Source organism: Cinclus cinclus, chromosome Z (genome assembly GCF_963662255.1).
Source record: "Cinclus cinclus chromosome Z, bCinCin1.1, whole genome shotgun sequence".
Lineage (NCBI taxonomy): Eukaryota > Metazoa > Chordata > Aves > Passeriformes > Cinclidae > Cinclus > Cinclus cinclus.
Window position 1 is genome coordinate 57,392,112 of NC_085084.1, and position 71,813 is coordinate 57,463,924.

Consider the following 71,813-nt stretch of genomic DNA (forward strand, 5'->3'; position numbering starts at 1 on the left):
ACTCTGGATGCATTCTCAAGCAGAAGACAGTAGTGGCTACTGTGTTCCTACTGAATCCTCAAATTACTGCCACAGACCCTAAAAAGGGAAGAAAAATGGGCATGCCCAAAGAACATCATTACCATATTAGCATCATATCAGTTATGAAGAAGACTGAGATGAAGGGAAGGAAAAGAAAGTTAATACATATAACTGATCCAAAATACCTTTAAGTGTGCACAGAATATCTCTATACTGATTTTCCATAGAATAGAAACTTAAGAAATCCTTCTCTCTCACCTAGTTACATACACATTACATTTAACTAGCAATAGAGCAAATGAAGAAGTAGATAATAAATTAGTAAGCTTTACAGAGCTATGATGTCAGAAATACTAACCATGAAGCAAATAATCTCAAGTGCAAAATCACACTCAAAATTTTTAATAGCCATTACAGCCCTCCCAATTAAGTTTCTCTGTCCAGCAATCAAAAGGAATACAGTCAACAATTCTCAGCATAAAACTATTTACAAATTACCAAAAGTATCTGTTATTTTCTCACCTGTCACTGACTGCAGAAGTGAAAAATTTGAAGACAACGCCACAATCAGGTTCTAATTAGACTTCGGTCAAAAAAAAAAAAAAGAAAAAAACACCTTAGAAAGTTTCATCTGAAATTCTTTCCATAAAAAAAAAATTACCAAGCGAAAACTAATTACATCCACTAATTAACCCACACTAACGGAACATTTCCCCACGCAGAAGCAAATTCAACAGAGACATATAGAGAAAAAACACAGATGTGTATTTTTTGTGACCGCTCGCCCTCCTTCTCCGACGAGTATTTTTAACGGCACAAACAAGTACTCGCGAGGAACTTCTCCCGCAGCACGCAGCACCTCCGCCGAAGAGGCGCGGCAGCCACACTTCCAGCTTCCCCGCCGCCCAGGTCGGCCCAGCCCGGCCCCCCGGAGCCCTGTTTACGGAGGGGGAGGAAGCCAGCGCGGTGCCCCGCTCGCAGCGCCCGGCGGGCGCGGCCGCCCGACCCCGAGCCCCCGCCCGCCGGGGAGAGCCCCCGCCCCCGGGACCGGGCGCGGGACACGGCGGAGCGGCCGCCACCCCGGCCACCCCCGGGCCCCGCCGCCGGCCGGGCAACGCCGACCCCACTCACCGCGGCGGCCGTGCCGAGCCGTGCCGAGCCGTGCCGTGCCGAGCCGTGCGGCGCGGCGCGCAGGCAGCGTCCCGCCCGCTCCCTCCCCATGCACGGCGGTGCCGGCCGGGGACGCGGCGGCAGCTCCGCGCCGACCCGCGCTCCTGCCGCTGCCTCCGGCTGGGCGGCGCTCCCGCCGCTCACGTCATCGCGCGGCTGTGGGTGGGGCGGGCCCCGCCGCGCTCCCCCGGCAAGGCGCGGCCGCTCCGAGCGGGGCGCGGTGCCCCTCGGCCCGCGGGGACCCCGGGCGGGCGCAGCACAGCGGCTCTCCCGTGGGGGCGGCAGCCTCCCCGTCACAGAATCGCGGCGTACTCTGAGTCGGAAAGGGCGACGGGCACACGCGGATCATCGAGTCCAGCTCTTGGCCCTACACGGTACCATCCCCAGGAGTCACGTACGTGCACGAGAGCGTGATCGAAACTCATCTGGAGCTCTGTCAGGCTCCGTCGGCGCTGGAGAGGGCCGCCAGGGTTTTGTCAGTGCGAGAAGCGGAACCGCTGCCGGGCGGGCGAGCGCTGCTCTTTGCCCCCGCTGCCTGCCCGGCAAGGGCTTCTTGTCTCTCGCCAGTCTCCGTCTGTAGGAGCCCGCTGAGGCGAAGGCTGGACCGCGGTGAGCCGGAGGGCATCGGACCGACGAGTGCCAGGAATAGGTCTGGCCTTGTTCAGCCACGGCAAACAAGCAGCGCGTCTTTGCTCGTACAGTAGCGAGTGTGTTAGCTGGGCCAAAGAAAAAAAATGAACGGTTGTTTTTTAAGTAAAGAGTGTGCTAGTTCTGTCCCAGTTCTGACTTCTGAAATGCACACTTTCTTGTCACTTCCTTGCGTGATGAATTTGTTCCTTGTTTTCTTGTCTGTGCCAAGTAAACACTCTTCACCTCAAAAGTTCAGGAGCTGGGTTGTCTGTTAGACAAAGGAAAAACACAAGTCGGGACAGGGGAGAACTAAAAAGCCATGTAAAAGTTTGATGGATGATGGGTCTCAGACTGCTAATAGGCTCACTCTCATGACGTTACTTCTTGCAAAGCAGGCTGTTATGTGTCACCTAGCAATATGGTACTGTCAAAATGTAATTCTTTAAGGACAATCTTACTTTGTCATGTCACTGTCATTTCTATGATGTGACACATGGTTTTTTTGCTCTGTACAGAAGGAAAGAGTATGCCTGTGTGCTATAACATCATCTCACAGGTCTCATGTCCTATAGGATCATCTCACAGGCTGTTTCAGAACTAGATACCATATCAGTGGGTACATTTTTTGTTTTTATTGAATGTGAAGTGTAAAGAACACCAGGTGATTTTGAAATAAAGTCAATTACAGCATCTTTTCTTCTATAATATCTGGTCCTTCATCTCAAAGAAATTTTCTGCCGTATTACATCCTCTAATAATTTGCTTTTCATGTTTAATGTCTCTACTCAGTTTGCAGTGTGGAAAACTCCCGCGAACATGCTGCAGTGACACTGGAAACTTCTTCCAAGCAGAGAAACAAAAGAAACTCCAAAATAAAAATATTCTGATGCCTCCCAAACATAATTACCTAATACGCCACCAATATCCATACCACTCAAAGGATAAGGAGTGTAGTGTACTACACTGGTTGTGCTCACTACATAACGTAAGACTCTGCTCATCAAGATTTCTGTGCACAGACCCCTGCAATTGCAGAGAATTCTATCAAAATAGACAACAGATGCTTATATTGTTAAGTTTGAGTGGTTTGTCAGGGTGAGGTGTAGTTGGACCTGCAAAATTTCTCAGCCTCTGGAGTGATAAAGCCCACCATTACTTGCTTCAATTTTGAAAGTCCAATCTGTGTTTGGACTCCAAATATTACAGCTTATCTAATGATACCTGATATTCTTATTTGTTTTCTATAATAATTAAACATGTTTTATTATAACACAGCAAGAAACAGTATTGTCCTATGAAATAATCCTTTTTCACTAGTCTGTTCAGCATTGTTATTGCTTTCATCAGAGTTCTTGCTACTACATCAATTTTCTACAAATCCATTAAAAGGCGTCTGCACTCAAAAGCTGCAAACATCTTAGGTTTGCATCTACCTACCTTTTAAACACCATTTTTCTTTGCTGAGAGATCATTCAGTGTCCATACATTTGCATGTTAATTTGCTTGGACACAAGTGTCAGCCTGTGTCAGGGAGTTGAAGTACCATTTATCTCTGTACTGTTCACATATTTCATTTTACATATTCACACTGTGTGAATACCCTCATGTGTAGGGTATAGAAACACAGGCATAACCATAGAATCCAAAAACATGGATACTAAACAAAAAAATTTATAATAAACATACTCCCAAATAATGAAAAAAATACCACTAATTATACACAAAACATCATTTTAACAACTGTATAGCAGCTTCAAATTTAGCTTGCTTTTCAAAGCAAGTTACAAACTTGCCATCTGTATAAAAGGCTGTTCTACTTACTTGATTACTTCTGTGTTCCAAATTCTGAGATTAGTGACTTTGTTTCATTTTCACATTCAAAACGCTGAAAATTACAGAAATAGTTCTCCAGTAGTTCCTTCAAAAATTCTCACAGTCATCCTTGGATTATTTCATTTTCAGCTGAAATTAAAATCAAAGCATATCCTCTGTTCAGAAGTCAGGAATTATTTGCAAAACCTTTGCAAATTACAACACTAAGGAAGCTACTTATTTCAATCAAATTTATGAAGTGAGACTGCATGTATTTCACTTTTCTTTCTACTTTTGTGTAGGATGTAAAATGCATACTGTCTAGTAAAGTACATATGTCAGAATGGTTTTTCTCCTTTTCTTTGTGTGGTAGGCCCTGCCTTGGAGAAAAACATATTTTGGTTAAAAAGCCATGCTTTTCCTTTAAATATATGGCACAAAGAATGGTCTTAAAGGAAATGTTGGGGGATTTTTTATAATTATTCTCCGAAACCTATTTCCTGAAATCATATGAGTGATTACCTCCTTCATGGAGGAGAATGGAAGAAAAGCACCTCTAAACACAGGTTTGTGTATGACTCAGCTTGCAACAGGACACACTTCTAATTCATCCCCTTTGGGAAAATATAACTTAGGAAAAAAAGCCATCTCTTGCTTCAACAAGTAAGCCCTAACAGCAAGAACAAGATTGTCCCCTTCCAGACAGCCATTCGATACCTGTTCCTCTGAGAGACAAAAGAAAGTACTTAAAAATACCTTTTGTAATGGGTTTCTGTGAAGACAGTTTTTGGAGAGTATAAGAATTAAAAAAGATACTTCTCCAGACATTAAATTGTCCCCTCTTTGCTGCTCCTGGTGGAATATGCACCTCTTTGTCAGTTCCTTTTCCAACAGCCCACTGTATTCTTGATCAGGTACAAAATGCTGCATCACACAACAATCCTGTAGGAAAAAAAAAAAATTTAAAACCCAAACATGGAAAAAGCTCTACAAGAACAGGCATTAGTTCAATTGCTGAGAAAGTAAAAAGCACTCAGAGATTACAGTGGCTAATGCAGAATAGTGACTTCTGTAAACCAGAGGGATGAAACCAGGTAATGCTTCTTGTGTGTCCAAAACTGCCATTTCCTTTCCCAGAAGTTTCCAGGAGCTAGTTAAACTTTCATTTTCCAACAGCTCTTATGCCTGTTTGTAGCCCACAATGATCAATCAGGATTAGTGCTCTGCCTGACATATTATTTGTTTGTGTGAGGGATGGGTGTCTCAGATGTCCAGTGGTGTTAAAAAAAGGATTGCATAGCAATATTGCTGTATTTCTTACCAATATTGGTAGCATATGCACAAGTCAACCACATGTAGCGCATGGGATGTTCATCTGCACCATCTGCACCTTTCAAATTGAATTGTTTCAGCATTGTGAATTTCAATAGTTTCTGATATGTTTTCTGCAAATAAAGATTAAATTATTTGCTTATTTACTGTTTAATGAAGCTAATTGCCTCATGTGAGTAGTAGGGCCTGTGCTGATCTCCATACTGCATGTGGCTTTATTAAATGTTGCAATCCCTTGAACACTGTCATCCATGTGGCTCAGCACAGGTGTTGTGGATCTAATATGGAAATGGAGTAAATTAATTTCTTGCCAAGTTAGTTGAGTCACAATGGAGCAGCAGCATGGGATTTCCTTTTAAGGAACATGTGCTTTTCTCTTATTAGAGGATAAAACCTAGCATGCAGCCAACAGTTTTGTAGCTGGAAAAAGCAGGCAGACAAGTAAGCACAAGCAATTGGTTTAACTGTAGAACTTCAAAATAATTTTTTGAAATGCAGTTCACTGATGGCAAGTGGCTCGGTATGATTAGTGTTACAGGGAACCACAAATTTACTGTCGCTCTGTGACTTTTTTGCTTAGTAAACATTTAGGTATACTATTCCCCACACAATGAGGAAAACGGTCAGTAAGTCTGAATTTCTACTCAAAATCTGCTAACAGGATGAAATAAAACAAAATTAATAAAACTTCAGCCTGAAGCTGAAGGAAAGCCTTCAAGCATAGACACTGAAGACAGCTTGCAGTGTTTGTTAGTGGCTCTGCTGCCAAAGGTCTTAGTGATGGCAATACAAATGCTTCATGAGTCCATCAGTATGCCAGGTTTCCATCAAGTAACAGCTTCTTTCCTAATCAACTTTTGCTTGCATAGGTTCTGTTTTGCTTTGGTTTCCCTTTCATCATTAAAGCAGGTTATTTTCTGTGCTTAACTGGTATCTAAATACAATAATATGCAAATTAGTCTTTGGTTTGCATGGCCAGGTTTTGGTAGTGGGGGGGCTACTGGCTTCCATCAGATTGTGCTGGAATCTTCCCCCATGTCTGGTAGAGCCAGTGTCAGACATCTTCAAGGCAAACATGCTGCTTGCTGAGGCTGGTAACGACTTTTGATTTAAGAAGGAAAAGAAGTTATTGGTCAGATGTAATTGCAGAGAGAGCAGACTGACAATATGTCAGCAGAAGAGCTCTGTCAACAGCAAGGTCAGTGAAGAAGGGAGGCATGAGGTGCTCCAGACACTGCAGCTGGGATTCCCCTGAAGACCATGGTGACGCAGCTGTGCTCCTGCAGCCCATGAAGGACCACATGGATTCAGATATCCACCTGCAGCCCGTGAAGGAGACCCGCACCAGAGCAGTTGGATGCCCAAAAGAGGGTGAGACCCTGTGGGAGGCCTGTGCTGGAGCAGGTCCTGTCAGGGACCTGCAGATGCTGTGAGTTTGAAGCCCACACTGGAGATGGTTTCCTGGGTAGGACTTGTGACTCTGTGAGATTCCACTCTGGAGCAGGCTGTGCCTGATGGATTGCACCTGTGGAAGAGTGACACATAGCAGCAGTTCATGGAGAGCTATTGTCTGTGAGATGAGCTCATACTGGAGAAATTTATACAGAACTGTCTCCAGTGGGAGACATGCTGAAGCACAGGAAAGACTTCTCTCCCAGAGAATTGGGAGAAAAAATGTGTGATGAACTGACCCCCATTCCCCTTCTGTCTGCGGGAGTAAGTAGAGCTAGGAAAGAGGAGAGGTGGGGGGAAGTGTTTTTAGGATCTGTTTTACTTCTCATTACCCTGATCTGATTTTCTGGGTAATAAATTCAACTAATGACCAAATTCAGTCTATTTTGCCTGAGATGGTAATTGGTTTGTGACCCCTCCCAGACTTTATCTCAAACTGTGAGCCTTTCACTGTATTTTCTCTCCTAGTTGTAAAGGAGAGTGTTAAGAGTAGCTTTGGTGGATACCTGGTATCTGGCCCGGATCACTGAATTCAAAAGGTTTTCAGTTCTACTGTTATACAAAGAATATTCATATTCATAATAAAGTGCCTTCCCAGGTCTACCTATCACTAGGAAAATAACTTACGACAAAGAAATTGTCTTCAAAAATAACTTATGACAAAGAAATTGTCTAGTGAAGTCTATTAGATTGAAAACCTCTCAAAACAGATTTTGGAGGGCCCAGGGTCTGTTTTTTCTTTTGAAAAATCAAAGCAAAATCACCTCAGCCTCTCTTACCTTAGTCAAATATGGGAAACAGCCTTCTTCCCTCATATACAGAAATTAGTATTTCTCTATTTATTTTTGGAGTTTCCAGATATTTAAAGAGACTCAGAAATGGACCAAAAATACTCTAACACATAATTATAGGTTTTCAGCCCAGCTCATGTGAATACCTTCTCCAGGACTGCATTGTGTACAGTGTTCACAACTGCGTAATGACTTGGCATCAAATTGTGGAAAGTAGGATTGTTCTTTGAATAGTGTTTTCACATACGTTCATATATTAGAATTTTTACTTATGTCTCAAGATATGAATGGAGATTTAGATGAGAACATCGTTATGGATTTTTAAAATTAATATTTCTAGAAGTTAATTATATACTGATTAATAATACCTCATTTTAAATGTAGTGGACTGCAGCTCTGTCTATATTTTTTTACCATGCATTATTATGGAAAGTTAACCTTCCTGAGCTTGTCTGGCAGCAGTTAGCTCTCTGTGAAAACCAGCAAGCCCCAAAAGTAAAAGTTTATGTAAATTAATTTCCATCAGTAGTGTTTCATCCTGTTGGGTTTGGGGGTTTTTCTTGTGTTATTTAATCTGTTGTGTAATTTAATCTGTTTTAGCGTAGCAGGATGTGAATGTGATACAGCTAAAAGGACAAAAGGACAACACAATGGGGTAACAAAAATCCTGTCAAGGTCAACTGTTGAAGTGTTTTGAATTTCTTCACTTGAGAACTCAACCTCTATGATATTTTTATTTTTTTTTTTAGTCTTCAAACACATTTAAGACACAATTACTAAGCTACTTAGATGCAATACAGAAATCAATGTCATGAAACTGAACCAAATGTATCTTGCACATTCTCCTAACTGCCCACTGTACTGACATGAATCACACGAATCAGAGGTCATGAATTTAGCATGGAGAAGAGAAGGCTTCAGGAAGAAGTCTTCAGGGAGACTTTATAGCAGCCTTCCAGTTTTAGCAACCTTCCTGTAAAGGAGTCTTACTGGAAGACTGGAGAGAGACTTTTTACATGGGCATGTAGTGACAGGACAAAATGGCTTTAAACTGAAGAAAGTAGATTTAGATTAGAGATTAAGAAGAAATTCTTTACTGTAAGAATACTGGGGTGCTGGAAGAGGTTTCCCAAAGAAACTGCAGACGGTCCATCCCTAGAATGGTTCAAGGTCAAGTTGGATGGGACTCTGAGCAACCTGGTATAGTGAAAGATGTCCCTACCTATGACAGGGGCATTAGAACTAGATGACTTTTAATGTCTCTTCAAACACAAACTGTTCTATGATTCTTTAAAAGCAAGAAACTTTAATATACACACACAAATACACAAACAAGAAACTTTCATTAGCTGATGCTAGACATTTCGGTAATCAGTATCTTCTTCAGAAGAAAAAACTGATTACAGTAAACTCAGAGTAAAAAATTTGTTTATTGTTAATTTTTCCACATGGTATTCTCAACGTAATATTTCACAATGAAGCAAAGACACTGAATTTCCCTTTTGTTGCTACTCAGTTTTATTTCTGATTGATAGTACACTGTAGCAGCAAGTTGTGTTTTGATTCAAAGTCCTGGAAAAGGATGAGCAGAGTTTAAAATCAAAAACCTATTCCAGTATGAAATACAATTATAAAAATATGCAGTCTGCTGTTTCTTCAAAGGTGCTAAGTAATTGTTGCTCAAATTAAAATAGATATGAGACCCTTTGCTTTATCCAATGTTTCTGAAAAGGTTACTTCAGGGAAAATGCTAGATATCAGTGCTGGTATCAAATGTGCACACCAGCAAAACATTAATTTTTTTTCTGTTAAAATAAATTACTAGATAAATTTAGCATAGTTGTCTTTGAATCTTTTCACCAATTTCAGTTAAAACTAACAGGAGTATAGGGTTTTCACAAAGAAGTAAATTCCTAGTCTGGATTCAAATGATTCCCTGCTATGGACCTGTTCAAACCAGCTAAGAGGCAATTCTAAAAGAGAGAGAGGCCTGTCCCACACACCACCACTTTGGTAACACAGCTTTCATTAATTAATTGTGGGATCAGACTCTATATAATTTAACTACTGATTTTCACTATTGCTTTGTACTTATATTGGTGCAAACAACATCAAACCCATGTCAAGTTGCTCTTTTCTTCTCCTCCCTTATTTTTGAATTCCCATCAGATCAAAGAGCTTTCTTTGTAATTAAAACAATAAATCAAATTCAGCTCTTTTAATTTCCTATATTAAAAAAAAGCACCCCACAACTATTAAATCTGAAAACATTGATATCTTTTTCCACTCTTTATAGCGTAATGGAAATAAACTACATATTGGAGCTCTCTGGGAGAGCATTTCAGGATCTAGAAATAGCTTCCACAAACTCCTTTTCTTGGAGGAGGAAGATTTTAGATAAGCAATTCCAGTAAGTATTCCCTGACACTGAGGCACAGATACAAAATAAAGCACAAAAGCTCTCCCTAGGGCAAAGCATACACATCACTTGCCATTAACTTCCTCAAAGGTTAGGTTATAAAAGATATCGTCAAGATAGCTGTACCTCAGGCAGAAACAGGATTTAACTTGATCCTCTCGGGAAGCAGCTTCAGAACGTGTCATTCCCAAAATACCTTACCTGTGAAGGACCAAAGCAATTAGATGTGTTTATCTAATTGCTTCAAAGAGTAGAACTAGCTCTCACCCACAGAAATGAAGGAAAGCCAGCTGTCTGTCATGTTTTTTTGGCTCAATGCCAAGCAATGTTGAATCTAGCATTCCCAGAGCCAGAGAAGCTGCAAGAGCACCCTGAAGCCCTGGCACTGCCTTCAACACAGACCTGTGGAGGAAACCCAGTGCTCTGATATGAGTCACAGGTGTCCAAACCTCCTGGTTTTGAATGTCTTCTGTTCTGCTTCCTCTGCTGCTACAAAATTCAGTCAGCATAGACGGAAAGTCTAGAGCCACCAAAAAAACCCAGACAGATATTTTTGGTTACCAGAAATTGTGACAACAGAAGCCAGTTTGTGTTTAAGAGGTGCTGCAGCAGGCAACAGAAATAAATATTCTACTGATCTATGGAGAAATTACCATTCAGTAAATGGCAGAGGAAGCAAATTAAAAAGATTGCAAAGGGAACGGCTTTTACTTGGAACTGCCACTGTTCAGCTTACTCTCAAAAGTGAAACTAACAAACTAACCCACACAGAGCTGTTTGAGTTTAATATTTGGCTAGCAGCTGCAGTAACACCAGAAGTGGATTGTCATGAGAATGGTGGGTGAGATAGAACTACTGAACTACTATGCTTAGCATCTGTGTTTCTTGATTTGTTATATGAGCTAGTGCTGCAAAAATATGCTGGAAAGGGCTGGGATTTTTTTTATTCCCTATAAAATGCTAGTGGGTTAAAGAACAATATTTAAAAATAGCTTTAAACATTTTAAATATAAACAGATAATTGAAACAGTAGCACAGTTACATTAGTTTCTTCAATTGTGTGCTTCTATATCTTTGTGACTTTTATTCCCCACACTGCTTCATTGAAAAGCAAGAAAATAAAAAGCAGTATCTAGTCCTCAAAGCTACATCTCTTAAACTAACCTTGTCTTTGTGCTGGAAATAGTCTTGCAGTAGCAATGGTGGATACCTTACATCATGAAATGCTTAAGGGTTTTCACCAGTGGAAAGTTAATGACAGAAACCCCCATGGTACTGATAAGCAAACACATTAGGTTGGCTTCCTTGACAGAATAAAGTCTTCCAATTTCATAAGACTGTAGCTTTATATCAAGATTTTATCTTGTATAATTCAGAGACTTAGGACTTTATAAGAATGTGCTCATTGTCCATTTAGTAGCATAATATTCCACCAGTTTTAAAACTTCATACATGTTACTGCCAGCCAGCAAGAAACATTAAGTGTTTGGCTTAGTTTCCTTTCTCACTCCACTTTAAAACTCAGAGGATTCAGCCAGAAGACCATTACTTTTCAAGATGGCAAGCCTTTCAGGAGACCTCTGAGATGGAAAAGATGAGGACAATGCTTTGTTTCCACAGCATGAGCTACTAGGGCAGGTTTAGTTAGAAGAAATCCAATCTGTCTCTTCATTCTTCCATTTCAGAAACCCTGGATGTAGTGAGGCAGAGCAGTGACCAGTGGAAAAAAGAGAGGAAGTTGTCTGGGTGAGTGGCCAGGGGGACAGCCTGCAGAGGATTCAGTGTACATACAGGGAACAGAGAAGTGAAATGATGTAGCAACTCAGAGCCCCACTGCAGCATAGTGGGGACAGTTCCTCCAGCTTGTACAATAGAGCAAAGACCATGGATCTAGGAGGAGGAGTGAGAAGAGATCAGTGGGGAAAGGGATATACCATAATATATATATATATATACTTGCTTTTGCAAGTAAAACTGGCAGAATTTAGAGGTAGACAAAATAAACCAAACAAATTCTGTGAACAAAACAAAAGAAAGAACCTAAACTTCACCAAAACAAACAAACAAAGAAAAAACCCACCACCCTCAAACCAAAACCAACATTAAAAAAAAAAAAGAGCAAAAGTAAGTCAGGGAGATTCAGGCTTGTAGAGCCCAAAGAAGCTTATAGCCATCATAAAGTCAGGCAAATGTTTGCACAGACCTGAGGTACTGTGAATCTTGATATTTTCTAGTTCAGCTCCCTGTGGGATACAAATGAGTCACTTCATTTTTCTCTACCGCTGGCACAAAAGCAATTCTCCAAAACACAGACTTTGGAACAGAGGATAAAAATGCATGAAGCCAAGAATTACATTATGCGTAATGCAAACAGTGTACCTTTTTATATTTATATGCCTATGACTTGGCAATAACAATTCAAATAGTACATTAATTAGTAACATTGTTATTGTCTGGAGAAGACAAGGCAGAGGAAATCAGTGAGCGACTTCACTGAAATCTGGAAAGGTGTGAAAAGAGAAGTTTCAAAAGTTCTTTCATAACAGATCTTTCTTTGAAAGTGATTCAGTGAAGAAAATGCCATAAGCATAAATATGATTAAATTTTCACTCCATGTGCCAGTCAGGCAAGTGACAATTTTGGTAATTTCTTGTATTTTCCTTACAATGTCTCAATAGCTGTTCAACAATTTCTAACCAAAATTGCTCTTTTCTGTGCAAACTTGTGAGACTGAGAAGGGAAAAGAAGGGTAATAGGTTTCTGCAGTATTCTTCTCCTTGGCTGTTAGTTATACTCCCTTTTTTTGCTTCTTCCTGTAAATTTCAAGTTTTAAAAAAATCTGTTAACAATGCTTATTTAACTCTGCAAACTGAAACAGATGTTCATTCTTTATTTGTACTTTTAGTTAAACTAAAACTAAGAAAACCTTTTCAGGCAGCTGCCACATCCAGCCTTTGGTGGTGCAGCTTTACACTAGACACCCTCACTCTTGTTGAGGAAGAAAACTGTGTAAGGATGTATAAGGATGTATGCCTTGTATAGTACACTGGCCTTCTAAGATGCACTACATAGCATGGAAAATGTCAGATCTTTCAAAACAGCTTTTCACTTTGAATTCATACATCATTGCTTAGAAAAGTCTAGAGCAAGATCCTGACACTGTTGCAAGGCAAAACTTGCTGCTGACATTGACAGTGAAGAATAAAAAAAACAGTATTTTTACTAACAACCTGGTAAACACATTTCCAAAAGAAACAGTAATATCATTTCCTAGTCTCTCCAATTCTCCTCCTGATTTACTGTGGTGTGTTCTTTGAAAATTTATTATGTAGATTACTTATGCCCCAAAAATCAAATTAAAATAGTGGATAATAAACTTGTGGCATGAATTATTAAGAATATTTTTGTACTCAATGCTCAGAAACATTCTGCAGTAGAAATTCTTTCCCAGTCAAATTCTGAATGTTTAGATGTATTTCTAAAAACAAATGCTTTTATGAGTCTCTCAGGAAGCCATACTTCTCCAGGTAGCTTCTGAATGCTGCCACACAAACAAACAAGTATGGCTGTGATTTTCTTCTCTTTTTTCCCCTACTTTCATGATGTTAAAAAAAAGAGTAAATAATCAAAACTCATGCATATTTTCATCTAGATGTGTCTTGCAGATGTTTAGTGCATTATACAGAATCAAAACTGTATTTCCAGACACACAAAGAAAATTGTCCTGATGCGCTGAAGGTTGACCATTCAGAACCATAGTCTTAACTTACAGAATATAACAGAATACCCACACTCATCAAAAGTTAAGAAAGCATATCTACATTCATGTAAAAAGTTGCTAAAGCAGTTTTTTTCTTATCCTTGGAGACAGTTCAGGATTGAAAAAAGATATAAGTAACTTTCAAGGAGCAAGGTGGAGTCAGGTTAAAAACGCACTGAGAAAGGGTAAGGCTTTTATTCTTAAATGTGTGACTTCTGAGGCATCCTGCAAACCTGGGTGCCCTCCTGAGCCTGTTGCATTTTGTAAAATGGGATGTGTCCTTGATATTTAGTGATGCTCGCTGGAATCAAGCCCTTAATCCTACTAGCTCGTCTGCAGTTAAGCACCAGATGCCTGACATGGACCAGTCTCCACAAGGCCCTACAGATTTTCACCGTGGGTTCACTGCTGAAGGAGTACTGGTGCTTGCTGTGTGACCGGCGCAGTGGAGGCTGCCAGGGAAGCATGGCCGAACTGGCACTGGGAAGAGGGAGTGACTGTGTGGCAGACGTGGAGCAGGAGGACAAATGTGCAAAGACAGAGCCTGCCTCCCGTGCTCAGCTGTGCAGAGCAGTTGCTGCTTCATTTCCATTGGCATCCTGCCACTGTTCACTCTCATGTAAAAAGTTTATTTTGGCCTTTGTTTTCTTGACCAGTACCACTTTAAACCAAGTTTCTTCTGTGGGTCTCATTGCTACATACATACAGAGTATTTCTGCTCTCTAATACACGTGGGAATATAGCTCTGGATGCTCTTCTTAGTGCACATACATAATCTTAACTGTTCCAGGAAAGACATCAGCACTAACATCTGACAGCTATTGCTACAGATTTACTACAAATCATGCTAATAGTTCTGTCTTGTAACAATGTCACAACTCAATTTGTATCTAGTGCAAGTGCTATTTGGACACTGGGATGCTGGGACACAGTGCATGACTTACTCCTGTTACTCATCCACTGCCGTCACCACACAGCTCAGCCCACACACTCTCTTCCCTGCAGGACTTTCTGTCTTTTTACCCCTCTCACTGACAACAGGTTATAGGTGTTTTTCAGAGCTTGTCAGTGTTGCTGAGAGTTCAGGCACAAGGAAGACACTATACACCCCATCAAGAATGCTGTTTAAAGACACAGCTTATCAAGACCTAAGCAGTAGCTGCATAAGATCTTCCTTCCACATTTTTATTTTGTTTGGAGTTGCAGAGAACTATGCTTCTCTGGATTGTAACAAAATCCATATCACCCATGGGGTAAAGGAAGAAGAGAGAAAATATCTATGTTCTGGCAGTAACAAAACACCATTTTGAAAACATTACCCAAGACAGCAATGTACTTATTGTTTTGGTCTAGCTAACTTACCTACTGTGTGCTTCCCCTGACAGTTATTGCACTGGCTTCTAGCCATATGCCTTTGGTAAAATGCACTAGCTTGGAATGAAACGATTTTGCTTCCAATATAATCTCTTCCACTCCAGAAGCTGTCCTATAGCAAGTTAGCAGGAATTTTCTGACATAACCACAGAAAGTGCAGTCAAACTACAATCATAGCATCCTAGAAAAATGTTTGAAAACAGATATTAGAAAACTGGCAGGAGATGCAAAGTAAAGGTATATTTTACAAACATTTTTCATGTCACCACTGTGACTGGCACTCTCATAGGACTGCACCTGTAGTGCTGCATCCAGCTCTGGAGACCTCAGCATAAGACCTGGACCTCTTGGAGCAAGTCCAGAGGAGGCCCACAGTAAGGATCTGAGGGTTGGAGCACCTCTCATCATAAGGACAGGCTGAGAGATTTGGGTTTATACAGCCTGGAGAAGACTCCATGGAGACCTTACAGCACCTTTAAGTCAGTACATAACAGAACATAAAGGAAGGCTGGAAAGGAACTTTTAAAAGGGCATGTAGTGACAGAACAAGTGGTGATGGTTTTAAGATGAAAGAGGGTAGGTTTAGATTAGCCACTAGTTAGAAATTCCTCGCTGTAAGGGTGGTGAGCTGCTCTAACAGGTTGGCCAGCGTAGTTATGGATACCCAACCCCTGGAAGTGTTCAAGGCTAGACTGAGCAGCCTGGTTGGGGGATGGTGGAACTATGATCTATAAGGTTTCTTCCAAGCAAAACCATTCTGATTCTAGGATTAAAGCTGTTCACCCAAAGGGATTAACTATATTACTGATGGATTGTTCAAAGAGTATAGGATTATTCATGTACAGCTAATCACTTCAAATTTAAGTTACCTGAGTGTTACTCTGCTATAGATGGACTGAGATGAAAGAATTCTCTCCTAGTAACTACCATCTTTACCATAAAGTCTGTGGCTACCAACAACTATGATTTTTTTTTCACCAAAAATTAATTTCCTCTGTCCAACTCTAAAATTAACTATCTTAATGGCTTATGTGATCAGACCACCAACACAAGTGTCAATTGCTGTTTTGCTGATAAACAAAACAGCTTTTATCCACAGGATTTCCTTATAATAAGTGCTTTTTCCAGAATATGAAGGCCAAATAATTTTAGGAAAGCTCTTACCTAAATCGTCCTCTGGAACTGTTAATATTTTCCCAAAGAGTGACAGTCCTGGAAAAACATATTAGTTTCATGTATGTTTCTTTTTCTCAGTAAAGCAACAAGCAAATTCAGAGTTGCAGCATGGGTTGTGCTGTAGAGCCATGAAATTTGCAGCAGGGCTAAGGCTTACCAGTCTAATTTTAACACTGAGGTTTAGAACAGGTAATTGTGTGACATAATTACTGCTGAAGTATCTGCTGCTTGGGCAACTCATTGCCATCTCTATGCAACTGGAACATTTGGAAAAACTCACAACTTTATAGTTAAGCTTAAAAATAATACAACTTTTTATTTTTGAAATTGTGACAACACAAATTCCTATTTAAGCCATTTTGGAAATTTGAGCTGTGGCAAAAAATTGGATTTTTAATTAACGTAAGCTTTCTATTTTTATTCTAGTGGCTTTTAATTGTAGTTTGTACATTTCACCTTTTGGATCAGTGGCACCTTGTATTTTGGGTAGTTTTAATTCATAAAGTTTCTATTTTTTTCATTACGTAGGGGAGCAAGGTAAATTCTTTAAGGCCTACATACCTTTTTCTAACCTGAAATGTAAAAAATATAGTCAAGTTTTTTTATTTCACATGCTATTGTTTTATTTAGGATTTCCTTAGTCTTGACTTCCATTGCAAGTCAAATTTTGGAGAGATAGTAAATTATAAGAATGGCTTCACCCTTTCCCTTTCTCCCTCTCTGGCAACTCCCAAAGTTGTTTTTTTGTTTGTTTGGTTTGGTTTTTTGTTTGTTTTTTTTTTTTTTTTAAATATATATATATCAGCTCAAGATAGCCATTTATGTTATGAAGGGTTCAGGACATACTTTCAGCCTTTTTTTACCCCCCCAGTTGTCTGTTTTGCTTGAAGGGAAATAAAACCTTATTAGGGAAAAAAAAAAAAAAAAACATTTTCTAAAATCATGTCTGACAGATTGCAACAAAGTACAGTAAAAAAATTACGCAGACTGCAAAAGCTAACAAAACACTAAGCAAATACTGAACCTTTGTCAAAGTCCTTTGTGGATCCAATATATGTTTTCCATACTACAGAGGTAATGCCCACTTTATAGTAGCACTGGAAGAAGCTTGTAATACCATTTTAACACACGTACTGGTATCTCTGTTCTCACTATATACCAGTCTTTGACACAGTTTTATTTTCCTCTAGACACATAAGGTATAGTCTGAAGTCAAACATAAATTTCTTCCCTTGTGTCAGCAGTTCAGCATTAACTCCAGCAGGTTTGCCTGGAATCTACCAGAAACCTTTAATGAGTAAATATTTACAACCTTTAGAAACTTCTTTGCATCTGTCAATCAAAGCATACAGCCCAGAGAGCATTACTGGCCCTTCAACAAGGGAGCAGATGCACAAAATATGATGGTGGAACTGAATATACTTTTCCTTCTCAAAGCCAACAGCTATTTTTGCTACTTCTCACAACTAATTGTAAGCCACATGTATAGCAGGCCAAACAAACCTAAAAAGAATGTATGTGATAAAGTCAAAAGTTGCCGTGGAGGTTTCTCCTTCCATGCCCATCTTTGCAAAGAAGCCTAAATAAGATAGTATAGTCTGTGATCTCTTCTGCAGTATTCTAACATCAGGAAAAATAAAAGACAAATATTTGATTCTTCCTGTGAAACTGAGATGAGATGAGCACAGCTGGTTAAAGCATGGTGCTAATAATGGCAAGGATAATAGGTTTCATCTCTGAATAGGCCATTCACTTAAGAGTTGGACTCAGTGATCCTTCTGGATCCTTTCTAACTCATACTATTTTGTGATTCTGTGAATTTAGTAGATGGGAAACAGGAGTGGAGCACTTGACAAATTCTACACACACACAATGCATAGACAAAGAATTGCTGTCAAACCTTTAATTTTCATGCCAATATTATCTCTGCAATTACCTCAAGAATCTAATATATCCATTGTGATCATTTGTTTTGCAATGCAAATCTTGTTTTGGTCAATCTTGTTTTCCCTCTCTATCTAAACCTTTCAGAAAAAGCTACAAGTGAAATCAGTAAATACATAGAACCAGAGAACTCACCTCATTAAGGCTTGAGAGCACAGTGACATGACGCACTTGTGTCCCATTCAGTGGAATACAGTGCAAAGAGTCCCATGTCAGCTTGGGAGAGAGACTTCAGAGAGCCACTCCAAGCAGCACAGAATTCGCTTTTATAAATAGCACAGATCTAAATAGTCTAAAGTTGCCTTTATTGTTTACATGCAGTGAGCTTGGGTACCCCTGCACTGGAACCATTTCAGGTCTCTTTATGGCAGAATAAGGACAGAGACAGGTTGGTTTTATTAGATCTTTGCAGCATTTTCTGTCTTTCACCAAGTCTGTAGATGTTTTTTATCTCATAGTTTTACTGAGGTTGCAAAATCCAATACCAACACATGTCATTAAGACTTTCTCTCCTCCCATGTGCTCTTCCTCAGTGGTCTTTGTTTCAATTTTAAACATGATCTGGAAGAAGCTTCTGAGGTGTCGCAGAAACTCAATTCTGAATGAGAGAAAATAATACAGTTTAAGGAAAAAAACAAAGTCCAATAGCATTATGTACTAACAGAGATTCCAGCAATGAGCATGCTGAATGAAATATGAAGATATTACTTAGTACAAAGAGAGAAACAATGCTACAAGCTCCAACTGTTCTCCCTTGTGTTGTAGAAACAGCTAATGACCCCTCCTGAATCCTCTGCACTCTCTGTATAAGCAGAGAAAGGAATGGCTGGTAATACAGCAACACAAAATGGTGAGGGAAGAAAGGAGAGAAATGCAGACAGGCAAGGTCATTCACTCCTGATTCTGACTTTTTATTAGGGCTATATGAACTCCATATCAACCTGTGATTTTCCTTTCTCCTCCCCAATGTTTAAAGCTGAAATAATATATAAACAGGGATAGCCAAAAGATTGGGTGCATACTTTAAGAGAAATCCCAAAGCATGTGTTCGATTTCTTACTGATTACTGACCTCTCCACTTCTCAGTTAAATGTTTCATTGGAATTGCATTCAGACTCAGAATTCTTTCTGTTTTCTTATTCTCAGGAAAAATAATAATTCCATTCATCATTTCAGACAGAAAGGCAAGAAGAAACTAAACAATCACACTGATCCTAAACAAACACTGACTGGAGGGTGAGTAACAAAAAAAACTATAAAAAAATAAAAACACAAAAACATCCAAGAGAACATTTTTACTGGCTTCTCCAAAAGAAGGAACATGCAATTGCACCAAAAGACTACAAAAGAAAATTTGTAGTTGCTCTTGACAGAAGTTTGGACTCTTCCAGTCATGGCCACAAGCAAGTCTGCAGTCTTGAACTAAGCTTTAATCTCCACCAGCAACTGGTATTTGCTTTCCTTAGTTTAAGGAAAGGGAATGTGGACATTCAGTTTGCACATTGGCTGGTCTGCTCTACGTGCTGAAAGCATAATTGCAAGCTAATCACACATACATCAATACAATAAATCAAGAGTAAGTACCCACAAAATGGAAATAAGGAGACCAAAAGCCTAAGCCTATCCCCATTGTGACATCATGAGGCCTCTGAAAGCCTCCAGGCAGCTCCTATTCAGAAACTGTAACAGAGTACAAGGAAAATTGCAGGACCAAAATTGCTTTATACACTTCACTGGGCATGCTGCTAGTCCCTGCACTCAGATATGTGCATGGGAGAGGAGAAAAATGGCAGGAGCCAGAAAAAGACAGGCTGCTTTACCTATACTGGTGTGCGCTTGGGACCATCTTATGTCTGGAGCAATCTGCTCAATACCTCTGAAGGGTGAATGTGGGAGTGTTGCTCCCAGTGCTATGTATACTTTCTCCTGCACCTTCCTGGACTGATAACTTGCCTCAGCAAAGACACAAGCTCTCTCATCTCTCAAATGGACTAACAGTTGAAAGGAAGAACTGAAAAGCACCTTTTCTTCCATGCCTCCCCAAATGCAAGGTTTCTGGTTGCAGCTATAGTACACAAATGGGCATATGCTGGCACAAATGCTTCAGTAAAAGTGACAGACAACAAGCTCTGTATCAACCTTCTCCTTAGCTGGGTCCTCTCACAGGCTCTGGCAGTGTGACAAGAAAGCAGCCAAGCCCAAAACTGCAGGAGTGGCATGCTGAACTGCAAGGAGGGCACAGAGTAAACTGTAAAAATGCCAGAGGCCATGTGGAGCCAGAGACTCAAGGAAAAATCCTAAAAGGTGATCAGGAAACGCTGAAAAGTTGGTGAGATCAGTCCATACCTATCTTTGCACATAGGTGGGCTACCCTGCATCTCTGCCTCTTCTTCCTTTTGAATAAAGGCAGAATGAGAAAAATATCAGTCCCCATGCACGTTGGAAAAGCTCTCTGGAGCACGAGGAAAGGGGAGTCTACTGGGGATATCACAGGAGAATGTAGAAGCAGTAAGAGGCCTGCTTTGTCTTGTAGCAGTAGAGGCACAAGTGGTACAAGCCCTGAAAATAGAAGAGAAAGAGGCAGGAAGGTAGGGGTACATGACAGAAAGCAGGTTTGTATTAACTCTGAGGTTGGTTTGGCTCATGGGTGGGCACCTCAAATAATAGTGCAGGCTGCACCAACCACACAGGCACAGGCTGGAGGACTGAGGGAGGGGGTGAAATGTAAAAAGAAGGTTTATTTTGCTGAAAATTTACACTGTGTTCAGGCCAGAACAAGGCAGCAGCTAAACAGAGCTGCTCCTTAGATGTAGGGACAGCTACATGAGCCACAGTGGAGACCTTACAGCCAACAACAACAACAAGAGTAAAAGGCCTGTTTATCTAAGTACTGTCTTTTCCCCAAAGCCTGTTAAGAATTACCAAAAAGTACACAAGAACTCCACATATTGGGCAAAGCAACCAACTAGAAGACCAGTGCACCAGCAGTGCATTCTTGGTTCAGCTGCCCTGGGGTCTGCACAGAGCTTTGCCTGGCAGAACTGGCAGCCCTGGCACTGTTCTCCTGAGTCCTGCAGAGACCTTCCCAGGAGGAAACAGGCTGAAGAGCTGGAAATGGGCATCCTTGGTCAGGGGAGCAACAAAGTGTGAGCTTGACTGGGCAGAGGGACCCTAACCCCACCTTTTTAAACCCTTGCAAAGCCATGGATTGGGGCACTCAGTCTTTCCTGTTGCTGTCCTTCACATACCCCCGGCTCACACTGATCCACCTGCATGCAGACAGGTGTGTCCTACTAGACTGACCCCTGTGAGACAGTAGCATGGCCAGCACCCTGCATTTGATTTTAAGCTCACCTTGACAGAAAGGTGCTTGCTTCTGTGAAATTTGGATGTTAAGAAACCGGTCATGCAGACCAGTAACCCCACTGCTGCTTAGGACAGCTCTGCTAATGGTGTTGCCTGCCCTTCCAACTCCTCACTGTTAGCTGAGGCAAGAGATGTCTCCTGGGAAATTAAGAAATTTCCTCATTCTAATGGATGTATTCCAAAGCATTTTGTCCCCATGTAATGCTCTCAGCACCCAGCTGAACTGTCTTATTCATGCTGTATTATGCTGGACAGGGAAGCCAACCTAGCATAACATAGCTTTTAAGTAACTTCAGATTCATGCAGAGATGTCACAGCTCTGAGAGAAAAGAAGGGACAAGGACATAGAACATGACAATTCTGTAATTTACTTCATAAGCTTTACTTCATAAGGTTGTGTATCCAACAAGTTGCTTGGGAGCCAAATTTACCAGTCCTTTAGAAACAACCTTAATTGAGGGCATGGGGGTTCTGCATAAAAGGGAGCATTCTATCTGAACAGATCCTCACAGGACTGATGAGTCACAGATTCTCATAGATTTTACAACATGCTGCTTTAGTATGTATACTCCTGACCTTTATCCCTACTGCATATACCTAGCTTGGAAGAAGTGACAACCCACCAGCTTACTGATTAAAAAATAAACTAGTGCATTTGCTTGATTTACACAAAGAAAAAAAAATCGTAAAAAAATTAAAAATACTCACAATGATAAATTATTGGATTGTCTCATATGCTTAACTGTACCCTTCAAACACTAATCTACTCTTCTGAAATCTTACATAAGAATACTTACTCTACAGGGGATTACTTGCCCTTTGTGCAATGGGACTTCCCTGTCTTCCCCTCAAAATCTGATTAATGTTGTTTCCAAGGTATCAGGAGCTGAGAAGAGCAGTTAGGTAATTTTTTAGCTCTCATGTGATGGCACCACCATTCTTCAGTTATCACAGTACTGTACCTTTCACGTATACAGCACCGGTACCATGATAACCGAAAAAGGACAGTTCATACTCTTATTATTTGACACCACTGTCAGACAAACAAACGTCCCTTCATTTGAATAAAGAATAACTGCTCAGTCTCTAGAAATGACTGTGATCTAGTAAATCCTTTGCAAGTCTGAAAAATTAAATTTTTTATAATGGATGCTATTTCCCTAACCAGTTTCTTCTAGGATGCAATTTGGCCACTGCTGTGAAAGAGAAATTACATCAAAAACTAAAGGAAGGCCAAGGAAAATTTCTATGCTTTATTGGATGCAGAGGGGAACATTGTCATCAAGGATGATGAAAAGGCTGAGGTCCTTAATGTCTTCTTTGCCTCAGTCTTTAACAGTAAGACTCTTATCCTCAGGGCAACCAGCCCCCTGAGCTGGGATACAGGGAGAAGAACAGATCTTCTGCAATACACAATGAAGTAGTGAGCCATTTAGACACTCAGGAATAGATGGAATTGGATGGGATTCATTCAGGGGTACTGAGGGAGCTGGCAGAAGTGTTCACCAAGCTGCTCTACATCATGTAGCATCATGGCTAATTGAGCAGGTCCCAGAGGATGGGCCAGTGTGATGCTCATACCAGCAGGGTCAAAAGGAAGACCCAGGGAACTATAGTAATAGTCCATAGCTTGGAATGGGTTCCCTCTTTTACCCTCTTCACTGGGTAAAAAAACCTATCTGTATGTCTAGGCTCAGGGAGTTACCTCCAGCTGGTGGCCAGTGACCAGTGGTGCTCCCCAGGGCTCAGTACTGGGGCCAGTTCTGTTTCATACCTTCATCAGTGACCTGGATGGGGGGGATTGAGTGTAGCCTCAGTCAGTTTGCAGATGACACCAAGTTGGAGTGTTGATATGCTGGAGGGCAGGAAGGATCTGCAGAGGGATCTGGACAGGCTGGATCATGGCCAGGGCCAGTGGTGTGAGGTTCAACAAGCCCCAGTGCTGGGTCCTGCCCTTGGCTCACAACAGCCCCAGGCAGTGCCACAGGCTGGGGCAGAGTGGCTGCAAAGCTGCCCACAGGAAAAGGACCTGGGGGTGCTGGGGACAGCAGCTGAACATGAGCCAGCAGTGCCCAAGTGGCCAGGAAGGACAATGGAATCCTGGGCTGTTCCAACAATAGTGTGGGCAGCAGGACCAGAGCAGAGGTTGTCTCCCTGTACTCAGCACTGCTGAGGCCACACCTCAAATCCTGTGTTCAGTTCTGGACCCCTCAGTACAAGGACTTTGAGGTGCTGGAGGGAGACCAGAGAAGGTCAATGGAGCTGGTGAACGGTGTAGAGCACAAGTCCTATGAAGAGCAGCTGAGGGAGCTTGAGGTGTTTAGCCTGAAGGAAAGGAGGCTCAGATGAGACCTCATTGCTCTCTACAACAGCCTGAAAGAAGGGTGTAGTCAGGTGATGATTTGTTCTCTTTTCCCAGGCACCAAGTGACAGGATTAGAGGAAATGGCCTCAAGCTGCACTAGTGAAGGTTCAAATTGGACATCAGGAAGAGTTTTTTTACTGCAAGGGTTGTTAAGAAGCTAAATGGGCCACCCATGGTGGTGGTGGAGTCACAATCTTTAGAAGTGTTGATGAAACATCCAGACCTAGCACTATGGTATAGTTGAGAAACAATGTTCAGTCAAAAGTTGGACTTGATGATCTTAGATGTCTTTTCCAACCTTGATGATTCTGTCACTCCTGTGTTTATAACTAGCAATATAAGAAACACATCTTTTTCTATCCTCTGAACAACCACCAGCTACAAAGCTTTTGTAAAAACTGAGACCGAAGGACCAGATAGGATCCTGCTGCCCAATAAAACCTTGAAATAGCACACAGCTCCAGGAATTGAAGTCTTAAGCTGCTTCATAGGAAAAATCACAGCTTTAGAGTTTGACTAGCCATTTGAAATACACATTTAATGGCACAGCTACAGAGAGATCACCAGGGAAAACGTAGTAGTGCACACTAGGCAACAAAAAGCCAACTGATGTACACATACATTCCAGGTCAAGAACCATCAATAAACTGTCTCTGCAATTCTCAGAAACAGGAATAACAGAACAGTAAGAGACTCATCTAACATGTAGAAACAAACTCTAGGCTATTTACACCACTTGTCTCATTTGAAGTCAGGTACAAGTTGTTCTATTTGTTACCACAGGCAAAGTCTTCCATATATAAAAACAGCTGTGCAATAAAACCAGTGAATTAAAACAAGACTGTGTAATTGAACTGAACAAAACAACTTACGTGTATGGAGACAGAGGTCCCAACAGGACTTTGGAAACATCCCGCTGTCCAAGGGTCATAAGGAGCAGAGCAAGGCTCTGATTTGTTGAATCTACACAGCCTCCCTGAAAACCAAAATGTTTTAATAATTAATCTCTGTACAAACCAGAAATCAGGATGGGAGGAGACAAACAAAGGCAAAAGATACACTTAAAAGGCTGAACTACCACTCCCAATTTTTAAGGGACAAGAAGATAAAAATCTAGATTTTTTAACAATGACAAACTAATTTCACTTGGCAGGCTCGGAAAAGAACAGAGCTAAAACAAAAGCCATGAGAAGGTCACATTAAGCAGAACATGGAAGAATTTATTTGCAGTAAATTGAAGAGAGGTATTAGCTCTAGTTCACATGAAGATACACTAATTCCAGCACTTCATTATAACAATAGTTACATTTGGATAAATTGTTCAGTGTTACTAGGCACAAAATGGCAAGCTAAAAGTTATTTAGCACTTATCCACCAAATTCCTTGCTGCCAACTTTTGTGGGTTTACACTTGTAAACATTTCCCTTCCGTAATTAAAATGGAGGGGTGTTTTTTATTGCTAAGTGAAAGAGCCATACATAAAATTAAGTAGAACATATTGTACATATTTGACTTAATATGTATTAAGTCATATGCAAGGTAAATTGTACTGTATGTGGAAGGTGTTTATTATGATGCATACATTAATTAGAACTGGAACGCTAAAATTAGAAATAAGAATTGTTTACAAAGCTGGAATATAAACTTAAAAGGATACTTTCAGTCAAGGCTGCTGTAGAGAGAATTTATCAACTAGTGCCATGCAAAAACACAAAAAATGGAAGAAAAACTGACTGTCCTTATATTCATACTGATCCACAGCCACATAAAATTTATGAACAGTTTTCTGCTGCATCAGGCCCAATGCTAAGCCCTCTGAATAGGCTCTCTGGAGAGACTAAAGCTAAAAACTCATCTTTTCAAAGCCAAATTCTCTAATGAGGTAAACTGACAGCTACTTTTGTTGACAAGAAAGGTAACCTATTGTAATTTCAAGACATAACACTATCCAAAAGGCAGTGGAGAGAAGAAATTTTGGACTACGTAGATTAAGAGAATCAGCCAATCTGACAAGCTCAGTGACATTTACTCAGTGAGAAGCAGAAGAGCCTTTCCAAGAAGCGATACAGAAGATTTCATTCTCAAGATGGTCTTGCTTCTGTGTGACAAGCCTCAGCTCCATTCTTCTGAAAAACGTTTCTGCATTTCATGCAACGAACTACAGCACAGCAAAATAAGTAGCTCTATTACATTCACTACCATGACCCAACTCCTAAAACATGCTCTTACAGCAGTTCTTGCCCTTTTAACTGTGTGAAGTTGCCATACCAAAATGAAGTTCACATACTCAACCTAATGCCTCCTAAGGGACCGATAAATATTGTGCTTTATCTTGAGTGAACAGGGCACTTGCAGAATTTGCTGGTGCAATCTAGAGCCACAGATTTCAACAGTTGTATTTGCCAATGAGAAACACATACAAGAAGCAGGTAAGAGTTTGGCAAGAAGTATTCCTGATGATGGGCTTTCTGTAGTTATATTTCAGTTAGTAATTCAAAATGCTCCTTATTACCTTGATGAAAACATCATATTTTTCTGAGCTTGTTTTGTTTCACTACAGCTGAAAACATTATAAAGCATCTACTTTTTTAACGAAATTTATACAAAAGCTTCAATCAGCAGGGGGACAACCATGTCCTAAGAAATACATCAAAACACACTGCATCCACCATGTCCTAACTGGTTGCATAAGCTCTCTTGCTGCAGTGAGTCAGTCATCCCCAGTACTGCTGTGCAGTAGCAATCTGTTATGCCCATTTGTGGTGGTGCATTCCCCTTGTCCCCTTGGGCCACCCGATGATCTCCTCAGGAATTGTTATTAGACACTGACCTTGATTAATGGCTCTTGGGGTGTTAAACTGCTTTTTAGCTTACCAGAAAGCCTGTTCCTAGGAACTTCTGCCAAACAAAGTGCTGCTTTCTAATGGACAGCCTGGGAACAATATTTTTGTCTAAATCATAGCCCAGGTAGAACAATACTATTGTTACTGCACCTTTGGATGAAAATTCCAGTAACAACTGACCCAGATTGTGGCCAGAACAGAGAATGAATGACAGAAGGCTAAAGCCAAGCATCTCACAACCCTACAGGCAGCAGTACTAAGTGTGGGTCTTTGAGTTCTCTTCTTTGAGGCCACAGCAGGCTGCACCAGCATCTGCCTCTAAGTGGTACACCTCTTGAAGCTTAACAACCCTCAAATCGGCAGTAGTTGGAGAACAATCACCAAAAGCTGTTGACAGGGCCTGGGCTGATATATTTGACCCTCAAAAGCGTAACCCTTCACATGTTGACAAAGCCATCTGACATATTTTACTAAACTTGAAGGGAATTTTTAACCCTTTTATATACATCCTTATATATGTCTTTGTGTGTGCATGTATGAATTGATTTAAATACACTATAGCAAGCATAGTATGAACGTTACCATCTCTGAATTTTTTAACTAAGTTACTACTGAGCCTACAGAAATCTTATTGAATCCTTTTGTAAATGTTAGTCACAGAATCACAGAACAGTTAAGACTGGAAGACATAAGAGCAGGTCAGTGGGTCAAACCTCCCTGCTCAAGCATGGTCACCCCAGAGTACTTGGCATAGAATTGCATCCACACAGCTCTTGACTATCTCCAGTGAGTGAGACTCCAGTGTGCAATCACCTGCACTGTAAAGGATATGTAAAAATATCTTCCTCATATGCAGGTGGAACTCCCCATGCATCAGTTTCTGTCTGTTGCCTCTTGTCCTATTGCTGGCACCACCAAGAACAGCTTGGATCCATCTTCCTGGCACCCTCCCTTCAGATACCAGTCACCTTTCAGTCATCTCAACACCAAACAGGTGTAGATCTGTTGGCTGCCTCTCATAAAAGAGAAGCTCCAGTTCTTTAACCATCTTTGTCATGTCCTCTAGACCTGCTCCAGGAGAACCACACCTCTCTTGTCCTGAGAACTGAACACAGTGTTTCAGATGTGGCCTCACCAGGGCTGAGTAGAGGGGCAGGATCACCTCCCTTGACCTGCTGTCAGTGCTCTTTCTAATGAATCCCAGGATACCATTTGCCTTCTTGGCCACCAGGACACACTGCTGATTCATGCACAGCTTGTTGTCCACCAGGATACACAGAGCTGTTCTCCAGTGGGTCAGTTTTCAGCCTCTGGGCTATATTCCAGCCCAGAATATCAACCAACTCTCTTCGACCCCGAGGGTCTCCTGGACCCTGTGGGGCTTGTTCCCATGACATTCTCTGTGGCGGCTAACAGCTGGCCTGAAGGCCTCACAGTTATAAATAATCCTAATCTTATAACTGAAATGTAATTAATTATCTCACTAATTATATAACTCTACCAGTCTGGACTGTTGGGGAGCAGATGGAGGCTGCTGGAGGCACAGGCAGCTATCTGCAGTTAGCCAGGGGGCAACTAGTCCAGCAGATCAGGACCAACCTTCAAAACTATGTAATGAGAAGAGCACTAAATAAAAGTCTGCTCTTGTCGCATGAACCTTGGTGTATTCTGTCATGTGCCTGTATCCAACATAAGCGACGATTCTCCATGAAGATCTCCCTGTAGAAGCTAAAGATACCTTTCCTGAAGTCTGTTGTTGTAAACTTACTTGCTGGCCTGCTTTCTCCTCATCCAGTACTGAATTCCACACTCTCATGGTCACACCTCCAGCAAGGCCTTCCCTGTTTGTTAATATCAGTTGAGCAGCACACCTTTCCCTGTGGGATCCTCCACTACCTGTGTCATCTGTGCTTTCCAGGAACCTCCTGGGTTATTTGTGTTTCACTGTGCTGGTTCTGCAGCACATGTCAGGGTAGTTAAGGTCCCAAAGAGAACCAGGGCCTGTGACTTTGTGTTGCCTGTAGATAGCCTCATTTGCTTCCTGATCAGGCAGCAAACACCCACAACAGTGCCACTCTTACTAGTCTGCCCTTTTATCCTGACCCATAAGCTCATCAACCACACCAACACAGAGCTCAATACATTCCAGGTGTTGCCTCACACAGAAAACAACTCCACCACCCTGCCTTCCTGGTCTGTCTCTCCTGAACAGGGTGTAGCCCTTTATGCCAACATTCCAGTCACATGAACTATCCTACCATGTCTCTGTCACCACAGTTAGATCAAACCCCTGTGACTGCATGCAGCTCTCCAGCTCATCTTGTTTGTTCCCCATACTGCATGCACTGGTGCACATGCACTTTATAGAAGTTATTAGATTGTGTCAGCATTCCAGTAGTCAAAAACTAAATGCTGCTACATTCTTCAGAAAAATTGTCGATCAAGTCTGAGGCTACAGTTTGCAAAGGGTCAACTTTTGTGACCCAAATGGACGACCTCCCTTATCCCTTTTGCAGACTTATCCTTTTTCCTCCTTACTCTTTTTGCATTCCCATTCTCTGCTTAAATCATTGTAGATTCATTCTAATTCAGTTTTTCTTTGTGTGTTTCATCCATGGAATAAGCAATAATGAACCTTGCCATCCAACTTCGTTGCTTGTCACGAAATTTATATAAAAACTTGCTTTTGATGATATATTTGCCAGTGATTTAAGTGATCTAAACCACTCATTTGCAACACCCTCCTACCAAAGCAGTTCCCAGACAGTGACATTAAGTGATTGCTTGTAATCTAATGACTGAACAATAACTTCTGCAAAGTGAAGGACCTAATACTCCCAAGGAGGCCAAGTTTTTTTCCATCAATCCACCTGCCATTTACTCAGGAGTCAAAAATCAAAAAACAACCGTCCCAAAAGAAAAGGGATGGGCAAAGTCAGAGCCAAGGTATGTTTGTTTCAAAATAGCTGACGCTTGATGTCGAATGCAGCTTCTAGAATGTACTAATTCACTCTATGGCAATTTCTCCATTATTGTTTACACTGACTACAGAGCCAAATTCAGCTAGTTGTGACAATTAGACACAGATCACTTAAAATCCTATCAATTTTTAAATGTTATGCAAATACTTCAGCTGACACGTACATACAAATGTCACAACCCTGCATAATGGACAACAGTGTTTCAGAAAGGTTTATTCTTCTGAGCTTGAGCTCAGCTTTGATTGTTAGCTATATTTTGGCATACACACAGTTTCCACCCTTACCTGTGTGGTACATATTTGCAGGACTCAGTCATTTGTTATGTGAAGGGTAACAAATTATTGCAGAGGGTCTGTATTTTGGTTTTTGGGGTTTAGGTTTTTTTTCCCAGAAGAATGGAGCAAAGCCTTACCACACTGAAATAAGACCATTTTGAAAATTAAGCCACCAATGAAATCCTTCACTCATTTTAGCTCTGGTTCAATAAAACAAACAGCTTTAGCCCTCCTGCCCCTTCAAGGTCCCCTAGCAACTCAGGCTTTATTCATTACAGAATTCAGCCTTAAATAGATACATGTACTCTCCTATTTTTCATGATTACAAAGAATATAAAAATTAAATCCTTTTCCAGTTCTTCCAGGCCTTTCCATTCTGCCAATTACTGTCTACATAAAGCTCCCATAAACAACATCTTTCAAAGACAAGAGTTAAAATCCTTACTGGCCTTCTACAATTAAGCTCCAGAAAGAACTGCATTTGGATCTATAATGACAATGCTAACCAGTCACTCCATTGCCCCCTCTTGCAGAACCACTGCAATTAAGGCACTGTGCCACTTATTATTAGTCAACCAGCTCTGACATCTTTCCATCAACAAATGTGCATTAAAAAAGTTCTGCTGATTCCAAGAATCATGAAACCTAATTAATATCTTCTTGAAGGCTTAGGAAAATGACAAAGACTCAAATCCTTATATTTCCTAGGTGGCAAAGTTTACACAATTTTTACAAAGTGTCCCTGAACCCCTTTCAACAGCAACTCCAACTCCAGCAGATTTGTGGGTGATCCCAACATCTAAAGCCCTTTTACAGATCTAAAGAAGATCTAAAGAAGACTTAAAACCAGGAAAATAAATTTCCCCTTGAGCCCTGTACTCAACAAGTAGGTGGTATAAAAATATGGGTGACTTAAAGTTTGCCTGTTCAGAGCAATCTATTCTTGCTTTTTCAGATTTTTAGTTTCACTAAACATCTTACCTAGGCAAAGAAACATTAAAAAAATAGTATATGAAACCTAAGCAAACATTGTGCACTTTGCAACATGTTTTTATACCCTCTCTGGGTTCAACACTAAGTCAAACTGACCAATCAAAAAAACAAAAAAGACTAAACAAACAAAAAACTCCCCTGAACAAAAAAAACCCCAAATGTTCAAAAACCAAACACCATAAAAAAGCCCATCTCATAACAAAAAACAAACTAACCCCCAAAAATACAAAAGAAAGAAAATGAGAAAGAAACCTTACCTTTCAAAATTCAAGCTAGCACTGTAGGACCATTGTGCCATACACAAATTCAAGTATGGATTCTGAAAACTACATAACAAATCCCATCATATTGTCCACGATGGAGGGAGGGAGAGAGGAATTCACCAAATATTGACTAAGCACTGCAGTGTAAAAGTGGCACAATAACCAAAAATGCTAGCAAACTAGAACTTTTCTACAGTGAACTGCTATTGTGAAGGACAGTCTATACATTGATCAGCATTTTTTCAGTAGGTCTTGGACAGAAGTCACCCACACACAAAGGAGTCATCCAGGAGCACCAGCACTTCCAAAACAAGCCACAGCTAACAACCTCACTCACTCAGAAGCTGATCTTCAAAGACACAGAAACCTGACAGCCTATCTATCACTTTGTGATTCACAGACTTGTCTGACCCTGCTTCCTCCTCAAACTTATTTTCCTGTTGTCTTAAAATCCTCACTATCCTTTGCAGAATTTGACTAATCATATTCAAATGCCTGCCATACACTAAAGCAGAAAGTTACTTGCTTTAAGCTTTTCCAGGCCTCTTCATTTTATAAGTTCTCTGACATCTCACACTGTGCAAAACATATCTGGAAAAATTCTCTCACTAGTTTTAATCTGTCAAGTGCTGAACGTTTTCTGAAGGAAAAAAAATGTTTATTATTGCTGATAAAAGTATGTGGAAACTGGATTTTTTACGTCTCTGGACATCTGACTACCTGAAGATATCTTCCAAGACATTTGCACAAACAAATGCACCAAAAGATTTTTACTAGTGACTGAAATAATAACTACACGACACTACATAATTGCAGAAACATACTGATGCTTCAGTCACTAGTTGTGACTACATTCTCCACACACACTGGACTTTCAAATACAAGGAGTACAGATTGTACCCAGCAACCCAGGAACAAAATATTGGTGGTGGCATTTTTATGAGACAAGAAACCTGGGCTAGAAAAGTCCTTTAGCAACACAGTTTATATACTGCATGCTTTATATACTTTATAAATAAAGACAAAATATTAATGGAAGACTGGAAAAAGTGGCCAACTGGTAATTCAAACAGACCAAAGATTTGTAACAGGGAAAGGGAAAAATAAAAAAAAAATTAAAATCTAGCACAGATACAGATGTGATTTATGAGGTTGAAGGGCTTTTTTATATTTAACTACATTCCTTAATACAAGATCTCGATAATGGCAGTTTTAATACTTTCTGAAGTCACATAGGTTATTACAGTTCAGAGTAACTACTTGTTTTTTTTTTAATAATGAGCAAAATTTGTAGATGACTGCCTCCTAAAGGCCAAATGTGTTTTATCAATACTAAAACATAGTTATTCAAACATTTGTGGAGATACAAAACAAAGCAGCTGGAAGGTTCTTTATTAAATCTGAAACTCATCAGGGTGCTATCTGTCAAATCATTTGCAACACTGAAAACTACTCCTCTGCTGGAGTTTGAAACAGGCTTCTCTGAGCTCCTCAGAAAGAGATCAACAAGCTGCAGTGAGAGATAAAAAACATAGTCCTAGATATCAGTGTAGAAACAGTCTTTAAAAAGTCTCCCTGAGAGCTTCAAAACATAGTTTTAGACATAATAAAAACATAATAAGAATATTGCTTACATTTTTCAGATAGAACAGATAGGCTATATGCACAAGTTATGCATAAACTTTTGTGCTGAGAAACTAGAATTCTAATCGGTACAGAAAAAACGTTTCAGATTGGTGTTTTTAGCTTACTAGGTAATTTGTGTATAAGAATCTATGCACTGGGGAGAGATTTTCTTTTGCTCTCTCACTTTTCTTCTCTCCCCTCACTACCATCATGCTCACCCAGAAGAAGACAGGAGCTGCAGCAGCATCACTGGAGTCTCGACAGGAGCAGCTTCTACTTCTAATCAGGACTTTACTTGTATTTAAAACTCTATGCCAAAAACTTTTAGCATGGACTTTAACACTTGTGATTCTTTGCCTTTCAAGACTAATGTGCTTTTACAATAAACAACTTTATAGAAACTAATAACTGCTCAGGTCTTTAAAGAAAACAAAACAACCCAACACTCATCCACTAAAATTCTTGCCACAAATGAAAATCATTTCAAGAAAGATATCTATGCTGAAGAAAACTGGAATGCATTTAAGATTCGTAAGTAAACACCATCCTAGCTTCCTTCCAACAATCCATTAAGACAATTCTTCATACATACTTACATACTAACAATTCTCAGCACATTTGACTTTGTCATCATCATCATCATCACAAAGTGATCAACCTGGAGCCTTGCCAGGCTGTTTTCCCCTTCAGCTTCTTCCAATGCTCTTCCACTCATAATGTCCCCTTTCAACCACTAGTTTAAAGGCACTGACTATATTACCCATCCATACTATTTTGAGAAGTAACAGCCCATATGAAGCTAACTGAATTCTGTTGCAGACAGGAAGCAACAGAAAAAGGATTTGCCACTCCTATGATTCATAATAACACCTATCAGACATTGGAAATAACGTGCTTCAGTAAGTCATTACACTGTTAAAGGAACCATGCAAAACCACTCTCTACCAGGATGAAAAAGATACTGGCAGCATCAGATCATCTCTCCGTTTGCATCTGAGTGTGCCACCAAAACTATTTTATCACCTCCCTACCTTACATCTATACACACATATACAAAACATATTGGCCACTTACTCTGTAGATCTCCTCAAGAAGCAGCTTAGCACAATTCTGGCCCAGTTCCTCAGGAAGCACAGCTGGTCCCTGGCCCTGAGGGTTTGAGGCTAGCTCAGCACTGAGAATAGTGCCATTGATGGTTTCTGCAGTAAGGCACATGCCAAAACCTGGTGATCTGAAAGAAAGTGAAAAAGTGAATTCAATATAAGAACAAAACTGGAGTAATGAGCCAAGAGCTTCAAGTCATAACAGCTCCTCCTATAGGATGACACATGTCCTGCTTGATACAACAGATTGACAGTGGAAAAGGAAAAAAAGGAGAGAAAGGAAAAAAAAGGAGAGAAAGGAAAAAAAAAGGAGGGAAAGGAAAAAAAAAGGAGGGAAAGGAAAAAAAAAGGAGGGAAAGGAAAAAAAAAGGAGGGAAAGGAAAAAAAAAGGAGGGAAAGGAAAAAAAAAGGAGGGAAAGGAAAAAAAAAGGAGGGAAAGGAAAAAAAAGGAGGGAAAGGAAAAAAAAGGAGGGAAAGGAAAAAAAAGGAGGGAAAGGAAAAAAAAGGAGGGAAAGGAAAAAAAAGGAGGGAAAGGAAAAAAAAGGAGGGAAAGGAAAAAAAAGGAGGGAAAGGAAAAAAAAGGAGGGAAAGGAAAAAAAAGGAGGGAAAGGAAAAAAAAGGAGGGAAAGGAAAAAAAAGGAGGGAAAGGAAAAAAAAGGAGGGAAAGGAAAAAAAAGGAGGGAAAGGAAAAAAAAGGAGGGAAAGGAAAAAAAAGGAGGGAAAGGAAAAAGAAAGGGAAAGGAAAAAGAAAGGGAAAGGAAAAAGAAAGGGAAAGGAAAAAGAAAGGGAAAGGAAAAAGAAAGGGAAAGGAAAAAGAAAGGGAAAAGGAAAAAAACCCCAGTATTTAAAAATCAAACCTAGTACCACCTACCACAAAACCCTCTATGCTGGCCTTTCCTGGGCGAAACTCTTCAAATAGGAAAAATGTAAAAGAAAATAAGAAGCCATACAAACCTCAGAAATGATTTGGGTTTTTTTTTTCAATAGAGGAGAGCACCTTTCACGTTTATTTAATTTGTGTTTGATAAACATTTCAAAGATATATGGTGTTTCTTCTCTGCAACATTCAAAACAATAATTACCCTTCTTTACGACTTCAGCCCTTTCCCCCAGAAGCTGCAATATTTAGCAAGATTAGACTAATTAGTTAGTATCAATGATACTGCTATCACTCTGGATTCATACTTAAGATGAACGTCACAACACAGTAGCATCAGAAATCCAGCAGCCAGGTTGAAAAGGATTCAGTTCCTCTTCCCATGCTATTGTTTATCTCTCTACACATGTAGTAAAAAGAATGTTGTTGCCCAATTAATTTGAATTCTTAAATTTCATAAATGGATGAGAAACAAAATTCAGATCTCAAGACCACACAGTTCTCAGGAAAATGTTTGTAATTCTGATCCTGTAAACAGTCAGGACCCATTCAAGTTACAAACCTGGCAGATTAACTATGATAAAGGATTGGAAAAGACAAAAAGTACCAAAAAATTATTCAACAATTTCTAGGTTCATAAACTTCTGAATCTAACCAATTTTAAGGATATATTTCAAGAAACAGAAACAGTGAAAGAGAACATGCATGCCTGCATTTGAGCATACAGACAGAAGACAAACAAATGAGTTATCCAGAATATTTCAGCTTCAAGGAAGAGTGACAAGAGGACAACAGAAATTACAGATACCAGCAAAACTGAATCATATCCACCATTTCTGTGTTCTGCCGGCAAACAAAATCTGCAGAAGTACAATAAATTAATTTTCCAGTCCTTGCTAGTGAGGGGACACTCCCTCAGCCATTCAGCAGAAGACAACCCATACTGCTTTAACGCTTCCCTAAAACACCTCGGTCACAGGCTTAACATTACCACTTCCATTAGAAGATGTATAGTAATCTTTGAATCTTGGTTTCCTGAGCATACCATGATACTTTTGATCTCAATCCCTCTTCAAAGCAACAAATTCAAAAATGAGGAGACCTCAAATTGCCTTTGGTGGCAGTAATGATGTATAGCATTCCTTGTTTAAGAAAACACACTTTTATCCCTGTTACATAAGTAAAACAAATGAATCTGGTGAATCCCCCTGTCTTTGTTAGAAATATTTATTTCAAATCAACAAAATATAAGACTAATCTAAAACCCAGTAAGATGAACAAATGCAGAATTACATATCTGCTTCCTGTAAATTATGGATACTCACTTTCCAGAGCAGACCCCCTTCATATGATCTGTGTAGATATAGATGTCTGGGAGGAATTTATTCAGGATGCCCCTTGCAGATTCCACCATTCTGTTTGCCATCTGTGGTGACACTCGGACAGAGTATCTACACTTCTAGCTAAGAAATCCATTGTGGTCATAAGAAAAATTGAAAGAAGAGACTGACAAAAGCAAAGAGGGCCCAGTGCATTATTTCAGAAGACGTGTGTTTTATACATCTATTCACGGGCTTTTGTCCATGTTCCTGTGCCTATGGTACCATATGCACATAAGTGTTCTCTACGGTCTTCTCATTGATACACCTTGAAGTGAAGCACACAGAATGTGTGCTGGAGAACAGACTACAACTAGGTAAACACCTAAATTGAAAATGCCCTTCATCAAATTTAAATTGGTGTTCTGTCATCTTGCACTTTCTTATGATGGAGAAGGTACCATGTGCTCTGTTCTTCATGTTTTATTAAAATACAATCTTGAGTGAAGGTTTTACGAATTAGCAGCAAAATCATCCTGCCTTTCTGTTTCTGTCAGGAAGAAATTAGGAAGGTGAATAAGAAATTAAAGATAAATGTTCCAACAAAAAAAAAATTAGAAGCCTCTAAGAAAATATCATTGCTATCACCAACTATTTTGCAGTGCTCTGAGGCTAACAAAGCCAGTGGTTCTCTAGTCACTCAGCATCTGAAGATTCCAGGAAGGAAGAATTAAACACCTCCCCACCCACCTCAACCTCAACCCACCTCCTCACAGTACACAAGAGATGAACTGCCTTTCTGCTCCTGTACTCAGGTGCTACTTCAGAGAAACTCCCAACATATTTTCAAATGTACAAAGCACCTTATGCTTTAAATTTCAGCCCAACTATTATGCAGACTTACGCTCTCCAAATTTAACCACCCATCTCCAAATACATTCACATAGCAATGCAGAGAAATACACTCTCAAAACTCCCAGCTGGCGGTGAGGAATTTCCTTTTCCATGAATTTCTACAGCATTTCTTGTGGAGTAGGCAAACCAAAAACTTTAGGACCTTAGGGCAAAGTAATTAAAAAATTAACCGAAAATTGTTCTGCATAGCTGATGCACTCAGTGTTATGGATTATATAAAAGGCTGTTGTAATATGATCTCCACAGCTGTGAGGAAGAAGATTTACTCAAATGAATCTTGGAGGAACAAAAATACACATAAAAAAGACATAAGGATTTATCCTTCCAGATGTTTTGTTTTCCATTGCCTTGAAGGACCACTAAATAGCTAAACTAAAATGAGACTGCCTCTCACCAGGCTTAAAGGCAAACCTATATCCCTGAGAAAAGGCTCAGGAAAGCCTACAGCAAGGTAGAAGTTCAGAATTCAATCAGATACATGAATCAAAACAAAGTGGTCCAGAATGGTGCTGCATGTTAATTTCCATTTGGAATGATGGCAACAAAGTCATGATCATTGCTTCCTCCTCCACACAGAAATATATAAAAGTACTTACTACAGAGCAGAATGGAAGCATAAGAAAATTACTTTCTCCACCAATACACCACAGAAACTATCACCAAAAGCACAATGAGCTGTCTCCTTCCTGCTCTACAGCACATACATGCAGTAAAACTGCTCTTGCTTGGCACTACTGCACTTATCTAAATGCTGCGATTGGACAACAAAGTCAAAACATCCATTTCTCACAGTTGTGATGGTATGCCATAAGGTAAAAGAAGAAACAACTGCCATAAGGTGAAGGAAGAAACAGGCTGCAAAACTACATCTCTGGCAGAAAACACAACCCTGTTCCTGCTTTCTTTTTGAACTATCAATGCCAAATCATGTTTGGGACTCTCAAATACAAATTAAACTACATGTTGGCCACTGCTTAAGATAGTTTCATGTAAGGGATTTCTACCTTCTTCCTACAATGGCAGCAAATTCATGACAGATACCATACAAGGGGCACAAGAGAAAAATAAAATAAAAAAGAAATAAACAATCCAAAACATCAACTAGATTTGCAGTTGTGTGAAGAAGTAAGGAGTTCACAAGAGTATTTTGTACCTTTATCTCCGTGTGGAATAAAACCTCCTCCACTTCCACCTGCACTGTAAACTGAACTAAGATTTAAGCTGCCATCTAACTTCAGCTAAATTAGTAACTGTGAAGATGTCACCTATTCAATGCACAACTACACTACATTGGTTACTACTGAATTTACACACAAAGATTTCTTTTAGTGCTTCTACATTATGTGATGGAAGGTATTTTAACTTCTTCTTGCTATTGAAAAGATTTTAAATAGTGCTGCTCAGTTTTGAACTTATTTACTTGCTTACAGATGCTTTTTGAACTGCAATGCTTTGAACAGAGGAGTTTTGAGACACAAACAACTGAAATCTAGTTGTATGACCTCTCTGTGTAGTTTGCCTGTGTTACCCAGATAGATGCTCAGAAATGCAGGTGCACTTCTGTGAATTCCAAGTTAGAGGACTTTTTTTTTAAAGAAGCCAACTGACATTAAAGTAGAAAAATCAGACAGACGAACAAAAAGGATACGCAGTTCCTCTGATGCGCTTGATTTTTCCAGGGTCTGTGAACTGAACAGGCTGCAAGACCTTTCTCACTGGGCAAGCAAACAGTATCTCTCCACCCCCTTTGGGAGGCATTCCTCTTCGGTTGATCTAGAACAAATAATGGAGGAGAAAAGCGGGTTAGTAAATAGCACAAAGAACATACCTACACACCCCAAAATTGCACTTTTATTTCACATAGAATAAAATATTTTAAGTAGTGGCATTATGGAACACAGTCAAGAAAACTACATCCTAAAGGCAGAAATGGATTCTGCATCAAAACTAAAAGCAGGCATTGATTTCTTTGTTCCATTTAAGTAAAGTAAGGCTTGGCTTCCCAATAGGAAACAGTGCAAAACCAAACAAAAATGTCTTTACCTAAACAACCTTGGCTTAAGGCTTGTCTCTAGAAGTAGATCTGCACTTTGAGCTGAGGAGACTAAAACTAATTGAAATGAGCTCAGTTAGTGAGAGCATGGTGCTGATAATGCCAAAGTTGTGGCATTTGATCCCCATATGGACCATTCACTCAACAGCTGGACCTGATGATCCTTGCAGGACCCTTCCAACTCACACTATTCTGCGTGTGAGCGACTAGAATGCTCCCACTAATAGGTCACTCTAGCCTGACCCAGTCCCACCATTCCAAGCCAAGGATAGAGCTGGGAAATGGGCCAGTGAGTGGGACTAGTAAGGAAGCCCACGGCCAGACAGGCAAGGCTGTGGTGAGCTGAAGGCCAGCCCTGCTGCAGGGTCACAGCAGTAGAGGCTGACAGTGCCAGGACAATGACATGGGCACTTGGGCAGGGTGGGGGTGAGGCTTTGCAGGGCATGGCACCAGCAGGTCCCAGCAGCATAGCCAGACCCCTCACACATTTCTCCAACCTAAAAGAAAGCCAAACATTGTTTTATACCCAGATCTACTGTGCCTCTGAAGACTGTAGTCTTCAAGAAAAGCTTCTTTCCTCTATTTTCCAAACTGGAAGCAAACCTCAAGTACCCAAACACAGATCCAGCTCTTGTACAGGTAAAAAAGGTTAAAGATTCCATTTTTACTCCCTAGCCCCAAACATGGGGCAGAATGAACAGGTAGAAATAAAAATATAATAAATAATATATAATACAAAAATAATAAATAGAATAGAATAGAATAGAATAGAATAGAATAGAATAGAATAGAATAGAATAGAATAGAATAGAATAGAATAACAGAAAAGCAATTAAAAGCAAAAAGGTTCTCAGTCTTCTTCAGAGACTAAGGAAAGTCACTGCTTTCTCCTTACCCTCTGTATCACCATGTAGCTCGTAGCCACAACTAATTATCTGTTAAAGACAGAAACCCACAGCAAGCACATGGCCCTGTGAAGCACTGCAGGAACATAATTCCAACACATGCTTGAAAAGAAGGAACAAACTGTCTTACCTTGATTTCCAGACTTTCACCATCAATTCCAAACTTCTTCAGAAGGGGTAGAGCTGTTGCCTTAAGGACATCAACCTATGGAACACAGAATTTTAAAAGACTCTCTACTGGAAGTTAGGTTAGTCAGTAATTTTAAAAAAATCACTAAATTATGAGATGATTAGAAGAGAGAAGTCTTCTTCACAGAAGGTATTTTATGGGAAGAGATGGGAATGCAGCACAGAGAGCTTCATCTAGTTAGACTAACACAGTACATCATTACTAAAAAATTTCCTAGAACAAATCACTGTCAGATAGAATTTCCTATTTTGGCTTTCTTCCTCAGCCTGATTTTGAATGCCATTATGTAAAACAGCTCATTTGTTTCTCTGAACAGTGAAACATTTTTCTGAAAATTTCTCTGCTATTGAGAAAATAATATTCTTCTGTCATTACTTAAAAATTCCTGTTGCTAAACAAATTAATACAAGAACCACTGCATTTTTTTCAATCATCACTGAAAGAGCAGGCCTTTGATTTGGCAGAAAGATCATTCTTCTATCAATAACTTCTTTTTACCTGTTTCTAAGAAACAGAAGCTCATAGATAGCTTCTATTGAAGCACTCAAAAGATTCGGAAGTGGGCAACATATCAGTGTATTCCCTTTTAAGACAGGTGCTCACCAGGTCCAGGTCTGAACAGAATTATCATTGCCATTGCTCTTCCTAATTCCTGAGACTAGAGGGACTGCCCTCTTCTTCCCTCCTCTGAAACTTCAGTAGTATTGCCAAAAGTGATAAAAATTATTTAGCAGTGCAACAGCACAGGAAGTTACCCAAGACAAACAGCTGTAGATAGACAGGATCAGAACAGTATGACCAAAGTGAAAATAAACACAGATGAAGGAAACAGTCATGAGGTAGACAACTTTGAGGAGGCAGATAAAAACAACACTCTTTCCCATGCCTTTAGCCAAAATTCACCATTCTTGAATTTCATTTTCTCTGCTTTGAAGAGAGTGCAAGCCACTGACAAAATAGCAGCATATACATCACCTACAAATCTGTGAACATTCTGTTAGTGGCACCCGAGGAGTTAAGAGTGTATGCTGCAGTTCTCATTTTCAAATCCTGCTGCACAACATATTTCCTTTCTTACAGAGAGGCATTTGATGTTGTTTTTCATAACAACATTTGAATGTCTTCATTAAAAAAAACAAACCTGTAAGCCAATGCTTAATTTCTTTTAACTTACAAAGTATATGGTTTTTACAGCCAGGCTACCTTGCTTTGGCCCTTCAGTAGCATTCATTAACTATACAAATTCGACTTTTGGAGCAAAGCCATTACGAACATACGTGTGCACAAGCTTGTGAATACCACTGGCAGAAGTTTCAACAAGCTGATCTGGTTCAAATTAAAATTACACAACATTTCGTCCTCCTTCTCATGAAACAAAACCTAACAGTAAAAAATAAAAGTTTTACTGCATAGGTTAAGAACTAAAAAACTTCAAGACTTGTCATAGTTTTCAGTCCTCAGAAAAATTCCAGGCATAATACTTAGAGGTACCAGACAGACAAATAATAAGACTGACTGTTCCAATTTTGCTGCTTTAATAGAGGAGACAATGAGCAGTATGTGGAGAATGGGAAAAGGCTCTTCTGCCTTGCAGACAAGTGGGGAGTTAGGCAGTATGGGAAACGGTCCACTGAAAATCACGAAACTGCAGCTGAACTGAGTTGTAAACCTATTTTTCTACCCTTTTGCCAATCCTCAGCCATAAACCCCATTCCTTAGCTCTCCTTGGAGTGCAGTTATTCCATTTCCAGGACAGACAACATAACACCAAGTTTTACTGAAACAGATACATCATACAACAGATGGTAAACCTCACCACAAATAACAACATTCTAAGTCCCATAGATATTGCTTATTCTCAAAGTTGTGTAAATGTATATCACTTTCCTTTAAAGAAATCTACAATAGGTAAGAAAAAAGTGGAAAAGTAACTTTAAGAATCCCTTATCCAGCGCACAGGTGCAAAAAGAAAAACACCAAACAAAACACCCAGGGAGAGACCTTGCAGGACATGGCTACCTAAGAAAGGGAAAAGCACCAGCTGGTCTGTAAATCCACTGGCACTGCACAGATCATTGAGCCCCACCATACATACAGTGTCACGTTCTGTGAAAAAGAGCCTAGACTGGGAGAAGGGGGAAGGGAAAAAAACAGTTTAACAAGGAAGAAAGAAACATGGGAAGAAAACTCAGTGGGAAAGGCTTCTTGTTTTCTACAGACAACTGTTGAATTATTAAGATTGAAGACTACTGCTCCTAAGCTAAAATTTCATCTGCTATGTCTCATGTCAGCATGACAATCATTTGAACTCAAAACCCCATGGCATAGCTGTAAAAAACCTTTGACAGAGGTAAACAAAAACATCAAGAATGTTTACTCTAAAACAGGTTACTGCAGCTGTATCTGTCAGAATAACAGTACATAGAGAAGGATAGGAAAATAGGAGCTATCATTTGTGCGCCACCTCCATTCCCTTCAAAAAGGCCTTTTACAAAGGACACCCCCTGCATACACAACCATCATAAAGAGAAGCTTTTAATGCCTCAACCCAGTCCCACATGGTTGATCCCACAAGCTACCCAGGGTCAGATTTCACCAGTGATGGTACAGAAAAACATAATGCAAGCATAGGCTGCCAATGAACAGTCCAGGATGGTATTCCAAAGGCCTCTGACAAGTGGCCTCTGACAAATCTCTTTCTGACAAGTGAGAGCAAAGTAGCATGCATGCCTTCCACCCATTTAGGATGCTTCACTCACACAGTAAAATAAAAAACTAAAATAAATTTTAAACCAAGTTTCTATTTACTTAAGCTTACAAATCAATTAAGGTAGCAGTTAAATTTGTGCTTTTAGTCTCAGAAACCAGCAGAGACATATGTTATACAAAACCATTTGTAAAAGTCCTTAAAGTACCTTATTGATGTGCACAAGGATTAATGTTTACTCAGCCAAGTTAAACAGACACAAAACAGGTTAAAACCAATTTTAGGAACTGGTATTTAGTAACAATCACTTAAAAAGTTAACAAATACAAGCTGAGTCACAATAACTGAAGTTGTTTCTGTGTTGTCACTGACAACTAATACATAGCTGCTATTACAGCACAATGAACTTAAGATGTAACTCTTTATAGCATTTTTACATTTACATTTAGAGCCCAGAGCTTAGAGTCAGCTGATGCATGCCAACCAACTTGTCTGAGTTTCAGCAAGTGCAAGCACCCTTAAAGCACAAAATGGCCTTAATTTTTGCACCCATTTGAACTAAAATGGTTTAACCTCAGGCTCATGTGACTGATGCCTGAAGCAGATAATTTCCAGAATCAGACTCCATTGCTTAGATGAGTGTGCAAATTTACATGAAAGCAATATGAACATTGGACTGCTCTTCAGATTATGCAAGAATTTCTCCATTGTGATTAAATAATCAAAAAAATAAGACTTCTTTGATTCTTGCTACTTACCAGTTACAATAACTACTTTGAATCACAATGACTGAAAGGGTAGCAAAATAATGCTTCCTTTGATACAAATCCTTCTTTGATACTTAAACTTTACTACTTACCGAAGGATCTACTTGATCATTTGTTACTCCCCTCAAGACAATCTTCAATGGATGCTTCATGAAAGGTGCCAAGCAGAGCAGACTTTCCAAATAGTAGCCAATACCACGACTGGGGCTGCAGTCATGTTCCAGAGAGCCTCCATACAGGAGACCAGGTTGATAATACAAGGTAGTACCTGGGGAGCAGGCCGGGGGAGCAAACCAAATGAGAGCGCTGTAAAACACTGGCTATTAAAACAGCATAAAAATAATTTGCAACACCATATGCAGGCAAATTGAAGGCAGATGACCATATGGAAGATTATAGCACTTCCAGCACACTATTTACAAGTCTACAGCTAATAATTGGGTCAATACATGAGTGTCTGTCTGTCCTGCACATCATTTTCCTCCTTTCCCTTCCCCCTAAAACCAAGGATCGCTTAGCACTCTCCAAAATGCTGATACAAGCCATTATTATCCTCTACAGAAGCTAAACCTTCATTAGTCCATCAGGTCATTGGAGCCTTGGCATATCTGATGGTAATTAATTTGCTTTACTTACCAACTGAAAATCATTAGAACACTTTAAAAAAAAAGAAAGAAAAAAGAAAAAACTCAGACCAGGTAAGGTTTCACATGAGATGCTTCTCACAATAATCAAAGCCTTTTCTGAGCATGAATAAGCAAGCAATCTGCCTAAGAAGTTTGCCTCTGTAGAGAGCAAATCTTTTTCTTCTACAAAAATAGATTCTGGTACAGAGGAACCTTTGCCCACCGTGAAATTCTGCATACCTAACAAAATATTAATTTTAGTTCTTGGGCAATAGAACTTCCTTAGCTCTCTGTGTTATGGTGGAGCACTGACCTTCTTGCATGCGATAAATTATTACAAAACTTGACAAATTTGTTATTTCTGATCTTCTCAGTCAATCTTATCTGAACACCTACCTCTGTCAAGACAAGACTTTGATTCTACTGCAGAAAATTATAAATCCTGGAGACCAGAACAGATGAAGCAGACAAAAACAGATCTCACCTGTTTGGTTTATTTCAATCCGTGAGCCATTAGTCACTTTGTCAATCAAACGAATAAAACTTGCTTCAAAATCTAAGGAGTAGAGCACAGGCAGAATTATGAAGTTTCTTAAAAGTTTAACACCATACTTGTAGTTTTACCCTTTCCTGCCTTCCATGACAGTAAGGCTACTCTCAACTTCAAGTTGTGGTATAATGCCACCACATGTGAAGAGGCAACTCCCTGTAAAAACAGAGATGTTAATGTGAGCTTCCAAGCTTATAGCACCTCAAATCAGTAGAGATGCCCTCAGATGTGGCAGCTAGACTAGTCACACTCCTCTCTCTGGCACAGAGCACATAATACAAGTGAACATTTCTGACCACAGTGGTTTGAGGGATTGCTCTTGTCTGGGATAAAACTTCTGACAATTTACATTTTGTTCAGTACAAAGTGAAACATACAATTCATAGCAAACAGGACCCCATATATTGAAGCATGACAAACTAGTAACAGTTTCACATTATTTTCTGTAAAAGTGCTAGTTTAAAATAAGGAGACATTTAGACATGAAGTGCTCCACAGATGTTCCACACACAGAATTAGCTGTCTGCAGACTCTAAAATTTTCCATTTCTAAAACAGTTTTGGACATACTTAAGGCTAGGAACCACAACTATTCCCACTGCTTCTTTCCTTGCTTACTGTGTTCACTGTACTATAGCAGTTCATGTGAAACTAATTCCTCACTTTCTCTAGATTGTGTGGACTCTCACTCAGTGACAATGAAAAGGACATGAAAATTTAACCCAAAACAAAAACAAAAATACCAACCAACCAACTAAAACCAGAAAGGAAATAACACAAAGAAAACCAACTGGAAAAACCATCCCAGAAAGGATATCCTAGTATTCCAGTATCCCAACATAGAACAGATTCAGTATCAAGGAAGATAGGTGAATATATGCAGAGTTCAAAACCCAGTTAGTTTTAAGAGTCAGCACCATCTGCATAATTCTTTGTAGGTTGTAGAACTCCCTTAGCAATAGTCCTGTGTTACTTCCTTCGCAATAATCAGATTTTTTTTTTCTGTATGTGACTCTGGGATGTAATAGAGATTTAAACCACAGAGTTACCTGTGCATAGCATGATTGATGCCTCAGTCACGCAATATTGGCTCTGCTCTCTGTTATGACAATTTCTAAACTATGACAGCTTATATGTTTATAAAGTTTATATGAGTTTATAAACACACAGGGCATTTTCCAGTGCAAGAGTGCATCCTTGTCAGCACACATTTTACTCTTGGACAACACCAATAGCAGAGTTTACAAAAGTTCCAGTCATGAAAAGCAAAAAGAACAGCATGTTGAATTATTAACATAAATCACAACTTACCGCTATAATTTTGCTGTTACAGTCACAGTTTATGCTTGAACCCATACTTTAAAAAGGCAGTTCAAGCACTCCTTAAAAATACATGGCAGTATCAACAGACTTCACCACCACCAAATGCTCCACCGTGATAATACTTTGGATCATGGTAAATATTAAGTGAAGCACACAAGAATGCTTTGACAGCTTTTGTGTAGAATTTTTAGCTACATACTGAAGGCTCCTCAGGAGGCAGGGAAGCATCTACCTCCGTTCTGAATTTCATAACTGGGCCCTTGCCCAAAAAATAACTGAACACAGCAATGTTTCTTCTTCAAATTCTGTACTCCTGTTTTCTTACTTCAGTTTATGATGGCATTCGTCCTAGGATGCCAAAGGCTTTCCACAAGACTGGCGATGGTACTCCCTAAGAAAGGTTTCCCTTAAACAAGTCTGCAGAAATTAGAATAAATTATTTCACCTCTTTCACCTTTCATGTTTCAGCAAACCTTGACGAATAGAACGTGACCTATTAAAACTTCGCGAACGTGAGCTCACACTAAAACGGAGCACAGGATGCTTGAGAAACGACGGTCCGAGAGACAGGTAAATAATTCTGCCCTCCCGACCGAGAAGTCACGGGGACGGGGACCAGCTGCGGGGCTGCAGAGCGGTTCGCGCACAGCAGCAAGCCGGTGGGAGCCGCGGCCGGGCGCTCCCGCACCGCCTCCCCGTCCCACCGCGGCGGCTCGGCAGGGCAGCCACGGCCCTCGGTGGCCCACGCTGGAGAAAAGGCGTGACCCCGCGGAAGGCAGGGCTGCCGAGCCGAGGCGAAGCAGCGGGACGGGGATGGTATTTGCCCCGTGCCCCCAGCCCCGCCGGGCAGCGAGGGAGGCTGACGGCGGGAACCGGCGGGTGGGAAACAGCCTCCCTGCTCCGGCCTGCTTCACCGCCCCTGCCCGCTCCCGCGCCTCCTCCTCCCAGAGCCCCGCGACCCACGTGTGCCAGCTACACCCGAGACGGGTGCGCGGAGCGCTCAGGGGAGAGCGCATCCACAGGGAGACACAGGGACGCAGCTGGGTCCTCCCTGCTCGGTGGGGCCCGCCCAGATGGAGCCCGGGCTGTCCCAGCTCCCAGTAGGGGTCTGCCCCTGCCCAGCAGCAGGTCCCGGGCTCATCCAGCGCCGGAGCTCCGCCGCCCCCCGACCGCCTGCTCCGCGGCCGCCGGTGCCGTCGCTCACCGCGGAGGCCGGGGTCCTCCTCCTTGGCACGGATCTTGCGGATCTTCAGCGGCCGCCCGCTGAGAGTGGCCAGCACCAGGCGCTGCCGCAGGAAGTTGCATCCCGTGTAGCTGAGGCACTGCGCCTCGCCCGCCGCGCCGCCCGCCATCCCGCTGCCCACGTGGTTGGGAACAGGAAGCGCTGGGACACCGGCGGGGGCAAAGGGCAGGGGGCGGGCGGGCGCTGGGAGCGGTCGCGCCGCCCCCGTGCTTCGCATCCGCCGGGAGCTGCTCGGCGGCGGGGCTGTGGCGAGAAGCGCCGTGAGTTTGCCACGGCACGGGTGGCAGACTCTGCCTTTTCCTTTGCTTTCCCAACCTGCGTGTTTCCAGTTGAAACTTAAGGAGTGTGGAAGTGTCAGGAGATGTGTCTGACCGGAGCCCGGTGCCCGGCCCGATGCTCCGCCGGGTGATGCGGGCTGCCCTTCGGTGGGCGGGCAAGGGTGGTCCGGAGAGGAACCTAGCCTGCACAAGGATACTGCCCCCACATTTAAATGAGTCAGTTCTGGGAACATGTTCCTTAGGCAGTACTTCACAGTAATTTATCCCTGGCTACCTTAAGGAAAACTGAGCGGAGGAGTGAGTCCTGCACGTAGTCTTTGGGACAGCCTTTTTCCTTACTGACGGAGTCCTACTGTCCTTAAGGAAGCAACTGATTAAAGCTTTCAGTCTCTTAAGAGAAATGTCGATTGTTAGGCTACAATTACATGCCCATGAAAAGAGATTTCTTAGAATGGAATAGTCTAGTTGGAAGGGATGTATAGGAATCATTTAGCCCCACTGCTTCACTTCAGGGCCGACTCAAAGGTAAAGCAGGTTGTTAAGGGCTCTGTCCAAATGCCCCTTATGCACTGACAGGCTCAGGGCATCATCAGGCTTGACCACCCTTCTATGAAGAAATGCTTCCTAATGGCAAGTCTGAACCTCCCCTGGCACAGCTTTGAGCCGTTCCCACACATCCTATCGCTGCATCCTAGGGACAAGAGATCAGCACCTCCCTCTCCACTTCCCCTCCTTGGGCAGCTGAAGAGAGCAAGGAGGTTGCCCCTCAGCCTCCTTTACCCCAAACTAGATGAGCTCAAAGCCCTTAGGAGCTCCTCACAGGCCACGGTATCCAGTCCTTCCCCCAGCTGTATTGCCCTTCTCCAGATGCCTTTGAGGACCTTTCCATCGTTCTGAAATGGTGGAGCCCAGAAGGGAGGGGAGCCCTGCCCCATCACTGGACACAAAGGGACAGTCACATCTTTGCATGGGTTGGGGATGCAGAGTTTGGTGCACCCAGGATGGGGTTTGGGGGTACCCAGGAGAGGGTTTGGTGCACCTGGGATGGGGTTTGCTTCACCCAGGATGGGCTTTGGTGCACCTGGGATGGGGTTCTCTTCACCCAGGATGGGGTTTGGTGCACCTGGGATGGGGTTTGCTTCACCCAGGATGGGCTTTGGTGCACCTGGGATGGGGTTTGGTGCACCTGGGATGGGGTTTGCTTCACCCAGGATGGGCTTTGGTGCCCTCCTGGCTGCCAGGGCACACTGCTGGCTCCACAGAGCCTGCTGCCAACCAGCACCCCCAGAGCCCTCTCTGCAACCCCAGAGCTGCCCCTCTCCCAGTTTAGACGTGTGTCTGTCATTTCTCTATCCCAGCTGCAGAATATGGCATTTTAACTTGTCATTTTTGTGTCAGTGGTGATTGCCCAGTGTTTCACTGTATCCACATCCTTATCTATGCGAGGGCTCTTGTCCCTCAGGAGAGTCAACAGCACCTTCCAGTGTTGTACAGCAAAAGTGAGACAATTTTCCTTACAAATGATAACCATTTTTTATTTTACTAAATTGTTTTCCAGAGACTAAATTATTTTTTTACAACCCATGATAGGCACACTTTACAGAAACAGAAGGAACTAAACCACTTATTATTAGCTGCTTGCTGACTTTAGTGATCAACATGCATAAGGATTTTTGTTGTGTTGATACATTGGTCTGAAAGCTTTGTATTACAGAAAAGCAGAATGATTTGGTTTGGAAGGGGTCTTTAAAGATCATCTAGTCAACCCTCATGCTATGGGCAGGGACACCTTTCATGGACCAAGTTGTTAAAAGCCCTATCCAACCTGGCCTTCAACACTTAAGTTTACAGCTGGTCCCCATTGGGCATCCACAACTTTTGTAGGTAGCTTGTGCCTGTGCCTCAGCACCTTCACTGCAGAAAGATTCTTCTTTATGTCCAGAGTGAATCTACCCTCTTTCAGTTTAAAACTCTTGCCCTTTGTCCTGTCACTACTTCTTGATAAAAATTGTCCCTCTGTGATTAGCCCCCTTAAATACTGAAAGACTGCAGTGAGCTAACACCAAGGCCCTCTCTTCTCCAGGTTGACTAATCTCAGCTCTTTCAGCCTTTCCTCAAGAAGACATTATTCCAGCCTACCTATCATTTTTGTGACCCACATCTAGACTGTCTGAATCAGGTCCATGTTGCAGAATCGCAGAATCAGAATCATAGGATTGATTAGGTTGGAAAAGACCTCTGAGATCATCAAGTCCAATCTATGACCAAACATCACCTTGTTGACTCAACCGTGGCACTGAGTTCCACATCCAGTCTTTTCTTAAACACTTGCAGGGACAATGACTCCACCACTTCCCTGGGCAGCCCATTCCAATGCCTGATCAACCTTTCTGTGAAGAAATTCCTCCTGATGTTCAACCTAAATGTTCCCTGGCACAGCTTAAGACCTGTCTTTCCTGAACTGAGGACTCCACAGCTGGATGCAGAAATCCAGGTAGGGTATCACAAGCGTGGAGTAGAAAAAGGCAATCATGCCCCTTGACCAGCTGGGCACACTGCTCTTTATGTTCAAGTTCAATTTTTCACATACCAGTATCCCAAATTTCTTCTCCCCTTGATCTGTTTAGCACCCAGATTGCATAAATACTGTGGATTTCCCAGACCCAGATGCTAAGACAAAAAATCAACCCCAGAAAAATTATACATGTAAATCAAAGGCCACATCTGTGTGGAAACAAAGCCTAAGAAATTTTTTTAAAGGAAGCATATTGAGAAATTTGTGGAAAATTAGGATTTAAAAAAATGACAGCAGTTAAACAGCATTAGTTCACATATGCAATACCCAAGATTTCTAAGATATGGACAAAAGCATCTAGACCTGTTGATGGTTCATGTGCAGAGGAACCTCTGTTTTTTTTAGAAAAACAACGTTTTGTCATGGATAGTTTTGTGGAATCAAAGAATTTTAACTTTCTGCGTGTAAGAAATTAGTTGCCAGTTGCAACTAATTACATTCTGATCTAGAATGTAACAGAAAAGAGGGTGGGGCTTGGGCAGCTGAAATTGTTTTCTGTTATGCGCTGAGCAGAACTAAGAGAAAACTGAGGGTAAGGAAGGTAAAGAGCATACCTATCTTCTCAGAGCTAATGAATCTATGTCCAAACTTCACAAAAATTCTTAGAACCTTATTGATAAATCAGTGGTTTGTTTTCCTGCTTATAAACAATTAAATTCAGTCAAGTCTCTGCAGAATTCCTTTGGGTTTCAGAATTTAGAGGGTATTTTGGAATTCCAGAGCAAACAGTGCTAAACTTCATGATTAATGGAGAAAAAGTCTGGCACTTACTGTTTCTTATTTTCAGGGAACATTTTGTCTTCTTTAATTTCCTTCATTCAGAGGCTTTTTAGACATAATTGCAGGGTAGTAGTTAAATAACAGATTGATGTGAGGTTGTGGATATGGCATGTGGTAGAGGATGAACACTCCCACTGAAATTAAGAGTGTCTTCAGCTGTCACGTGAAAACACGTGTGTAAAAGGCTTTCAAGTGCTGCTCCTGAAACTAGTTTCAGGAGACACGGACTTGTCCAAACTTTGTATCTTAGATTTGTATTGAACATATCTATTCCACTGTGTCTACTTAGAATGAACTCTCTGCTGTGGTTAATTTCTCTTCCTTCGGGTACTCTCCTGCTCTCCCACATATGTATTTTTACACAGATATGTAACTTCTCATTTACCTGAACTTAATTTCTTTTCGTATTTGTGTGCATTTTGAGGGATGTCTAAACAATCTGTGATGACTGCTTTTTATAGGACTAAAATTACAAACTCCAAATACAGCTCAAAAGAACCACTGGGACAACAGAAATGTTTTTCAAATAATTAAAATTCTGTATTTGAATATTATCAACTTGTGTCTGCAACAAATTATTGCTGTTGCTCATAACAGGACATAAGCCTTGTACTGAGTTTCCAAGGCATCAGAACAGAAGCTTGTCAGATTTGCATTGTCTGAATGTTCTTTGGTCTACTTGCAGCTTTGGTTTGCTTCCTTTAATTGTGTGACCAATTTTGACAGGTTTTCTACGGCTAATTTTTTTTTTTTGTATTAATTGTTTATTTTCTTGGATGCAGACCTGGAGTTGGACACAACTGGTTTAGTTAAGGAGACGAAGAAAGTATCTAATATGTGTGGTGGTTACCTAACAGTACTAAAAGAATTCTGTATCAAACTCAGAAGAAAGGATTTAGATCTCCAAGGAGCATACCTGGCAGAAATGCTTGACAGTTTAAGGCTGAAAAAGCCTCTTCAAAGCATTTTTTGTGTTTGAAAAAATGCTGAGTCATATGAAAGATTATTTATTGGTAAGAACGTTTGGATACATTTGGAACAAGATTTTGTTCAGTCACCATGAGGGCTCTTCTGTACTCACTAAGCAAAAGTTAAGTTTTTCATTTATAACTGTAGGCTACACGTGTAAAAGATTAATCAGAATACAGTATAAGTTGTGTTACATAAACATTGACTACTCTGTTAAGATGTGAATAATTAAGTCTGAATGAAGATGATAAAACATCATTTTCCAAACATCATAATGAGGGCTGCCAAAAATCCACTTGCATGTCTTTGAATAAAGAATAGCTGTGTTAGGATCTGTATACAAACTAGTGAACCATTGACCCATTTCTCCCATTATTTCCTTTTCCACTTCTGAGTATGTCACAACTAATCACAAAGCTACTAGAGCAAGGTTTGGACTTCAGGAAAGATAATGAAGGAAAGGGGAACAATAATTTCTCTTACTACCTATTTTCTATAATCTAAGTGCCCACTTCTGTTCTGCCAAGGTTGTAAGTTAGTAATAACATGTGTGTGTAGGAGAAGTGCCTTTCTATCCTTTCCCACCCATTCCTCATACATCTGTTATAAAGTTCAGAAAGGTTTCTAAGCAGTCTTTAACAGAGGGATTGTCTTAGCATTCCTATCTGGAGTTCTGAGCTGCTCAATAGTTTGTAGAGAGGCTGAACCTCTGTCTTCCTTTTTAACAGGCAGATAAATTACTGCTGCTTTTTATACATGGTGGCATTGGAGATTAAAGTTAATGATCTCTCTGACAAGTCTAGTTATTTTCTGGATATGTATTTCATATAATACCTTCCATTTTACCATGTATTTTCTTTAGGAAGATTTATCAATTTTGTGGACTTCTGCCATTCAGAAGTCTCTGAGTGCGGAGCTTAAAACAAACTGTGTGGCTTCTAACATTTAAATGGTTTTTGTTGCCAAATTTTAAGACTGTGGTGGTTTGGCAGACTGAGGTGTTGCCCTGGCAACACTGCTAAAGCTGGGAATGTTTCACTCTTTCTTTCCTAGTGCAATCTGGAATAGAGGTGTTACTAAGTTAATTTATGAATGTTTGCATTTCTCAATGTAATGAGACTCATGCTCATAGTAAGCTCTATGAGCTAAGCCAGTGCCTCCTTACTTAATTGCTAAGGCAATTAATTTTGTTCGCTGGGGAGTTTTGGGGTTATATTCCCATTTCCTTACAGTTCCAAAGTACCAAACATCCTTTTAATTATTTTCTTGTGGCTTTACTTGTTTCAGTGTAAAACTATTGAAATGAAACAATGTTTTAAAACAGGAAGATAAACTCCTTTTAATGTTTTTACTCTAGCTCTGTTCTCTGCTTACTTTTTCACTATGACCCTTCTGGTACAGTGGTTGAGATCCATCAGCATCTCCAGAGCCTTTAGGAGGAAGGCTCACTTCTACTGTGGATATGACTGTGAACACTTAGGAAATGGGACAATCTAATGTTTTGACCAAAACATTGTGTTTTCTGCTGTGGCTGAGAATCACCAAATCATATCTGTGGGAAAGGACATCTTGGAATGACAAGAATTCCTCGAGTTTGGAAGAACACTATTCAGAACAAAGACAACCTGCAGCTGTTCACATTCAAGTATCATGAACAAAACTCAGGCACAGCTCGTTAAAAACTCAGCTGCCTGCTGCTAGACAGTGGGAGCTTATTTGTGAAAGACCAGCAAGAGCAGGGCTACTGCATGGGGGTAAATGAGTACAGTCAAGTCAGCCACAGCCTCAGGGCACCTGGGCAGGGCAGTGGCAGCAAAGGAACCTTTAGGCAGTCAAGCAGTTTAACAGGTGACAGCCAGGTAAGGAACCACGTCCCAGCTCAGTTTGGCAAATCCTCATTATAGTCCAGGGAAGTGGTGGAGTCACCATTTCTGGGGATATTTAAAAGGTGGGCTTGTGTCAGTTTGGGGCATGGGTTAGGGATGGACTGGGAAAGCTGGATTACTTGTTGGGCTCTGCGACCCTTAAGGTTTTTTCCAAACCAAACAACTCTGATTCTGTGACTGAGAGGACTGAAGTGTTAGGAGACCAGCCCAGTTGGAGGAGTGAGTGAGTGAGTGAGTGAGTGAGTGAGTGAGTGAGTGTCTGATTGAGTGAGTGTCTGACTGAGTGACTGATGGCTTAGGGAGCAGCCAAAATAGACAGAGGGGTGCGGGGAAGCTGGTCAGCGCTGGTGTTTAGCTGGTGCCTAAACTCAGTCTGATGCGAAGTTCTGAGATGCAATTTGCTTTAGTTATCCTTTTATTATCGTTAGTCATTTATCGCTCCCTCCCCCTGTGCACTTACGTAAAGGATCTTTCCTTCCTGCCCCTGATTGACAGCCGGAGGAGCTGCCGCTGCTTTTCCCTGGGAGGCCGGTCCGAGCTGCCCGGCGGTGCGAGGCGGCGCTCCCGGGAAGGCGGCGCTGCTGCCGCGGCCGGAGCACCGGGAGCGGCCGGAGCACCGGGAGCGGCCGGAGCACCGGGAGCGGCATGGTGGTGCCGCCGCTGCTGCGCGCCGTCATCATGGGGCCGCCGGGCTCCGGGAAAGGCACCGTCTCCGCTCGGATTATCAAGCACTTTGGCGTGAAGCACCTCTCCAGCGGCGACCTGCTGAGAGACAACATGCAGAAGAGGACAGGTGGGAATGAGGACGGGGGTGGGGGCTGTGCGCGGCGAGGCGGTCCCTCCTCCCGTCCCCGTCCCACGGGAGCGGTCCCCGCGCAGCCCTGGGGAGCGCCCGGTGACACAGCTCGGCTCCGGGGAAGGGACACAGGCTCTCGGAGCGCCCTCCCGCCCCTTCTCCGCTGCAAGGCGGGGTGCTGCTCCCAGTCCCAGCTCCGTGTGCCCCCCACGCTGGCGGAGGTGGGGCCGCTGGCTTCACGCCGCTCCTCCGGAGGACAGAGGCCCTGAAGCGGGCCTCACATCTGCAGCCGTGGGTCCTCCGTACCCGGCCACTTCCCAGCCTCTTCATGAGCTAGGAAGTTCACCTGTCAGGGCTGTCGGGGGTTACCATGTTTTCCTTGTTCTGTTACACCTCGTTTTTTCCTAGTCTTGGGCGCTTATTGTAAGCACCCTGTGGTTTTTGTATGTGTTTTTAATAGCTCTGATACTCTCTCGTGGTTTCTCCACATGGAAGCATCTTAAAAGAGAAAAACATTCACATCATTTAACAGGCAGGCCAAGAAGAGAGGGTTTGGGCAATTGGACTTTTTTGGACGTTCATTTGATGGCTAGAAGTAGAGGTACCTAGAATTGTTAATAGTTATTCCAAAATTAGGCCTAGTCCTGAGCTGGTAGGCAAAACATAGCAGTGCTTAAAAAAAAAAAAAAAAACAAAAACAAAATGAAAACAAAACAACAACAACAAAAAACCAACGGGCAGAATTTTCAAACCACATAGCTTTAAAAATTATTGTCTTATGAGTTAATATAATGTTTCAGCATGGTCTCTCTTTACATACAGTGATGCTTATACTACATAAAGATATTAATTATTCTTGCTATATAGTCCTAGCTTGACCTCTGGCCTCAGCTGAGATACCACAGTCTCTCTGATGGATTTTTGCAGTGATGGAAGATTCTCTCTTGCCTTCCATATCTGCTTTTCTATATGGTGGGCTGAAAAACCTTGCAAGAACCATCTCAGGCTGCATGTGATGAAGTGAGAGTATTATTTTCAGCAACTTCAAGCTGTAAAATATTGCATTCACTTACGAGTATCACTGCAGTATTATGTCTAGGTAACTGGCAGTCTTAGTTTTGGAATACTCATAAGGATGTTGGAAGGTGAAGCAGTTGTGATGTGATTCCCATGTCTTCACAAAAATTCTGTTTACTCAGTAAGGATAATGACTTCAGTACAGTGACTTACTTTACTATAGCTGATATTGTAAGTTAAGACTAGGCATACACCTGCATAGACATACCTGATCATCTTCATGCTATTTCTATTTGGTTGCACAATCATATGCTTTTATTTACAGAAGGTCACAAAACCATTTTGTTACGAACTTTCAGTGTAAGACCTGGTGGGTAGCTATTCCAAGAAAACAAAGGTAATGTTATTTTACCAAGTGTTTTGAGGTTTACAATGTTTACTAAATGCTTTAGGTTTTGTGCAAGACCATAGAACATCAAAATCATGCTGAAGTTTGTGTGAGAAGAGGAAATTGAAAATGGGAACGTCATATAGTTTGAATTGAGGTTGGGAGCCTGAAGTGATGGACAGAGAAGTGATTAAGCAAAGAATTCTAGGTGGGTTGGACAGGTGAAAGACTGTGAAGGAGAGCAAACATGCAAAGTGGAAGTTTAGCAGACACATTAAAATCCATAATATGAGGAAGGAAGTCAGTGGACAGTTTAAGAGGTGAAGTTTGCTCTAAATTAGAATTTACCAGAATCTGCAACAGTTTCTCATTCACTGGTAAACCCAGGTGAAACTCTACTGCAATTCATTTAAAGTCAGTCACTATCTGCAGAAATGGTTCCCGGAGGGTTAAGGTGAAATACCAGCTAGCAGGGCTAGGTAAGTACACTGGAAGTAGAACAACTGAGAGGCAACTTGGAGAGCCTTGACAAATTCAGTCAAGCCAAAGATCCATGAGATTTGATTATAATAGAGGAGTCCAATTTCCAGTTCCTTGGGAAATTAATTACACTAAGATGGGCAGTTAAAACCCCTGGAAAATTAGATGTAGTTAACAGTAGTTATATAGTGCAAATTTTGCATTTGCTGTCTTGTGAAAATGGACATTGTTGAAAAGTCCTGCTGAAGATGAGTGTCCTTATCATTCTGCAGTTATTACATGTTCTTCTGGACAGTGGAGAGTCTGTGACTACTCTCTAAGGTAATTATTGTCTGATTATGGCTAGAGCTTTATTGCTGTAGTGTAGTTAGAACATGCCAGTCCTTTGTAAAACCATGGAACATGGACACCTGTCATCACCTACAAAGGAAAGAAAGCTGCGTTACCTGTAATTCTGAAGATTGCCATGCCTGTAGTGGTTTCAGACCCAACCTGAAAAAAGTCCAGAACTAAATAAAAGTCTACAAAACCCTAAGAAATCCCACTCCCAACAGCAGGTGTGGGGAAAAAAAAACAACAAAAAAACCCCTGTGAGCTAGTGTACTAATTTTTTGTCCTAATATATGATTGTTTTGGTATAGTTGTGCCTATTTTTTTCTTCTGTAATAGTAATTTCCTAAGTGACCTGAGATCAGTGGAGAGAGGAAAAAGGCAGCATTTTTCAAGCTGTATTGGTCTAATAAGAGCTTGCTGTATTGTAAATCTTTCTGGGCCCAAAACCTCATCAATCTTTCAAAAGTAAGTTGGAATTGTTACCTGTGAACCTTGCCTTGCACATATTTTTAGATCATTGTGCCTAAAGCAGTGCTGCAACATAAATTAGTAGCAGAGCCAAGCATCAAGTACACATTAAACTATCTAGATGTGATTTATTCCTTCTCCCAACTTACTTTTGCAGGGTACATGGTTCAAAGCACACTAGAATAATAAAAGAGGTAGGAAGAAAGGAGGTAGGGAAAAGAAGAGACACTTTGTACCCATGCAGACAGCCACCTTTCCAGTTTGTGATGTGCTGGAGGACTCAGAAACCACAGTCTGACTCTTTTCTATACAGTGAGCATGTTTTGAAGTCTGGTCAAGGTGCACAGGATCCATTTCTAAATGGTCTTTGTACTTTTCAAAGTCTGACTACAGACATGAACAGGCAGTATGGGGAAATTGCTCTTTTTTTTTTTTCCCCTTCCTCATCACTAAAGCTACTACTTGCATTATTTGAGGGCATATACTGCTTTCTGTTGCCTCACCTGAAGAAGGGCCTCTCTCCTGTTGCACATTCCATACACTGAGTGATGGCATTTGTTATTGTTTTCTGCTGAAAGTGGTTGTATCCTGTGTGAGTATGTCAGGCCATCCCATTTTCTCTTCTCTAGTTTTCTGTAACTAGATCTTAACTGGCTGCAAGCAATGGCTTCTGCATATCCACTGTAAAACCCATCTAGCTGCTATTCTGGGTTACTTAACATAATTAGGTAATTGTTTTATAAATTAAAGAGACATAAACTTTTTGCCTAGGACACAACGCAGGCAACTGAATTTCTTCCTGGCTATACTCGTGATTTGCGTGAACTACAGCATGCTACTGCCTGCCATGTAGGAGCATGGTGTGATAGCTGGAACTATGATTCATGGATGGAATTTTAGTGAGCCAGTAGGATAAATGACTGGTACTAAATATTACTCAGTTCCATGGGAAAATACTAGTTTCTGTGTGGCCCCATAAATAGTGTACAATATCTATAAACATCCTCTTGCAACTCTAGTAGTCATAAAAATACATATCTGGCAAGCATGTCCCCCTGCAGACTGCCTTCTTAAATGCCAAAGGCATTTATATTTGTAATAAAGCCTAAGTGTAAGATAGTAACCAGACACTAAGCTGACAAAATAACTTTCTTTTCAGGAAGTCTGAAGGCTGATATCTTAATAAACTTGTATCCTTTTTATTTCTTATTTTGAAGACTCTTGGCTAACGGCCTCTCCTCATTTTAGTTTTTTGGAACTTGATATTTCAAATACGTACTAATAAATTTATTCAGAGGGTGCGAAGATAGAAATGTGTTTACCCCTAGAACTGCATCTAATTAATCTGATACATATTTGCATGGTCAGATCCTAGTTGGTCATCCCAGTGTTTTTTGAGTTTGGCAAGCGTGCTGTCTGTCTGGTTTACAACTTTCCTGTGTCAAACTGATCAAAACAATTTTTTTGCTGGCTTGTGGGCTTTTTTTCACTTGCTGAAGATCAGAGATAATGTAATGTAACTTTTACTTTTGCAGAAGTGGGAATCCTTGCCAAGTCCTACATTGATCAAGGGCAGCTTATTCCAGATGACATCATGACACAATTAATGCTGAATGAGATAAAAGGTCTAGACCAGTACAACTGGCTATTGGATGGTAAGTGATCATGTTGGATATCACTATATATGGAGAGAAAAACTGCTCTTGAAAAGTTGTGACTGCTTTGGTCACTGCTTGCCAGCTTGTTGGGAAATTTTCAGCAGATAGTCTGTCCCAGTTTCTTCAGCTGACAAATGCTTTGGGTGTATCCTGCCTTCAGAACATTACAGGGATATGTAACTCATGTTAAAAAGTGTAGTTCAACATTCCAGAAAAACTTCAAAACTGGCAATTCTGGTATTTTTAATGATAATTCTTATGGTATTTCCCCATTAAAATAGGCATTGAAAAGTGTCTTTTTAGAAGTGTTTTCTCACTGAAGCCCTTGGGGAATGGGAAACTTTTGAAGGATGGGGCTTTGGAAATTATTTAAATAGCAAGTTAGGAATGTGATGCAGTAGCAAGATAAGTATGGAAAAGTACTGGAGCAGTGTGGAGTGCAATAAAAAACATTGCTCAATTGCCCTAAAAGGTCTCCTTCATTTTCTGTTCTCCAGAGTGAACTGTTTTGCAGTTCTGCAGTGTAAGATCATTGCATCAGCAATCACACTAGAGAGAAAATTCATTTGCTGCTGTGTTCATGAACTGGATGGCTCTTCTTATTCCAGCCCATGGGAGTACACTTGGATGCCCAGCACAAATATAGTGTCTCGGCTGGATGCGTGTATTTTCAGACTCTAGTTACAACCTGTCTCAGCAGATAAAACAAATAAATTATTGGTGTGGCTTTCTATTTAGAGGGAGTAAAAAATCTACAGTGGTTTCTGTCCATTGGTGCTTTATTATAGTTATATTTATATAGTTGCTCCTACATGCAGTGATATGTTCTGATGGCTTCAGTCCCAGCTGGGTTCCTCCCTGAGATAAAGGATTTATTCCCACAGTGAACAGTACAATGAAACCTAAACAATAAAGCAAAGAACAGCAGATATTGGGGTTTTTTCTTTAGTTCCAGGTCCCATGCAGATACAGCTCCAGTCTTGTGGATCTGGGTGTGTAGAAGTATAGCTGTTCCCACTGGCAGCTCTCAGCAGGAGGACTGTGTTGAGACCATAAGAGAATAAATCAATTTTTGCTGCATGTTAACATGCTCCTGCCTTTAAACTTTTGGAGCGGAAATTTTGTCTGCATCAGCATTTGTAATTGCTCTGGCATAACGGGCTTCACAGGAACAACACTGTTCTGTTGAAATATGTTAACCCAAAATCTTTAGTTTGGTAACTGCAATGCAGAACCAACAGGGTCAGTTACCTCAAAGCAGAGCTGCTGAACTACTTGTATGCTCACTTAGCCAAACACCCATTTACTGCCTTACAATAGGTTTGTGGCTTCTAGAGTCATAGCAGATGTAGCAGTCTGAGTCATTTGTGACTTGGGTTTTATTTTATTCATTGTGACTGTGGGTTTAATCCATTTAGATTTATGTGCTGTATAATCTAGACTACTTTTCTCTGTATTCCTAGAATCTTCATAATTCATTACATCATGCAGATCTTCTTCTGTATAGAGAAAACACTATGTAGAAAATGCCAGCTCAATTTCAATGAAATGCTTTCATAAAGGCACTTCAATTTCTAGAGGAATTTTCTCATTACTCAGTACCAAGAAAACTTCCAGCTGCATAACTTAGAAGCATGGTGGCTGCTAATAGTAAGAAAGAATAGCATTTCTTGAACTGTGTTCAATAGCAGTGTTGAAGACCTGGCTATTCTTCTGCTCTTTACATTTAGAAGCACTTCCATGAGATAATGTGAATATGTGAGAAATAGGATGAGGACAGCTCATGACTGTGATGCAAACCAGGTGCAAGAGACTCAATACACAAGCAAACACTTGGTCTGAGTTAATCAGCTCTCTCTTTTTCTAACGTTTTTTTCTCACTCACGCAATGGACAGATAACCAACATTATGCAGGAGCTGCTGATGTTTGTACCTATCAGTACCTACCTTTATGGAGAAGTTTACTTGTACAGTAGGATGCAAATAACCAACTACTAAAGGACATGACACTGTGCTAGAGCTTTTTGAGGAGAGGAACGGTTCCAGTGAATATAGGATGCAATAGCATGCTCTGCAGCAGCTTTGACCACTGAAGGTCTTGTACTCAATTTTTCATTTCAAATTCTTTGTGGAGACCTTTCTTGCTCTTAATTCCCACTGCACCCCTCCTAAGTTCCACTAGATTTATCTAATAGTTTAGGGCATAGAGTAGGGAGCCACAGACTTCATGGGGCAAAATGCAACATCTTTGAAGTGAAGAGACAGGTTCCTGACAAGCCTAAGTGTTCCCACAGTCATCATATCTGAGGACAGTTTGATACACTAAAACTTCTAGAACCCTTCTAAATCCTGGACTGCCTATGGTAAATATATTTGGCTTACTGCAACTGAATAAAACAGGTTTGTAATGGCCACCACCTTAAGCCAGACTTACACAGGTGTGAAAGTAAGAGATGTCACAAATGTTTCTAGGTTGTTCTGATTTCTAAGTGAAACTTTTCACTGGAGTTTTTATTACTCCAAATGTGTATACAGTGCTTTTATGCAGTCTAGTGGTATGTGGTACATATGAATATGAGGGTTTTTTGCACTTACTTGTTGCACTGTTGGGAAGATGGTTAACTGAAATGAAAAAATGAAAGTTGGAGGCATTTAAGAAGTTAAAATGCCATGACATGCTGAAAGATACTGGAAAATCTGACGTATCTTCCATCTTTATACAATATGACAATGCTTTTTGTTTTTTTTGCTGTGTAACAATTATTTTCTCTAATGACTCAATCCAGGTAATTTTTGCTATAACTCTACTTTTGGAATTTTATGAAGTTGTTTCCTTTAAAAAGGTTTCCCCAGAACAGTTGCTCAGGCAGAAGCCCTCGATAAAGAATGTCACATAGACACTGTGATTGACCTAGACGTGCCATTTGAGACCATAAAGTGTCGGCTTACAGCACGCTGGATCCACCCTGCCAGTGGTAGAGTTTACAACCTGGAATTCAGTCCTCCCAAAGTGCAGGTAAGCAATATGCATTGATGTTGGCACTAAGTAAGTCCTGATTGTGTTTGGTAACACAACAATAATTGTAACAATATTGTTTGTATATGTTGTTTCAAAACACAGCAGCTCAGAAGAAAAAGGCTCATTTAATTTCTTGGGAGCACAGAATCTTTCTGGTAACACTGTGCTGGTATTGAGGGTATGTTAGTGACCTGGTTGAACCTCAAGCTGGAGGACAATGTGTTTGTCCCCCACAGAGTGGAACGCCAAGGTGTTCTGTAAGTTCTTGTTAAATCTGTTCACTGATCTGGAATAATATATGCCTTACACACTGGCACAGGATCTGGGCATGGCCTTGGACTGTACAGGCTGCAAACAGGCTAAAATGTAGCTTTCTTTTCCTTCCTCCAGAAGAGTAATGCTTTATATATGGGAAATACCAAACCACCAGTCAGAGGAATCCACTTAATGCTTTCCCTGTGTTTATATTTAACCAGGATGGGTATTTTCAAGGGAAGAGCTGCTGTACTGCAAAACTGGACATATAAACTTTCAAATCAGGGAAGCTTTTCAACAGTTTTAAGAACATGACTTGAGATATCCTAAAGACAGCTTGAAGATAAAGACTGTATGTTGTTACCTTAAATGTTTTTAAGAACAAGGATTTGCTTTAGTGCAACTCAGCTAAAAATGTATTTCATCCTTAACTCTAAATAACTTAGCTGTTGTGGCATCACATTTCACCTGGAAGCTCTATTAATTTACATCAGAAGCACAGCAGGCCTTGTAGTTTTTGGATTTCAGTGTTGCAGGAAAAGAGGCCAGCTTGAAATACCAGGTAAGCACTGGAAGTGAGAAACTGAAAATAATGCCTTTGTTTTGTTTAAAACAAGGTGTTTAAAAGCATGGTTATTTTCAATTCCAGAAGAGCACAGGCAAGATGGAACAGAGAAATATCAGACTTACCAGAGTAGGCTTCAGTCTGATAATTCTGTTAGGAACTGCTTTACCTTTTACTAATTAACAGACTTATCACAAGACAGTGGACTGCAATGGAATAGAGCTAAACAGGTGAAATACATTTGTCTCTGTTATCTTAATAGACCTACAAAATGTTTACTTACTTAGTAGGAACAAAAGTTCACACACATTAGGTCCCTACCTCTGTAGGGAAAGCTTCAGCTGATTCTTATACCATTTTTTGTACAGCTATTGCTAAATGGTAACTCTTCCATTTTGCAACTTCAAATAAAGGGCCATTAACTCCTTTGCACATTTTAGTATTGTCAAATGAAGATCGAGTTGGTCTCGTTTCCTGTTTACAGGAATTTATTGCCAACAATATTGTTTTCCCTTCTACGTGAAGGTTTTGTCTTCATGTTCCCCATATTCTACAAATGCTCCAGAGGGCAAAGTAGTCAAGTTACTATGATATTATATTCATTGGCAATACTGAGAAAACATTTTTAACTAACAGACTGTTTTACTGGAAAGTCAACAGCTTACATTCCAGGTAAGAACATAGGCAGCAGCCTCTCTCTTTGTAACCAGAAATCTACACCCTGATTAAGCGGAAATTTATCATAATTTAAGTAGAAAATCATATAAAGCATACTTAAAGAGAAGTAAGAACTCCGTTGTTTGCTTTTAACCATGATTAGGGCATTGATGACATTACTGGTGAGCCGCTTGTTCAGCGCGACGACGACAAGCCCGAGACTGTCAGCAAGAGGCTGCAGGCTTATGATGCACAAACAAAACCTGTTCTAGAATATTACCGGTATGTAGTAAAATCTGTTCTTCCACATTCCAAAATCTTACTGTGCATCAGCAGAGTGAGGGAACAGATCTCTCCAGTTACAGAATATATTATACCACAACAGTGAGTGCAGTGTGAGTAGCTGTGTAACTTTCATGAACTCAGTAAGAGATCAACCCAGTACAATTAGTATGGTTTTCCAGTCTTATATGAGACCTTCTGGAACCTGTGTGGTAAAATACATTGTCACTACAGCCAGCCACATTTAGCTTTATAAAGAATGCTATGCATTATTCAATACATCACAGTACTGTTCTGAGCAACAACAGCTCTGGTGGGTGAGGAAACAGAGACAGTTCCTTTATTTTGACAAGAATTTACAGTATTTTGGGTTTTGGATGTATAAGTAGAAGCTCTTCTAACAAGTGCAAGGGGTTAAGAAGTGATACACAAATAGAGAAACTGTTAACAGAAATTTAAATGTGGCTGTTCTAAGAACAGGACTGTGATTGGACCCAGCTAGCAAGACTCTTTGGGAGTAAGTAGCTAATTCACAATTGTAATTTGCATTGTGGAGTGGAAATTAATTATTAGTTAAGAGTCAAAATTATACATGTTTCTCTTAAAATAAAGCTGCAAGTATCATACTGCTAATATATAGATATATAGGAGGTCCCCATGTAGAGCTTTAGTCTTACATCGCCTAAAGAAACCAGACTCTGACAACATCAATGATTGTCCTTTCTGTATTTCCATATTCACCATCCTTCATCGTATTCCTCCAGGACCAGCAGAAAACTAGAACCTCCATGTTAGGTGTAGTTAGGTTTTGAAGACGTTTATCTAGATTGACAATGTTATTTCCAATTTTGTTCAATTTCCAAGGTGAAAATGCCTCAGAGTACCACAGTAAGACAGATCCCTAAGATGTTATTCCTGATAATAACATACTTGACAGATAAAACTAACTCCTACAACTAATTCAGAATAACTTGTTATTTTGCTTGTCTTGATGCACATTCTTTTATCCATGAGGTGCAACCAGTAATACCTGGGTTATTCACAGTCATCTGGACAATGGCTGTACAGCACATGCTGTGTGACAGTATTGCCACGTTACCCCATTTGTGATTAACTGCTCTGCATGCAGCCATCTGTTTTATGAGCTGATGTGGTCAGTAGCTAACTGAGGAACAGAGAAATGGATGTCCAGCCTGCATTTCCAATGCTACAGCTGTTGTTGGTGTTACATCACATGCATATTTTTACAGTCCTGCCAGGGTAATCTTCAAGTGAGGTGGAGATTTTGGAACACTTAAACAATTTGACATCTGTAATGCTTTCTTTTTTTTTTTTTCCTTAGGAAAAAAGGGTTATTGAAATCCTTTTCTGGAACTGAAACCAATAAGATCTGGCCACATATCTATGCTTTCCTTCAAACCAAGTTGCCAGATGTGAGCCAGAAAGATGCTGCCAATCCCAGGTGAAAATAAGTCAAACTTCTGCTCATCTGTCATAGCTCACTCCTGATTACATAAGATTCCACAATCAAGGATCTGTCCAAGTAATCTACCACACTCATCAATAATTAAAGTCCAATGCTGTCCTTAACTTACATGATGATCAAATTTTGTTGCCTGTGGTTATCACTTTAATGCTGTATTTTTTATAATAAATATACCTAATTCTAAAAATACAGTAACTGTCTTTAACAAAAGCAGGTACTCTTGTGTCTCTTACTTGGAAAATATGGTTGCAGTACTGATTGGTGAAGAATTTCAGAATACAGCTTAATTAGAAGGTGCATTGACCCATTTATTCAGTCAGTAAATGAAGCAAGGGCAAGGACACAAAAGCACATTTCTTGAACATCTGCCTAGCTGGAGCTAGTCAGAAGCTATGAAGAACAGTGATCACTGGTCTGCAAAAAGCCATTTCAGACCAGAGCTGGTGTGCATGGAAATTGATCTTATGGAAAAGTTAGCTTCTTGTTTGCTTGCACAGATGTGATGTGATTTTTGCTCACCATAAATTACACTTAGTTCCAGGGCAAATTATCTAAGCAAGTATTATGTTTGTATTTCTACCCTCAGAGCAACTATTTTGCAGGCATGGGAAAGGGAGTTTCAGTGATGTGTAACACATTTGGTAAAGCCTCTGTATGACCCTGTAAAATTTTATCAGTAAAAAGACAGCAGATACTGAGTAGATTAAGCCTAATCTGGTAAACATGTAGCTAGATGATCTTGACTAGTGAATATCAATACAATCTTTGAAAACAAGTGCTCAGTGATACCAGTGACATGATTTCCAGAGGTCAAAATAGTAACTTTGGCATATTACTGTAGCAATTTTTATTGTAGCAACTGGACTGGTTTTCATTAGATTCTTGTCTCTGACCAGCTCTTGTGTTTATTCCCTAGAAAACTGGAAATAAAAACCTCCCCAGTCCACACTTTTTAACAGCCCAGGGAATGCAGATACTGCTGTTTTTCAGTGATTACTCCCAGCCCTTTTTTTAATGCTCATCAGAGTGGGAGTTTCAAGAGTCAGCAAAATCTGAGAAACAAACAACTCTGTCTAGGTAATGTCAGAAGTAGCTGTGTCCTAGTAATGCAGGTTCCAATCTCCATTAGCAGTGACTGTAAACAGCTACACAGCTGGGGTGTTGACATACTTTGGACTGCATCTGCACATCCAGTTTTAGCATTATGGAGACACATTTGAGTCTAAAAAGAGATGGTCATTGTAGAATTTGTGAATTCTGTAAATGAACAATTTAAGCAGCAGCTATCACTACAGTGAGTTTTCCTTTAATTTCAAGAAAGCTCGGCAAGAAGGTTGACGACTTATACTGTCCTCTTGAGGAAATGTCTATATATTACAGCAATAAACCCTGAATAGCTGCTTGTATTTTTACATTTTGATTTCAGTAAAAAACAGTGAGTTCTTTTTGTTTTTTCCAGCACACACAAATTTCAGTGAGCCAGAAGGAGGAAGGGGAGGGAATCTCATTATATGACACTTATTTCTGCACCATCCAATTTTATCCCCTTGGAAACTATTAAAAAAAAAAAATCTACTGTGTAACAAACAGGTTGCTAGATCAATGGCTCTACTGCTAATGGTAGCAGTTGCAAGTCGCATTGCCCTCACTACCCTTGCATGAAACATTCAGTTAAAAAACAACCTAAAGTTACTTGTTTTTCTTTAAGTTTCTCTTAATAATTAACTAATTATTAAGGAGGAGGCAGTATTTACTTATCTTTTCCTGGACTATGTCAAACTTAAGCAGATGCAGTGGAAACTTGTAATTTTATCTCAAATTTGCACGTGGGACAGAACTACTCCTTACTTTTATCTTCAGTCTGTTCGCAAAAGAAGGCTAGAAAGCAGAAGTCATATGGAAAGCTACTTCTATGTGGATTTACTATTGCTTTGGTACTAATACTCTGGGGTATAATCTGCAGACTTAAAAGATTTTTTCTGTATCTTGGCTGTAGGCAAAACTGAATATTAGTGGATTCTATTTCACAGAATCATAGAATCATTAAAAGTTGGAAAAGACTTCCAAAATCATTGCATTCAACCTCTGACTGTCCCCACCCTGGCAAATAACTTACAGCATTAGGTGCCATGTCTAGTAATTTCTTAAACATTTCCCAGCATAGTGACTCCATCACCTCTACGGGCAGTCCACTCCAATGCTTAAACATTTCAGTGAAGAAAGTCCTCTTGATTTCCAACCTGAGCCTCCCTTGGCACATCTTGAGGGCATTTCCTCTTGTCCTGTCACTTCTTAGCTGGGAGAAGAGGCCACCCCCCCCCGGCTCCACCTTCCTTTCAGGGAGTTGTAGAGAGTGATAATGTACCCCTACTAAGCCTCCTTTTCTCCAGCCTGAACATCCCAAATCTCCCCCTGCTGCTCCTCATAGAACTTATGTTCCAGAGCCTTCAGCAGCTTTATTGCCCTCTGGACATGCTCCAGTACCTCAGTGGCCTTCTTGTAGTGTGGGGCCCAGAACTGGAGACCAGATTGGAGGTGTGGCCTCACCAACACACAGTACAAGGAGACAGTCACTGCCCTGGTCCTGCTGCCCACACTATTGCTGCAACAGCCCAGGATGCCATTGGCCTTCTTGGCCACCTGGGCACTGCTGGCTCATGTTCAGCTGCTGTCCCCAGCACCCCCAGGTCCTTTTCCTGTGGGCAGCTTTGCAGCCACTCTGCCCCAGCCTGTGGTTACTTTGCCTGAACTAAAAACTGGAGGTAGCCTATGACAACTGAACTTTTCAAATTTATATGTCTTACATACAATCAGAACAATTCAGTAAGAGATGGAGAGTGTGTACTGATACCATTATCTGAGGCACAAGATGTCTTTGTTAGTCTTCCAATTGCAGTGTTCATTTTTATAGACAGACCTGCTGTAATAGCAGCAAGTTAGAAAAGCACAGCAAGAGTTTTGGAGTGCAAAGGTCTGTGGAAGACCTTGTCTCAAAAATATATTTGGATTTCTTAAATAAGATGCTTTTCATGGTTTTCCACTTAATGTTTGAGTTGACAGTGTCATAAACCCACTTTGGTTGAATAGCATATGAAGTACCTTTCAAACACTATGTGACACCTCAACCTATATGACCTGTAACAAAGCTTTTTGTTTTAACTAAGGTCTTAGCTTAACCTTTTACAAGTTCCCTTCATCAACTACTTCCACCATAACAAGACTTTGTTTTAAAACAATATTTTGAATAACACTGATGAACAACAAGAGAATATGACTCCCAGAAATCGTACAACCCAGCACTCATTTGTAGACAAGTGTTGCTTATGTCTCAGGATTAAACCAAGTTGCGTTTAATGAAAGTACAATATAACATTAAAATCCCCTTAGTGGAGGTAGAAAGCCAGTGTTTTAATCTAATCCATTCAGATCAGAAATACTGATACCAGATACTGATTTATTGCTATTAGTGATAACCAAATTTGAGAGCTTATACTGTCAGCAAGGTAGCATGAATACAGCTGCAATCTCCAATATTCAGAGTAAAACATATCCACATCTGTAGTAAGACAATAGCAGATTCTACCAAGAATCTGCTGCTTCTTGTAAACATTGTATTTGTGCAGATGTTTAATTTCTAAAGTCATGAAAGGCAAGGTTAATAGCAGAAAACACATCCAGTTTCACATTCGGCAATATAAGAACCCTGCTCTTCAACGACAACTGAAAACCTAGCAGCACATTTCAAACAATATTACAAGTTTTTTCTTAATTACCCACCCTTCAAAGTCCCTCCCCCGCGGTCAAACAAAAAAACAACAAAAATCTGACACGAAAAATAAAGTGCAGTACCCAGAAAAATAAGTGTCAAGAAAATAGCAATGTTTGTTTCTTTGGGGAAAAAAAAAAAAGGGGGGGGGGAAATAAGAGAGTACTTGGCCTCAGTCTTAAAAGTACTATAATGTGTCCATCATCTTGGATTCTTCTTCATCTCTTTGTATCACAGAGTTGAAACTGCAGACATCTGTGTTTATGGAACCTTGTAGATCTCCTGTGCTCTGCAACAGATGAAAAACTGACAGCTTAATGCTCTGTAATTATATACATGGAGGGAAAAACAGAGTGAGAGAAAAAGAAAACTGTTTGCCTTGTCTACCTTATAATGAGACAAATTTACAATAGAAATTAAATAAGGTCTGAAAACATCATCAACCAGTATTACATCACTGTATCAAGAATTTTTAAAATTTGCTAGCATAGCTTGCATTTGGTTTTAATATTTCTAGCACCTAACTGCATATTTACATAAAATTCAGTTGTTTGATCTACCTCTGAGACATACTTTAATCAAATTATTTCAAACAAGTATTTTCAATTGTGACTCCTTTCCTAATACATCATTTTTGACAATCTTTCCAGTTTTTTCCTCATTCCAGAATGTGGCCATAATTGGAACTGCAAAAAACGCCAAAAAATGCTCAGCTTTCTTTTATTACAAAGGGAGACTTTATGTAAGCTTGACTTCTCTTGCCTAGAGAAGTTGTGGGGTCCCTGGCAATATTCAAGGCCAGGCTGGATGGGGCTGTGAGCATTTGGCCTATGAAAGGTGTCCTTACCATGGCAGGGAGTTCGGAACTAGATCTTTAAGGTCTGCTCCAACTCAAACCATTCTCTAATTCTGTGACTTACTTGACTGATCCCATAATTTTACACTGCTCGTGGTGATGACTAGGAATACAGTTCTAGGATCTGATCAGTTTTATGCAGTGCTTATTTTAGGCATGAAAATGTAAAGCCACTGAACAAACATATACGTTTGACCTTATGCTGATGCTGTGTGAATTTCAGCAAGTAAAAAGAAAGCCCATATATGCCTTGCATATTAGTAACACTGCATGATATACCCCAAGTACTACCACCAATTCAAGAAATAACCCTCTTTATATCTCAGAAAGGTAAAGCTTCTCTAGGCAAGACCTAATACTGCTTTAGTTAAACTAAATTTTTGAAATAATAAACCTACCTGTAAAAAAGATGTCCACTCTCCCATGCAACCAGGACTGACACTAAGATCATGGAGTAACATAGTTTGAAAGCCATGTGATTGTGACCAGATTCTCACTCTCGTCTTGAATGCCTCAAGTTCATTTTTAAAGGCCTCAAAGTAGCCTTCTCCTGTCTGCAAAAAGAAAAATTAAATACTTATTCTTCAGCCAGATTTAGTTTTAAATTGTAAGCATACAGAGTGCTGAAAAAAATCCATACAGTAATGACTTCTTATACCTTTTGGGGAAAAACCGTGAATGATTCAGAGATAATGTCAGTCAATTTAAAATTACATTCAGGTACATTTTTTTTAAGATAATCTGTAGCATTTATATGCATAAGTAAAGTAACTGATTTATCTGAGAACATGTAAAACTAAATCTAATTTTAGCTTTTCATTTATTCCAACTCATCCTTACAACAGGTGCTTGCTGAAGCCCTTTGGCAAAAAGTAAAGCACAAGATAATTCACATTTTAACTACACTCATTTAGGTAATATTACAACCCATTAGAGTCTTGAACAACTGAACACAATCTACAGCAAATCAGAGTTTCAGTTTTCCCACCTTTTTCCTGCATGGCTTTGGACTGCCCGATTTCTGTCTTTAGAAAGGGACACTATTCATGTATCTGCCCCACTGTTAAGGGCAGATGAAATGGAAAAGTTGTAACAGTATGTAACTACACTTTGAAAACATGTAATTAGTCAAAAGTCAGATCAGTTTAACACCAGACCATGTTTGCTGTTGTTAGTTATTACTTGTCTGTAACACACCTGCTGTCCCCCTTGCTGTATCTTGCTTTCCACCTGCAACAAGCAAAGTCCACTATTCATTTTTGGAATTATCATTTCTGTAATTATAACAAAGTCTTCTGTCCAGAAAATGATTGCTAGCAAAACACTTTTCCATAAGCCTAAACCAATCAAATTATTTAGCCTCCCATGGTTAGGGAGAAACCCTCTCTAAAACACTGGTCTCCTGTACCATATCAGGAGTTTCTCACTTTATTATCCAATGTGAGAACCTATTTTGACTTACTTTGGCTTTCTGGAAAAAGAGACGAAAACATCCTCTTGGATCCACATTGCAGCTTCTGGCAATTTCTATAATAAACTGCATTACAACTGCTTGGTGTGCTACTTGTTCCATCAGAGCTCTTTTCTGAAAAAAGGGGGGAAAAATTGAAGTTCTGGTTTAAAGACATTTCCTGTAATTATATTTCTAAAACCCTGCAGAATTTCCTTTTGCTCCAATTCCTAAGCAGATGTGAACTGATGCTTACAGAAGCAAGGGGACTCAAATAGCTATAACTAGACAAAGGTGACAGTGCACTATCAATAAAATAAAGAGGATTGGAAGAACAGTTAAACAGCTAATGAAGCTGGTCACCTTTTCACTGTGCAAATGGGAAAATGCGCGCTTCCAAAGATTTAAACATCTTCATACCTGTTCAGCTTCTAGATGAAAACACCACAACATGAGATACCTAGATGTTTCTTCACATACAAGGTATGGGTGATCAGACAAAAACCTTTGACTATCATCCCATCTACTCAGCATGCCTAATAAGAGAAACACAGTTAAGATATTCTGAACAGATAAAAGATATAATGCAGCAAGGAACTTACTTGTGTACATAATAGCTTGGCAATTTACTAACCTCAGAATGACAGCATGTAGCTAAATTTGGGGTTTTTATTTATACA

The 71,813-nt window shown here is 40.5% G+C and overlaps 3 protein-coding genes and 1 long non-coding RNA gene across 5 annotated transcripts in view; 1 reads left to right on the plus strand and 3 right to left on the minus strand.

Annotated features, from left to right (window-relative positions):
• Positions 1–1,304, minus strand: part of LOC134056813 (uncharacterized) — a 4,171-nt gene extending 2,867 nt beyond the window's left edge. Inside the window, exons 1-3 of the long non-coding RNA XR_009934172.1 lie at positions 1,153–1,304; positions 544–604; positions 1–78 (exon numbers count right to left, since the gene is read on the minus strand). The exon at positions 1–78 is cut by the window's left edge and continues 2,867 nt beyond it. This is a non-coding gene — a long non-coding RNA (uncharacterized LOC134056813). The remainder of the gene's footprint in view (positions 79–543; positions 605–1,152) is intronic.
• Positions 1,305–18,309: 17,005 nt separating this feature from the next.
• On the minus strand, positions 18,310–47,278 carry RCL1 (RNA terminal phosphate cyclase like 1). The gene is made up of 9 exons (XM_062513188.1): positions 47,131–47,278; positions 44,539–44,610; positions 43,521–43,696; positions 39,895–39,969; positions 38,455–38,579; positions 35,898–36,023; positions 33,667–33,823; positions 24,484–24,587; positions 18,310–18,479 (listed from the first exon to the last, which is right to left on the minus strand). Exons 1-9 carry the CDS (start codon positions 47,276–47,278, stop codon positions 18,329–18,331), a joined length of 1,134 nt encoding a protein of 377 aa, XP_062369172.1. The 3' UTR covers positions 18,310–18,328.
• Positions 47,279–54,302: 7,024 nt separating this feature from the next.
• AK3 (adenylate kinase 3) lies at positions 54,303–69,122 on the plus strand. Its single transcript, XM_062513663.1, has 5 exons — positions 54,303–54,450; positions 58,675–58,794; positions 61,641–61,813; positions 63,457–63,575; positions 64,918–69,122. The coding sequence occupies exons 1-5, from the start codon at positions 54,303–54,305 to the stop codon at positions 65,039–65,041; spliced, it is 684 nt and encodes a 227-aa protein (XP_062369647.1). The 3' UTR covers positions 65,042–69,122.
• Positions 68,496–71,813, minus strand: part of CDC37L1 (cell division cycle 37 like 1, HSP90 cochaperone) — a 9,276-nt gene continuing 5,958 nt past the window's right edge. The window contains exons 4-7 of one of the 2 annotated variants that reach the window (XM_062513661.1): positions 71,554–71,669; positions 71,146–71,268; positions 70,082–70,237; positions 68,496–69,116 (exon numbers count right to left, since the gene is read on the minus strand). In XM_062513661.1, the coding sequence (XP_062369645.1) occupies positions 69,015–69,116; positions 70,082–70,237; positions 71,146–71,268; positions 71,554–71,669 (497 nt within the window). In that variant the 3' untranslated portion in view covers positions 68,496–69,014. The other variant, XM_062513662.1, reaches the window with a different exon arrangement.

What these genes read in the sequence shown, in the direction of transcription:
- RCL1 (XM_062513188.1), bottom strand. Translation starts at nt 47,278, where the DNA reads ATGGCGGGCGGCGCGGCGGGCGAGGCGCAGTGCCTCAGCTACACGGGA. An exon ending in GGAGGACCCCGGCCTCCGCG is followed by an intron (nt 44,611 to 47,130) that starts GTGAGCGACGGC and finishes TCTACTCCTTAG; the next exon opens with ATTTTGAAGCAAGTTTTATT. An exon ending in ATGATCAAGTAGATCCTTCG is followed by an intron (nt 39,970 to 43,520) that starts GTAAGTAGTAAA and finishes TGTGTTCCATAG; the next exon opens with GTTGATGTCCTTAAGGCAAC.
- AK3 (XM_062513663.1), top strand. Translation starts at nt 54,303, where the DNA reads ATGGTGGTGCCGCCGCTGCTGCGCGCCGTCATCATGGGGCCGCCGGGC. An exon ending in CAACATGCAGAAGAGGACAG is followed by an intron (nt 54,451 to 58,674) that starts GTGGGAATGAGG and finishes TTACTTTTGCAG; the next exon opens with AAGTGGGAATCCTTGCCAAG. An exon ending in CCTGTTCTAGAATATTACCG is followed by an intron (nt 63,576 to 64,917) that starts GTATGTAGTAAA and finishes TTTTTTCCTTAG; the next exon opens with GAAAAAAGGGTTATTGAAAT.